This window comes from Oryzias latipes, chromosome 18 (genome assembly GCF_002234675.1).
Source record: "Oryzias latipes chromosome 18, ASM223467v1".
Lineage (NCBI taxonomy): Eukaryota > Metazoa > Chordata > Actinopteri > Beloniformes > Adrianichthyidae > Oryzias > Oryzias latipes.
Window position 1 is genome coordinate 25,320,954 of NC_019876.2, and position 52,712 is coordinate 25,373,665.

Here is a 52,712-nt window from a genome sequence, read left to right on the forward strand (position 1 = left end):
AGATGTTACCAAAATCAGCAGTTTAATGCGATTAGTCAGGATTATTGCTTGGCTTTGGAAAGCTGTTAAAATATGGAAGCAAAAACTGAAGAACACAAAAAGGAGACAAATCAAAGTTGCCCTTTCAAAAGAGGAATTAGGAAATGCAATTAAAAAACTCACACTCACTGTGGAAGAATAACAGGATGCTCTCAGAGACGTGTTCCACGCTGCACAAGAAGGGGTGAAATTTGAAAATACCATACTGAACAGACTTGTTGTGTACAAGGATGAGGAAACAGGACTTCAAGTTTGTGGGGGAAGAATCCAAATCTTTGATGAGGCCAAAACAGCAGTGCCCCTTTTGCCATATAACTTGTGGGTGTCAACACACTTCGCCCGAGAAGCACACAAAGCAAACCATGAAGACATTGCTGGAACACTCATGAGGATGAGGAAAAAGGCCTGGGTTGTTAAAGGCAAAAGACTATCTAAAAAGGTTGTTGATAGCTGTGTGGAGTGCAGAAAGATTAAAGCCAAAAATGTTAATAAATCATGGCTGATCTACCTCCAGAAAGAACACATCCAGCCCAACCCTTTGAGTTTACAACAGTTGATTTGTTTGGGCCCTATGAAGTTAAAGAGGAAGTAAGAAAAAGGGTACAACTTAAGGTGTGGAGGATTGTCTTTTCATTTATGGCTTCCAGAGCTGTTCATGCTGATGTCGTGAGCGATCAGTCAACTGAAGTTTTTTTGTTAGCCTACAAGAGATTCACTGCCATCCAAGGTCACCCAAGCAAACTCTGGTCAGATCCTGGAAGCAACTTCGTGGGAGCAAAAACCAGCTCTTGAACGCCTGCATCTGTTCTTGGATCGATTGGAAAAGTCAGATATCCAAAATGAAGCTGCCCTGCACGGGACCGATTGGAGTTGGAAGATACACCCTGCCGACTCACCCCACAGAAACAGAGCAGCCGAAGCAGCTGTCCGAGTGCTGAAAAGAGCCCTGCACAGTCTAGGTGGGGATGGCAAATTTACTTGGGGCGAATTCCAAACCTTCCTCTACATAGCAGCCAATCTAACCAATGGAAGACCCATAGATGTAAGAAGAAGATGTGAATATAAGGACATTCTCCAGCTATCCTGTTTCGAACACCGAGGCTAAACCAAAGGAAAACAAGTCTGCAATAAATATTCCAACCACATTCCTACATCGAGATGTTAGGCACATCATTGTGATCCTACCAGTTGAGGAACAGAAGTCTAACCAAAATAAAGATGAAGCCAAAGTATGACCTCCTTGGGTTCAAGAACCAGGAGCTCAAGTGGGAGGGGTCATGTTCAACATCTTAGCTGTTGGGAATGTCTCCACCCGGGCCGAACATACAGTCTCCACCTGGGCCGGATATGCCCATGTCAGCATCAAACAGACACCTAACTCAACTCATTCATCACTGAAAAACTTACACCTGCATCTTCGTTTGGTCTGATTCCACTCCAGCTCCAGAAACCAAGCCAAAGACACAACTGGTATGGACTGATATTGAATTAAGAATCTGTTTTATGTTGAAAGCTGGTTATTGGTTATAATTTGAATTTCATGAGCATTTTAATGTGTTTAACATGTTAAGTTTTGAAATGTTAAATTGAAATTCTGATTTATATTTTTAAGGTTTTCAACCTATCATGTTCATCTAAAATCAGAGAGCTACCTGCCAAAATAAACACAAGGGCAAAGCAAAGTAGATGTGTGATTGAGTTGTTTCCATGTCCTTTGGAAAACATGCTCTACCGAGTCAGACAGGAGCAGGGGGAGACCAAAAGACTCGACAGTCTGAGACTGTGCATTGACTACAGGGGTTTGAATAAAAACACTGTTCCAGACAGGCAACTAGAATCCAGGAGATTCTTGACGGGCTAGGTGGAAATGCATGGTTTAGTGTGTTAGACCAACGAAAAGCTTACCATCAAGGAAGCATGAGCGAAGACTCAAAAGCATTCACAGCTTTTACAACTCCATGGGGGTTGTATGAATGGAATAAAAATCCTTTTGGCCCCACAAATGCACCTGCAGCTTTTCAGTGAAGTATTGAGGAAAGTTTAGAGGGCCTGAGAGACAAAATCTGTATTCCATACTTGGATGATGCTTTGGTCTACAGTAAAACATTCTTGAAACACATATTGAAAATGTCAGATTGGTCCTGCAACGCCAGAAAGCCTGGGGAATCAAACTCAGACCAGACAAGACAAGTGTGACCTGTTCAAAAATGAGGTGCGTTATGTTGGGAAATTGATTTCATCTGAGGGGTACAAGATGGATGACAAGGAAGTGTCAGCAGTGAGGGAACTAAAAACACCCCCCCCCCCCCACCACCAACATCAAAGAGCTGCTTAAACTTTTAGGATTTTTGGGGTATTATAGAAGCTATGTGCAAGACTTTTCACGACATGCAAAATGTTTATATCATCTTTTGTCCACAAATGCAGCTCCAAATTCAAGGTCCAACCATCACCCTGCAAAGGGAGGACAACCCCCTCCACATCAGAAAATTAAGCACTTAAATTGTTTTTTTTTTTTTTTTTTTTTATCAGACACTGGGTTTGTTTTGTGTAAAACCTACCGACATTGTTTACAATTGTTTGTTTACACAAAACAAACCCAGTGTCTGATAAAAAAAAAAAAAAAAAAAAAAAAAAAAAAAAACAATTTAAGTGCTTAATAGAACTTATAGACACAATGAACTTCATTGAATCACATCAGAAAATTGTTTGGACTGAAACCCATCAGAATGCCCTGAATCATTTGGTAGATGTCCTAACTAATCCCCGGTGATTGCTTACCTAAGGTTTAAGGAAACATTTATCCTGCACATAAATGCTTCAGAAGAGGGACTTGGAGCTGTTTTGTACCAGAGACAGGAGGGAAAACTCAGTCATTGCTTATGGTTCACGAACATTGACACCAACAGAAAAGAACTACAGACTGCATTCAGGGAAACTAGAATAACAGAAAAAAACTACAGACTGCATTCAGGGAAACTAGAATAACAGAAAAAAACTACAGACTGCATTCAGGGAAACTAGAATTGGCACTCAAGTGGGCTGTTACTGACCGATTAAGAGACTATTTGTTTTATGCTCCTTCCGTAATAGTGTACAGTGATACTAACCCTGTCATTATGTTTTGAGCACAGCGAAACTGAATGCAACTGGTCATCGCTGGGTGTCCGAATTAGCCGACTTGTTATTTATAAATCAGATAAGATTGAACATTTCTGATGAAAAGTCTTAAAGGCCTACATTTTACTGTCAGGAAAGAAGCTTTCATTAGTTTACAGTCTTTTATGTTTTATGGGTGCTGGATGTTGTTTTACCAGTTTTTGCTATCTTGATGTGGATGTTCATTTTTTATCTGTGTTTTTTCATTTAATTATTATGATTATTATTTAGAGTTTGGAGAAGTTAGTTAATGAAATTTCTGGAGTAGAATAAATGTTCCCCACAGACTAAAATCACATCTCTGCTTAAACATTATAACCTGCATGTTTGTCGTTTGTCATTTAAAATGTCACCACTTCCCTGACAAAGCTTCAAAGATCATTTATTAAATGTAAAATATGAATATATTAAATCATAAACCTGAACTTGTGTTAAAATCCAACTTTTTCTGCTTTTAAACTTACCTTTACTATTAAAACTGCTTAACTAAATTTCCCATCAGTTTTGCTGTTGTTTCACGATTTCAACAAAAAAAATATGTTTGGAGAAAATCGTCTATTGAACGAAGCTGTCTGCGTGTCGACGTCTTAGAGTCCCTAAGCGGTCTGTTGATCTCTAAGTGTGTTGTTATAGCAACAATCTGTGCTGTTACAAAGAAGAACCCAAAGCCTGACTGAGCTGTGACACCATGTCGCCATGGAGATGTTGATTCGAATAATAACAATGCAGGGATACAGTTTTTACAGTCTAATCAAATCACTAAATCACATGTCAAATCTCCTCTGAACCATTTTCACATGTATTGCTGTTTACATCTCTGGGTGGGGGGAGGGGTTGTCAATTTAATTTATTTTATTTATTTAACCGCCACTTTTTGCATATTGAAATACATGTTTGTTTGTTTTTTTCTATTGTCAGTTCTGTGAACCTTTGTGTGCAGATTAAAACCAGTCTTCTGCAGAACACATGCATGCAGCAGACCAGCAGGCAAGTGTGCAGAATTCCCCTCCAAAATAAAAGCCATCAGTCATCTTGGTGTCTCTGCTGCGGATGTTGACGCTGACAACGCCGTGATGAATGACGTCCATCTTCTCACCGTTGGTTCCTTCTCTGGTGATGAAGTCGCCCGGCTGGAAGACCTTAAAGCACAGTTTGGTCAGCATGGAGGGGACAAAGCTGGGATTGGCGTTGGCCAAAAGTGGCGTGGAGGCCGCACTGTTTGTGACAGTTGAAGAAGATTATTTCCTGAGGCGAAACAGGAAAGGGTTGTAGACATTTTTTACTGAGGCAAAGGCTTGGGATGAACATTTCATTGTAAAAGCAGCTTAGTGCTCTGTTGATAAGGTTCTCTGCCCTCATGAAGCAATAACTAATCAGTTTACATGACTCTTAACGTTATCATGCAAAGAAAGACGGCTGGATTATATCATTAATTGTATGTGAATCATTCAAACAAGGATGTTCTCATATATTTGTTTCAACAAAAAGCAACCAAAAAACTCAAACACATTTAAATTAAAGTTTACATTTTATTTGCAGTCTGTAAATGAAACTAAAGGTGAATCTTTTTTCTTTCAGTGAGTCTGTTCATTTCTGTCTGTTTCTGGTGTCTCACCTCTCACAGACGCTCATTCAGCTCCTCCAGAATGTTCTCCTCATCAAACATGTAGCCCTGATGATGGTGTTCATGGTCATCGTGGAGCATCTCCTTGGCATCCCTTTGGGTTCATAAATCCACATTTGGTTCATTCCACTCAGAGTTTCCAGCAGCGCTCTAAAAATTTAAACATTTACGTGATAATCTTAAGATAAAAAGATGGTTTAGTACGTATACTTAGCCTGTTTCTACATAAAATATCCTATTTGCAGAAACATTCTTAAGATTTATGTGCAAGATCAAAATAAGCTACCAAAATAAAAGTGTTTCCTGTTTTAATAATAAAAGCTTTCTTGTTTAAATGTATTTTATTTGTCACTTTAATACAGACTCAGTTTAGTCTGTAATAAAACTCAGGCCGTCAAGGCCTTCAAGGCCTTCTCTGTAGGCCTAAAAAATATCTAAAAATATTAATCTATGACTTTTTATCTCTTAAATTTACAAGATTTTTTTTCTCGTAAATTCATAAGATTTCTTTCTTGTTAAATTACGACTTAAGGTCATAATATAAAAAAATGTTTTGGGAAACTGGCCCTAAAACTGGTTAACCTCATTGCACAATTGCCACAGTCACATTTGAATGTTTTTGAAAAGCACGTTCTAATAATTTTTTTGTGCACTGCATTGTTGTTACTCTTTCGGCTTTTCCCATCAGGGGTCGCCACAGCAAACGAGTCGCATGGTAAACTTGGCAATGTTTTACGCCGGATGCCCTTCCTGACGCACGGCATAATAACAATAAAAGAATCTGATTCGGATTTTTATCCTTATGCAAAAATTAAATTTTGGCCAAAAATGTAACTTAGGCATTCAGTAGATGTCCGTCAGGGTGGGGAGAGGGCGCCCAATGATTTTCTGAGGCGTCTCTTTTTATCCGCGGCCGTGCAGCTGCCGAACCAAACAGTTATGCAGTAAGTGAGCAGGCTCTGGATGGATGACTGGTAGAAGGACAGCAGCAGGTTGGTGCTGATGTTGCTCTTCCTGAGGACCCTCAGAGTGGAGGAGAGGTGGGGGCCAAGTCTCACAGGCTGTGTCCGAATTACCGCCCTAACCCCTATATAGTGCACTATATAGTGCGGTCGCCATTTTGTAGTGCTGTCCGAATCTACAGTTCAAAAATCAGAGGAGGAGCTAAGATGGCGGTCCGTGCGGTCAACTTTTTGTGAGCTGCTACGGTCCGGTCCCAAAATATCCCTTTTGACCTCATTTTCAAACTGCTGAACTAGTTTTGCTTTTTTTTTGTATTACTCTCAAGTCTTACCATTGTAAAGGGACAAGAACGAACTGAGAAAAACAACAACGGCAATATTAAGAGCTCCTAGAATGCCACGGGAAAAGCCTGTATCGGAGAAGCCGACTCCCGCATCCAAAAACCCAGAGATGACAACACATGACCACGAATACGCCATGGAAGTTTCCTCGCTGTCTACTAAAAGGAAAACCCCGGTTACACCCACTAAACCCTCCGTTCCACCTAACAAGGTAGTCATCTCTAACAAAAGTGATGCCGAGTTGTCAGCATTAACTGCCGCCATCGAAAAACTGACTGCGAGATTTGACGACTTTGACGGCAGACTTCGGGAAAACTCTGTGATTCTGGCTAATCTGACGAAGATCACTGAGGTAAACGCTGCTGATATAAAGGACTGTAAATCCAAAGTGCACAATTTGGGAAAAGAAGTTTCTGTGCTGAGGAAAGAAAATGATGACTTAAAAGAGAGGGTGGTGGAGATGGAGCGATATAAACGGCGCTGGAACCTGAAGTTACAAGGTTTGAAAGAAAAAACCGAGGAAAACACCCGCAAAGAAGTCCTGGAGATCCTGGCAAAGATCGCGCCACAGCACACATCGGTGTTGGAAATGGTTGTGGATACAGTACATCGGCTGGGGAGGAAAGAAACCGGGAGGCACCGCCAAATTATCATCCAGTTCTCCATGAGGCACTACCGCGACATCTTCTGGAAGGTTTCTAAGGATGCAAGGGTTTGTCAAGAGTTGGGAATCTTCTTCAAGCAGGATTTCTGTAAAGCTGACCGAGAAGCAAGAGCTGCTGTCTGGCCCAAAATGGAGAAAGCGAGAGCTGCGGGACAGAACGTGTACTATCGAGGCCACATCGGGTACGCTAATGGAGTCCGTCTGTTTCCAGACTAGTTGTGTTGTTGTTTTTTTTATTCTTCTTTACTAGTTTGGAGTTAACTACCATAAATGCTTTGTTCTTAAAGCATAAACCTCATTTGCTCCGTTTTTTCCACACCTTAAGTTCACAGAGGAAAGTGAAACTCTGTTGTTGTTAACTTGAAAGTTATAAGTTCTAAAGTATTTTTTCTAAAAGTTTGAGGTCTAGTTCTGCATTACAATGTTGTTTGGGATCTGAATTCCAACCGCTAACTTTCACCTTCAGTAACTAGCTAAGTAAGTAACTTTTTGTTCATTTTTGTGTTATTGTTTTTTTGTGTTTCATGTCTAATTTTAACTTTGTTTCTTTAAATGTTAGGGGTTTACGAGACAATGTAAAAAGAAAATCTATGTTCCTATTCTGTAAAAATGTGAAAGCCAGCTGCATTCTACTGCAGGAAACTCATTCTGTTAAAGCAGACGAACAGTTTTGGTCTAATCAATGGGGAGACAAAATCCTATTCTGTCACGGTACAAACAAATCTTCTGGAGTTGCTTTGCTCTTTAAAAACTGTTCGTTCAAAGTGATTACCCGTATCTCTGATGATGACGGTCACTGGCTCATCTGTGTTCTTAAAACTGATGATGGTTTTCTGATCCTATGCAATGTCTATGGCTATAATATTCCTAGTCAAAACAAGTTATTATTAACGGAAATTGCAAAACATGTCAAACTTCTCAATCACAAGTACTGTACAAATACTGTAGTAATTGGTGGTGATTATAACATGGTTCTAGATGAATGGCTGGATAGAGTACCCTCAAAGTTCAATACCCATCATATTAATCCAACTTTACGGGACTTTTGTCTTGATGTTAATGTTTCTGACCCCTGGAGGATTAAAAATCCTCTCAGACAAACATTCTCTTGGTTCAAGCCTAATGGATCATCAAAATCTCGTATTGACTTCTGGCTAGTCTCAAATAACCTTCTACAAAACAAAATAGACGTTAACATCTCAGCAGCTCCCCTTACTGATCACTGTTTGATTGAACTTAATGTCAGCTCTCAAATCCAAAAATCCTTTGGAAGAGGCTACTGGAAATTTAATTCTTCACTTCTCACTAATGAAACTTTCTGTAATGCTGTTATTGAATTATTAGAAACAATAAATAGTGATTCAACCCTAAAATCTTACACTGATAAGTGGGAATTCTTTAAATTCAAAGTACGTCAAACTGCCATTAAACATAGCAAATTAATTGCAAAACATTATAAGCAAAAAGAAACTGAAATTTTGACTGAGTTAAATCAGATTTGTTCCAAGCCTGTTTTCAACGAGGATGATAAACAACGCAGAAGCATTTTACAGTGTTCTCTTGACGATATTTATATTAAAAAAGCGAAAGGAGCCTTCATCAGATCCCGAGCAAAATGGGTGGAGCTTGGTGAAAAGAGTACTTCTTATTTCTGTAATCTAGAAAAGAAGAGGCAAGAGAAGAATGCTATAAAGAAACTTCATATTAATAATCAATTATGCTCTGATCCTCAAATGATTTCTAAAGAAATAAGTTCATTTTATAGTAATTTGTATTCGTCATCTTATTCCGAATCCCATAATAATACTTTTTTCCAGACAATTAAAGATTTCATTCCTAAGATTGATGACAATTTTAGAAATTCTTGTGATTCAGAAATAACTTTGCAGGAATTAGAGAAGGCTTTAAGCTGTCTGTCCAAGGATAAAGCTCCAGGATGTGATGGACTGACCAGTAACTTTTATAAATTCTTTTGGGAGCATATCAAAGATTTAATTTTTGAAATGTTTAAAGAAATTATTCAAAATGGGTCTCTAACACATACAATGAAACAGGGTGTAATCACCCTTATTCCCAAGCCGGGTAAAGACCCAACATTTCTAGATAATTTAAGGCCTATAACTCTTTTGAATACTGACTATAAGCTTCTAACGCATATATTTTCAAACAGATTCAAGTCAGACATAACCCAAATAATCTCTGAAACGCAGTCCGGTTTTATTAAAGGTCGCTCAATTCATAATAACTTACGTCTTGTTCTGGATATGATTGACTATGAACATCTCATAGATACAGACGGTTTTATTTTATTTTTAGATTTTTACAAGGCCTTTGATATGATTGAGCATAATTTCATGTTTCAAACTTTGCAATTCTTTGGTTTTGGTAACAAATTTATTAATACAGTTAAAACTTTTTATTATGAAACCAGTAGTTCTGTTTGTTTACCTCAGGGGACGTCTCACAGATTTAACATCAGCAAAGGTATAAAACAAGGTTGCCCAATTTCACCCCTTCTTTTTATTGCAGCAGCAGAAATGCTGTCTTTGCTCATCAAACATACTGACTTTGGTAAGCTGACAGTTGCAAATGCTGAATTTTCAATAAGCCAACTAGCCGACGATACAACAATTTTCCTTAATAATCTTCATGACATCCCCAAGATTCTTAAAACGATTGACTTCTTTTCAAAAGCTTCAGGCCTCAAATTGAACCTAAACAAGTGTGAGATCTTACCCATTAAACCATGTACATTATTGAATGTTTATAATATTCCCATTAAATCCACAGTTAAATACCTCGGAATGCATATAACTAAAAACAAAACAGACTTGGAAAAACTGAATGTTTGGGACAAATTAGAGAAATGTTCGACTCTGCTGAATAACTGGGCACAGAGAGATCTTTCTATTTTTGGTAGAATTCTCCTCACCAAAATTGAAAGCATATCCAGATTCATATATCCCACCTATTCTATAGGTGTCCCTAAACAAGCCATCAAATCTATTAATCAAGTCAATTTTAACTTCATATGGAAAAGGAAAACACACTATGTTAAACAAGGTACGCTGACTAAAAAATATGAAGATGGAGGTCTTCAAGCCATAGACTTTAACAGCCTTAATGGCACCTTAAAAATAAACTGGTTAAAATCATTTATTAGGAATCAAAATAGTATTTGGTTCATTGTTCCTAATAAAATATTTTCCAGCCTAGGAGGGATCCAATTTTTACTCAGTTGTGATTTTGATAATAAGAAACTTCCCATCCAACTCTCGTCTTTTCATCAGCAAGTTCTCATGTATTGGAAGCTCATTTATAAACACAATTACAGCCCACACAACACTCCCATATGGAACTGCAGATACATCACTATCAGAAACAAATCCATCTTTGTTCCAACATGGTTTGAAAATGGAATTTGGTCTTTAATGCATCTTCTTAATGACAATGCCACTCTCATGTCTTTTGATGATTTCACAGCTAAATATGGTTCACTAACGAATAGAAAAGATTTTGAAAAAATTAAGGCCATTCCTCAAAATGTTGTGAGCTCAGTTTCTGATCTGTTTCATAATGACATCTACAGACATCCTACTGTCCCCAAGCTTCTGATTAATGGACACAACATAGCAACTGCCAAACTCCCAAACCTTCAAATCAGAGGATATTTTAATGTAACGTCCTTTCCCTACATCTCAAATCCAAATTATATAACCCAATATTTTAATCATTCAAAAAAGAAACAAATACGAACTAAATATTTAAAACTCCCCATTCCTCCTAAAGCCAAGGAAGTTCACTTTAAGACCTTTTCAGGTATTTACCCTTCCAAGGAATTATTAAGAAAACGGTTTGGAATTCCTGAAAATTGTTGTTCTTTTTGTCATGTGGAGATTGAAACAACTGAGCATCTTTTCTTTGAATGTTTTTATTCTGATGTCTTTTGGAATAGTTTAAATTATTGGCTTTTCCCCAAGATTCCACTTTTAGCAGACTTTTCTATTAAGGATATCATTTTTGGGTTTATTTTAGAAAACAAGAACACAGAACTTCTTCTGAATGTTGTAATTATTTTGGGTAAATTCTATATACATAAATGCCGTTTCCTTAAAATCAAACCATTTTTTTCTACATTTCATAAAGAACTCTGCTCTTTTTTTTCATCTGTAAACTTCATGGAAAACAAACTTGCTATGGAACTTCAAAGTATCATATGTAAATTACAGCTTCTTGATAGCCCCCTAAGTTAAGATTAATTACAATGTCTATGTAACCCCCCCCCCTTTTTTTTTTTTTTTAATTTATTTTTTATTTTAATGTCTTGTATTTATTTTATTTTATTTTTCTGTATTATTGGTAAAAAAAAATTATATTGTCTTTATTCTGGAAAAAAAAAATATCAACAGTATTCGAATTTCAGAGAAGCAAAAAGCAATCAGAACATTGTCTGTATGTGATAGATTCAGTATTTTTTCATAGAGTTTAACCCCCTGGCTTATTTCTATTTCTACTCGTGTTCCTCTGTATGTTACAGATGTTTATTTGATATATGCTGTTGTGTTTTTTTTTTGATTGCATACCTAAAAGTACTTTCTTGTAAAATGGCATAATGTGCAATAAAGTTGTTAAAAAAAAAAAAAAAAAAAAAAAAAAAAGTTCAAAAATCATGTGCACTAGAAATTTCCCAGAATTCTCTACGAAAAACCAGTGTGGATCGATGCTCACTCGATCGGCGAATATTGCCCAGAATGCACTGCGTTCATACCAGAATGCATTGCGTCTGACCCACAATACACTGCGTGTGACCCACAATACATTGCGTTCGATGGATCCGAAAATGGCGCACGGTGGCGCGAAGAAAATGACTTATAAATGTAAGTATTTAAAGAAGTAGCAAGTATTCGTAGTCAAATATATTTGTATATATATTATATGACATGTTTAATATGTTATATTCTTCAATCGACATTATTATTTTGAAGCTAATCGATTTCGGTAATGCTAAAGCTAACGCTAACTAGCGTTGAAGGCTAAAAACAAACACAGAAGCTAGTAGTACATCCAAACAGGATGAGTTCTAACCGCAGTTATTAGCAAGTATCTGTTGTCAAATATATTTGTATATATAATATATGACATGTTTAATATGTTATATTACTCAATCGACATTATTATTTTGAAGCTAATCGATTTCGGTAATGCTAAAGCTAACGCTAACTAGCGTTGAAGGCTAAAAACAAACACAGAAGCTAGTAGTACATCCAAACAAGATGAGTTCTACCCGCAGTTATTAGCAAGTATCTGTTGTCAAATATATTTGTATATATAATATATGACATGTTTAATATGATATATTCCTAAATCGACATTTTTTGAAGCTCATCGATTTCGGTAATGCTAAAGCTAACGCTAACTAACGTCGAAGGCTAAAACAAACACAGGAGGTAGTAGTACATCCAAAAAGGATGAGTTCTAACCACAGTTATTAGTTATTAACGCGTTTTTCATTTTTTTTACATATGCAGGGACAGACGAGGATGTGGATAAATTGATCCGCCTGCGGATGGAGAAGGAGAGCCTGTTTTCAGGCAAAAGATTCGCTTCAGCTGCCGGATGGGAGTAAGATACAGCTCAGATTTCTATTCATTTACCATTAAAGTGTTAATTGTTGTGATTTCTGGTAAAGGTTTTTGTTACCTTGTATTTAGAGCAGTGATACAGGAATTGGGGCTGACAGAATTTATTAGTCCAGCCAGAGCTGCAAAAAAATGGGAGAACCTAAAGAAAACATACAAGGTTTGTGAAGAAATAAAGGCATAGAAATGTCTGTGTAAATTTAATTAAGATATTTTTTCACAAGTGTCCTTTTGGTATTTCAAGGAACTTTTAAGGCCTCCCACCGGCAGTGGCACTGAGGCAGGGGAAGCTTCAGCAGCATCATGGAAGTGGTTCTCCTTGATGCATGAGGCAATAGGCAACAGGGCATCTGTTAGGCCTCCATGCCTCATTGCCTCATGCTGGGAGAACCCTTCCACATCCTCTGGGGCATCCTCTGCCTCAGTCCAACAACAGCAGGAGCAGGCAGGGGAAGATGAGGAGGAGGAGCGGCGGCCGCCGCCAGCTAAGAGGCCACGGCGGGGCAGCCTTTTCCAAATTTTAGAAAAGGCAGAGAGCAGAGAGGAGGAAAGAGCCGCAAGAGAGGAGGAAAGGGCCAGAAGAGATGAGGAAAGGGCCAGAAGAGAGGAAGAGAGACAAGAAAGACTCTTACTTATTCTAGAAAAGATTGTAGAAAAAATTTAATGTTGTTTTGTATTGTTCCAATATGTTTAATAAATTCATGAACAGAAATGAATTATTAACAAGTATTATTTAAACCTGAGCCATTTTTAACAATCTCAAAAACATCAACAATCTCCTAAACATCCAAGGTAACTATTTACAATTTCATCTTATATTTAAGCCCTTTTTTTATACATCTTAACAATAATCATGTTCTTCTAGAGCCATTTGTGGCCCAGTTGGAGCTGACAGGAAACCAGAGATTTGGCCTCGCAGACGGATTCCACTCTGCTCGTCCTGCTGGTTCCTGGCGTTGTCCTGCTGTGGCTCAACTGTGGGCTCCAACCAGTCCCCTTCACTGATGCACATATTGTGCAGGATGGCGCTGCAGGCAATGATTTTGACGGCAAATTTTGATTTAACTTCCAACGCCCCCAGAAATATGGCTCTCCACCTCGTCTTCATCATTCCAAAGGCTCTTTCCACCACAGAGCGTGCCTTGGCGTGGTGCCGGTTGTATCGGGCCTCAACTGCATTTCTTAGGGGTTCCCTGTAGGGTGTCAGCAGCGTGATGGGTTGCGCAATGCAGGGATACCCACCATCACCTAAAAGGATGTATCCTTCAGGTGGGTATGTTTTATTGGTGTAAATTGGGCTGTTGCGCAGAACCCGTGAATCACGGACCGATCCAGGATAACCAACAAAGATGTCTAAAAATTTGGCATTCGAGTCGCAAACAGCCTGCATCTGAATTGAATAAAAAAGCTTCCTGTTAAAATAAGAAGCTGGATCTTCTTTTGGAGCCTTGATTCTTATGTGGCAGCCATCAATGCTCCCCACGACCTTTTGGAAAGCAGCAGACCCAGCGAGCTGCTCAAATCCAGAGGCGACTAATGGCAGTTCAGCCCTACTGGGAAGCCGGATGACCCTGCGCATCAGCTGGAGGATGCGATCTGCCGTCCTGTGGACAATGTCACTTACAGTGGACCGTGGCATATCAAAGGCCCTGGCTACCACACGGTAAGATGTGCCACAGCCCAGCCAGAAAAGGAACACCAGGACCTCAGTCTCCTGTGCCCACCCCTGATTGTGAGGAACCCGAAGCTGCTCCACCAGATGATTGATGGTCCTGCGGGTCAACCGGAAATCCTGTCTTGTGTCAGACTGACCATCAGCGTAGTTGGCCAGGACGGGCACCTTTATGTTGGGAAGGCAGTAGATACACGGAAGACCCTGTAAAATAGAACATTATTTAATTTTTTAAATTAAATCTCAGTTTTTGAATGTTTCTATTTATTCTGATATCTTAAATTTTGTTTATAAAGTGTTTTTGAATGCTGGAAAATCTCAAGTTTTTTGGCTGGGTTTTTGGGTTTTCATATTAATTTTTGTATAAAACAAGTGTGCTGTAAATCTTTTTTCTAAATAAACTGCTATAGAATACTTTGTGTTGAAGGCTAATATGGTTTGACTCTGGAAAAAAAACATAACTTTCTCTGTAGATGGTATACCCCCAAATGCTAAAGTTTAACTCACCAGTTGTTCATGTCTGGCTAGGGCTGCCAGAGGAACTCTTGTGAATATGAGACGTCTGCTTCTCCTTGCCGATGTGAGACGCCTGGTTCTCCTCCGTGCCACCTTATGTAGCAGATAAGCTCGTTTTTGGACTGATCTTACAAAAAACAATCGAATTATTGCCAACATGAAAACGGCTAGATTGATATTCGCCATTTTCAGAAAGTGGAACAGAAAGAAATGCCTCCTCGCACGAGACAGTAAAGGGTTTAGCGGCGCGAAAATAAATATAAACATTGCCGTGGACTTCTAAACTTGCCGCTTTATTTCTGAACAAATACATTAAATCCACACCAATGTGTTTGTAATTTTATTATTTATAAATCAGTCCAATTTTACATCATCAGAACACAGCAGATTCATAAATAGTCTTCGTAAAATGTTTATATATATTTTTGCTTTTACTTTGGAAAATAGGTTAAATAGTAGTTTGCCTCCAGACCAGGTGGTGGCGGTAATGCGCCACTTTGTTTTCGTGCCAAGCGCCATATGAAAACACCCGAAAGAGAAAAGTAGTGAGCACGGGTGTCCGAATTGCTATTAAAATTCAGAGAACTATAGAGAACTATATAGTGCCGCACTATATAGGGTTTTAGTAGTTAGGGGTTAGGGCGGTAATTCGGACACAGGGACAGTCTGTGTTCAGTTTGTGAGGAAGTTGTTAATCCAATTGCATGTGAGGAGTGGGAGGCCAAGAGTGAGCAGATTATCGCAGAGTATGTCCGGGATTATTGTGTTGAAAGCGGAACTGTAATCCAGATAATCCACATTATTTTTTTAAGTTATATTTACCAATTTATCAACGTTGTTTTTAAAAGGAAACAATATATGTTTGAATTACTTAAATTAAGTAGGCAGAACCGAAAAATGTGATAAAATGATTAAAATAAACTAAAAACATATTTTAAGCATTTACTAGAGGTCAGAATCACTTTTTTCATGTCATATTGAGATAAAATCATCTAATAAAGTCAAATATTTGCACAGTAATCCGTTTGTTAACAGTGAAGGGCAAAAGATGGTCATCTAATCATCCTACCGCTGTCAGACTCTGAGTCAAGTGGTTCTGGTTCTGCTGATGGTTCACAAAAATGTTCTGCTGGGTCATATCATTAATTAGATAAGAAGTAATGAGATTTATACATTTAAACAATAAAGGTGTTGTGTGGGTATACCCCCGCATTTCCCCTATGAAATTAGCTAGTTGCATCCCCGATCTGTGTCATCAGTGGAATAAAGATGTTCAGTTGTTTAATAGAGCAGAAATGTTTTAGAAACATTAATTGTGTAAATCTGATCAAAACCACGAACCATTGCATCAAAAGCGACACATCTCTGTGTCTTTGCATCTGCAGGTGGACATGCGGCGTCGACCCCATTCTGAGCCCTGATGATCAGATTCTTGACCCATCTACTCGCCGCGGTGCGCCTGCTGGAACCTCCAGATTTACACCTGAAGGGGGACATCTACAATAGCAGTTGTTATGCAGAAGCCTCCATGCTGCTGGGACGGACATGTGGGACGGAGGTTGGGCCTTGAAGCCTGCTCGTGTTCGGCGCTGCTTCACCAGGACTTTTACAGAAGAATGGCCCGGTTCTAGAGGAGCTGTCAGTCAAACGGCAAAGCTCTGGAGGATTTACCGGAGATCCAGTTTCTGAAACTTGACAGTTGGAATCTGCTCCTGGAATGCTCTGATGGGTTTTCTGGAACGCTTTCAGGATGTTCTGCTGGACGTTTGGTGGCACCGCTCTCCTCTTTCCCCACTGTAGTCATATGCCAAAGGGTCACAGTATTATGACAGCATTATTTCAATGACAGGGCGCACAGACATCCCTAATCAAACCCCCTTTTTTTTTAACTCCTAGCACTTAAAGAGAAGTTGGGACTTATACTGAGAAGAAAACAAAATAAAAAAACTCACTGTCAGAGTCTTTTCTCAGAGCATCAGTTATAAAAGAGAAACTGTCAAACAGTGAACTCCTGCAGCACTTTAGTCATGAGTTTATTCTCATTTCCTCTCTCTTCATTTTCTCAAACAAATAATATATTCTCCAGTATATTGATGGAACCCTTCAGGCTCTGGGTGACACCAGAAAATCTTGAAGCAATGCGTGTTTCTACATCCGTGGTGGATTTATTCTCTCTTTGTCAAAGTAAAAAAAAATAAAAACGAGTGTACCAAGAATGGAGCCTTGAGGAGCTCCGTTGGCACATGTGAAGCTCTGCATTTGATGGCTGAATCTGATGGTCTGTTTAACCCTGGAAACTGCACAAGCATAAAGACTGAAGAACTTGACCATAAAAGGTGAAAACCTTTTACAACTGCTATTGAGGTGGTTTCTCATGTGTGAGACGGATGAAGGCGTGGCCAAAAGAACTCACGCTGTCCCTCTCCTGCCTCCCCTTCCCTCCTTCTTTGCTGTTTGACACTGTCTGTGTTTGTATGTGACATACACCTTACAGTCTTTGATTGTTTGATACCCAAGATATACTTTAAATATAACAAAAAAATCACAACACAAAAAAACACAACAACGTTCAAATCTGGGATTTTATGCTTTCATTGATACAATTACATGGATTTATTATGAAATAAAAGGGTATTTTTCTTGGAAATGTGGATTTGTTGTAATTTATCTACTCAAAGCCTTTGTTATGTGCACCTGAACGGGGGATAAATGATGGAGGCATGCAGGTGGGACTGAGGCTTAAAGCATTTTATTTTTACTCATAAAAAGACATTTGTAAGTAAAACCCATTTCTTTAACACTTTTGTTTAGAAACTGTTTGCTAACAAAATGGTTTATATGTTGAATAAGCAACAAAGACTAAAGCGTTTTGTTTTTTTTGCTTCGCATGCGTGGAAATGTGCAGTATTTCAAATTCAAATCCATTTGGTTTGGTGTGGTTTTTGCATCGTCAGCAGCCAAAGCTAACCCTTTTGCAGGTAAACTAGCATGTTTATGGATTGAGTTGTTCGACATTGGAGCCTGAGAAGCAGACTGAATTTTCTGCGTAACAAGCTTGTAATTATCTGATGAACAGATGGTATTGCCTCCAGCAGGATGTCAAAGAGTCAACGTTTGGAACACCAACAGACAGGAAGGACAGTCAACGTCTGTGATCAGGTGTTTCCTTTGAATCTCAGATTAATAATCTTTGTCTTAATGCTGCTCAGCTTTGAGTCAGAACTGAGATTCAAGGTGTAAGCGCACCCGCCTCACTCGGTTTGCAGTGCGACGTTCAAACTGAACACAATTAAAATAAAAAAATAAAAACAACAATAACATTAGAAGAACTTTTTCCTATTGTCTCCATGAAAATCAGAAAAACTGAAAGTTTAGAACAACAACGATCAGATTCTCATCTGTGTTGGTTTTGGACTCCACCCACTGATGACATCATCAACACGTCATGGGCCAAAGCTGAGCTCCTGATAGTTTGATGTGGAGCCAAACTTTGCCAAAGTTTAGACGTTAGGCCTTGTCAAGGTTATTTCTGAAAACAATAGACAATATCAAAAAACAGACGCCAAGAACTCAGTACAATTTCCCGCCAGGAGAGCTGGAAACAGACAACCAACAGCTCCAAGGACGTCTGTCTGACCTCGCATCTTTATTCATAGTTGGGTCACCCTGTCACCACGCAAACTCCTATCGTTGGTAATAACATGTAAAAAACATGTCACGAGTAAAAAAAACAAATAAACACAGTCCGACACATCTACACGTTAGTCACATTGGTGCATTCACAATAAGACTCAACCAAACGGTGTACCTCTCTAAATCACTTCAACATCAGTAAGAACAACCAGAAAAAAAATCCATATTTAAGGCACTTCAAGTTTTTTAAAGAAAAATGAAGGCCTTAACGTGCGCCTTGTTGAGCGGACAACCCTCACTTGGAAACAGGATGCCCCTGACGCGCGAATCGAGTTCGGTGTCGTCCTTTTTCAACTGTTCCTCCTCTTCATCATCCTCACCACCGGAGTCTACCCAACACCAACATTCTGTGCCGTCTGGCTACGCTCTCTACATCCACGGCTTTGCTGTCACTCATCTTTTTCCTCCTCCAAGTCCTTCACTCCTGCCTTTCTACAATCAATTCTTCCTCCTCTCCTTCTTCCACCATCAGTCCTCCAATTTCTACCCTGCAGGTCAGGTGGTTGTTGTTGAACCAGGCCAGGACACATCTGGTGTGATCGGCATGATTGATTGGTCCTCATGTTTGCCAGATATGTATTTCAGTTTGCTGAGTCCTGCTTTTCCTTGGTAACTTCTGCAAATATTCAATGTAAGTAAATTCTGAATATTCTATAAAAGCTAGTTGATTAACCCTTGTGCCATCTTAGATGACCCCACCCTTCCATTGACGTGTTCTCCCTACCATGACAAAGGTGGAAAGATTTCATGTAATCCATGGACACCAGTGAAGATCACAAATCATTGAAGAAAAAAGGTTCAGAGCACTGTCTAGTGGGTCTAGATGACCCAACTCCCAATGTTAAAGTGCCTAGGATAGCACAAGGGTTACGGGATGGCGGGGCCAATAAAGGGTTATCTTAGACTGTGTCCGGATTGTGTCACTATTCTCTACCACTAAAAACCATTTGGTGCAGGAAAAACCAGTGGGCTGGATTGTAACGCAATATGGACCCACTACTTCTTTTTTCTTCAATAGCAAAAATACAAACTTTTACAAAGACTGTTAATTAGTCCACTGTGTTATGATGATGAAATAGTTTTTTTTTTTGAATGACAAATAGTTCAAACGCAGTGCATTGTTGTCTATATTAGCCAATCCAGTGAGCATCTGTGCACACTGGACACCCCAAAACAAAGATGAACGCCCATTGGCTGTACGAGAGAACTGGACTGAGCCAGTGTGATGTCACCCATAGAAAACAGCCATCTACCGCCTCCAGCAAAATGATGCCGCCATTTTCCCCAATTCAGACGCCGCCGTCAGTAAACAGTTATTGGTCCGAGTGACATTTCTATGGCAACCACTCTCTGCAAGCTTGTTGGAAGTCTACACCTCTGCCCCTGAAAGCGGTCTCAGGAGAATCTGTCAATCAAAGGTTTCAAATGGACTGTTTCAAAGCGGGCACCAAAGGATTTATTGAGGTATCAACACCAGAGGGGGAGGGGCCACTCAATCAAGTTCTCATGTACAGTCAATGCAAACGCCCGATATGGTGAAGGAATTCGGATGCGATGCTAGATTCCAACCAGTTGACCTGTAACTTGCATTTTAGCTTGAATATAAATTAAATTCCTTCTAGTGCGTTTAAAACATCACACCTTTTCTTTTCTCCATTTTCTTTTCTAGGATTTCTGAACGTGACCCATTAAAACTAGAGTGAGTTCATCAACAATAAAGCAGGTATCATTCCAAAATAATTTGCTCCAACTTTTGAAGCATGAATCTGGTGTATAAAGCGCTTTTTACTTCACAGCTTTTGTACAACATCTGCATCTAACGGTCACCTCATTCTCTTTGTCCAAAATTAGGATTACATGAGCAAGAATGACAATTACATTTTCTTTAAACAAGCTACTTTTCTCATTAGTTTTGTCTTTAAAATTGTTTGGGTAAAATGTTAATATTGACGTTTATGGAACATCTTGAAATCTAATGCAGAGTTTTTCAGCTGTTCATTCTTTCCTTCACACTGCAGTCATCTCCTCTGTGCAGCCTCCAGATCCAGAACCATCAGGATCGTCTCGGTTCTTCTCGTGTTCTCCGTCTGGTTTTCTGTCGGTCTAAAAGACAACAATTCACCGTCACTATAAAAAAACTTCTGGTCCTGTATTTGTGTGTTCAGTACCGTGGCGTAGAAGCAGGTGACGAGGATCATCGCCATCAAACCCACCGAGACGACACACCAACGGATCATCAAACCGACAACAGAGACTGAAACAGAGGATTTCTGCTGAGTCAGATTGGATATTTTAGTCATCAGAAATTTGACCTTTTTTTCAGAAAAATAATCCTAATGTTTTTATTAATCTCCTAATGGACTGTGTGCACCTAAGGGGACTAAACGTTTCTCATTTTCTAAATAAAAAAAGGCATATCAAACAAAACCTGGCTGTCTGGAGTGATCATAGTGTTCTGTTAAACTAAATGAAAAAAGGAGAATTTGTTGGTATCTGTACCCACAACTTCCTATTTACTATCAAAATAAAGTTCTTTTTTCTGAAGGTCTACCTCGCTGGTTTTCATCTTTCCTGACACACTTGGTGCTGATCTGGATCAGTAAATTCTAGAATTACAGAGTGTTGCAGCAAAATTGGACACGACCAGTAAAATAATGACGTTGTTGTTTGGTTTTACCTGAACATAATATTTCAAGAGTAGATTCGCTGTGATCAACCACATGCATAATATAACAGCCTTCCAGTGATAGGCCACACGGAGGCTGGATCCACCACACAGATCTGTTTAGAAAGTTGTCTTTGCTTCTAGAAGACAGAGCAGAACCACAACCCAGCTGAGCGCACACTGCAGAGGCGGAGTCCCGGCTCCAGTTAGAATCAGCTACTGGTCCCCATTCTCCTCCGTAAAACATCTCCAGTGTTCCAGCACAGTGACTGACGTCTCCCTCCAAGCGGATGATTCCTTCATGTAGGCACAAACAGATACGTTATTGATAAATGATCACACCTGTCACCAATTTTAAAGCTGTGGCTCCTCCTCCACCTGAACAGGTGAGGTCAACAACTTTGTCCGCTAAGCAGCTTCTCTCTAGTCTGGCGTGGTTGCAGTCCAGGAGAGCAGACTCGTGACCTTGACAGAGAAACTCTTTGTTCCACTTTGGAGCCTCTGCTTCTCCATAGAGCGCCCCCTGGAGGACTGAAGGAGCCCCACAGCCCAGCTCCCTACAGACCACCTCTGCATCCAGCAGGTCAAAGTCATCTTCACACACGGAGGACCACGAGTTGTTGGACTTCACCTCCAGCCTGCCTGAACACCGACTGGATCCGTTCTCCAGCCTGACAGAGTCTGTGGATCCAGAAGAGAAGACCAAGTTTAGAACGGTTCACAATGATGAAGAAACATCTCAGGTTATTAAAAAAAATTACTTAAGGTCGACTCAATGACGCATCACAAACTGACAGTGAGACGTACATACAGTCGACATCAGAAGGTTTGTTACCTAAGCAGGTGATTTCCATCGTCTGGCTGCTCATTGTATCGTCATACACACATTCCTCAGTATTTAGTGGAAATGTATGAAGGCAGGTAAGACTCATCAGGAAACCAAGCTTTTCTCTAAGAAGTTGTTTATTTGTTGATGAAACGTGGGATCCACACTTCAGGTTCTTGCACACAAATGCAAATGTCTCTGTTCTTGGAAATCCCTCGGCATCAAAAGCTCTCCATTCTCTTCCAATTTTCACCTGGAGTTCACCAGAACAACGACTCGATCCCATCAGTCTCACAGTAGCAGGATCTGAAAGAACCCAGGAAATCAAAGATTGTTTGAGAAACATTTGATTTGATTTGAAATGGTTTATTTCAAGCAATCAAATAGGAATTATACACAATAATACAATCATCAGTTATACATTCATACATTAACTAATCAAGCTTTGGATAATTAGACATATCAATAAATATTGCTTGAAAGGGAGTGGAAGGAAGCGAATTTATATAATCCCACCCCTGTTCTACCGTAATCATTTAAAACATGATTTATCAATATCCGGTTCCAAACTTTTATCAGACAGAATTAAAAATCTTGCAATATCAATAATGCACATGACAAAGATGAATTACTTAATTATTATGTAAAAAATAACTTTTAGAAATCAACATGGCAATGAAGTATCCAAATATATGAAGATTATGTTACTTAAATCATTGATATGATTAAAAAATAATACTATATCAGTAAAATAGACATAACACTGTTTCATACGGTGGCCCAGAAGGGTCACGACACAACACATTAACATTACACACAACACATTAACTTAACACACAACACATCAACTCCAAACACAACACAATAACTCACAACACATTGACTCACAACACAACACATTAACTCACAACACAACACATTAACTCACAACACAACACACTAACTCACAACACAACACATTAACTCACAACACAATAACTCACAACACAACACATTAACTCACAACACAACACATTAACTCACAACACAACACAATAACTGACAACACAACACATTAACTCACAACACAACACATTAACTCACAACACAACACATTAACTCACAACACATTAACTCATGGCCCAGAAGGGTCACAACACAACACATTAACTTACCTCACAACACTTTAACTCACAACAGAAGTAAAGCAGCAATTGAAGTGCTTTTATTCTGAAATGTCCACTGGGCTGAGCGGCTAACTACCTAACAGAAAGTAACGTCACTGTGAGCTGTGGAGGGAGCATGATCTTTCTACAGGAGAACCTAGCAGCAGTGTTGCCAGATTGGGCGGTTTTGGTTCTAAATTTGCGGGTAAAAATGGCTTTGGCCGGGTTTTCATAATTTGGGCGGTTTTAGGATCGGTTCGGCGTTTTTTCCCCCTTCATGAATATCTAATAGCGGACTACGTTAGGCCGTGTGGCTGTGAACTTCTATGTACTGAAGCTCAGTAAACGCACCAGGCAGAGAAGCTCTACGGGCTCTGTCATTTAACCTGTTGCAAGGGGGGTGCAACGCGTCGCCTCTTAGAAATTGTGTTCTTTAAAGCCTGACACTGCGGCTGCGTGTAGGAGGAGATACCAGCTAAAGTTATGGTCTGATCGCTACATGGATCGGTGTCTGTGTTTATCAATCCTTTCATTATTAGTCTGAACTATTTTTTATTTTGAAAAAACATCGAATCGGGTGCTAAATCAGTCCAGTAGGGGGAAAACTCAACGAAAGCTGTGTATTCTTCTTTCTCCTGATCTAATAAAAGGAGGACAGTATTGAATATTTCTTCAGGGGACCGGCCTTCTTTCATTCATTGTGTTTGTGCGTGCGCGCGTTCGCGTGTGTTGGGGACCGCACGTGCATGTGTGAGGGGAGGGAGCGGAAGAAAGGTGAGGAACGCGCGTGCAGCGACAGAGAGGGGTGGGAGGGAGGAGTGTGCGTACATATTGTATGTTTAAGGAGAATCCTGATAAAGAGAAAGTTTCTGACAACACTGCTGCTAGCTTCTCTTGTAGCAATAACATGGTCCCTCCACAGCTTACTGTGACATTACCTTCTGCTGAGTAGTTAGCCGCCCAGCCCAGTGGACATTTCAGAATGAAAGCACTTCAATTGCTGCTTTACTTCCGTTGTGAGTTAAAGTGTTGTGAGGTAAGTTAATGTGTTGTGTTGTGACCCTTCTGGGCCATGAGTTAATGTGTTGTGTTGTGAGTTAATGTGTTGTGAGTTATTGTGTTGTGTTGTGAGTTAATGTGTTGTGTTGTGAGTTAATGTGTTGTGTTGTGAGTTAGTGTGTTGTGTTGTGAGTTAATGTGTTGTGTTGTGAGTTAATGTGTTGTGTTGTGAGTTATTGCGTTGTGAGTTAATGTGTTGTGTTGTGAGTTAATGTGTTGTGTTGTGAGTTAATGTGTTGTGTTGTGAGTTATTGTGTTGTGTTGTGAGTTAATGTGTTGTGTTGTGAGTTAATGTGTTGTGTTGAAAGTTAATGTGTTGTGTGTTAAGGTAATGTTTTGTGTGTAAAGTTAATGTGTTGCGTGTAAAGTTAATGTGTTGTGTGTAAAGTTAATGTGTTGTGTTGTGACCCTTCTGGGCCACCGTAGTTTCAGGAATTTTCATAGCAAAACTTGGTCAAGTATCAAAAGTTACAAAAATGTGCAAAATTATGTTACATTAGGAAAAATCATGAAACAATTTATCAATTTTTTTGGAGCTAGTGAAGTATAATCATTAAAAGTGAATCAATTTAACCATTTTCAATAATTGGTCATTTGTTTTATTATTTTTTTGTATTTTTATTTCATTTTTATTTTTATGATAAAGTAATGCTGTGAAGTAAAATAAGAAGGGTCCATATTTTGTCAAATGACCAAGGTTGGCATTTCTTCTTCTGCTGATTAACAGCCGTTCTTCTTGGTTTAAACAGTTTATAGGTCTCTTGGATGTTATGTCTGCAGACATTAGATAGAGGTCCATATCCTTCTTCAGCTGATAAAAGCAGCGCCTAAGAGTTGAGGTCAACTTGTCTGCAGGTCAGAGCTTTGGTGTTAATCAGGTTACTTAAGCCTTTTGGAGAAAATTATGAATCTAGGCGTCATATTTCTTGAAATTATTTGGCTCTTTGATTAATTACTGCATGTTGTTTCAGACGTCCGTGATCAAACACTTCTCAAAGTCCTTCATGGTGTTCACAACCAGAACTTTGGACCGGTCCAGTGGACCAAGTGGTTTGACGTAAATCCTGCATCCTTTAACCCAAGTGTTCTCAATATGCTTACGCTTCCTGAGAAGCCGTGCATGTTTTGTGATTTCAGCAATCCTTCTGGTCAGATGGTCGTTCAGATAAGCAGAAGATCCCTTCAGATTTTTATGTTGATTCATCAAAGCTAGCTTGTGTTTGTGATTCACAAACCTTACGAGGATCGCTGGTTTATCCGTCTGCTTTCTCCTGGGGAGCGGGTGGCAGGTCTCCATGGTGTTGAGATCCAGGGAAATCCCTTTAGACGTGAGAAATGATTCCATTTGGCGTTCCAGAGACTCTGCACTGTTCCCCGTTTCAGGACTGGTAGCGCTATTAGCATTAGCATTAGCAATACTAACTCCAGCTGCAATTAGCTTTGCCTGAGGTTTGATCGGTACTCCAGTGAGAATGACATTATTCATCCTTACTTGTTGTTCCACATCGTCCAGTCTTTTCTCCAGAATGTCGACCCGGTTTTCTCGTTGCTTGTTTTTAAGCGCGGAATCTTCAGAAGTCCTCCATTAGCTCCAAAATCGGCGTTAGCTTGGCTGTCACTTGTTCCATAAATGGATACAACGCGGCTTGGATTCCATCAAGAGAATTTTTAATGTCTTCTGGGTCCTGGTTTTTCTTACGGGCCATGGTCAGCTCTCTTTTTTGGAGAAAATCAACTTTTTAGTCATTTGAAGATAGTTGTATAGCCGCAGAGAGCCACACACGCGTGCTGCTGTAACCCGGAACCGGATGGAAACAAAAACCAGGTCAAGATCTGACCTTAAATCTTTAGCAAATGCTTTCTAGCACACAAGGAAGTGCAAAAACTGCAGGTTTGTGAAAGTGGAAGGAACGTCCCTCCACTCGTCCACTTCTCCAAAGCTCCGTTAACATCGGCCTCAGTAACACGTTTAAGCAGTCCCTTCCCATGAAAAGTCAATGTAAACCTGCATTTCGGGCTTCTGGTTCAAAACTCTCACATTCACGCTTAGCTATGGAAGTTTCTATGACCGTTTTTAGGCTCCATGAACAAAACGCTCGACCTTTGAACGCACGTTGCAACCGGCTCAAACTTTGACCAATCAGAGACTTGGATTTGGTAATGATAAGAAGGTGAATATGGGTCACATGCCCGGTGCAAACAGAGCTTGAGATGACTTTCAATCAAACTTTTACTGATTGATGTACCTGCACAGGGAAAAAGTTCCCGTCTGTGCTTATTGATACATCAGCTCCCAATGAGATTGAACATGTTACAGAAACACGCCTACATGCACTAACTGGCAGCTTTACCTGAGCAGGTGAGTCCAACAGCTTTGTCAGGTGGACAGGCTTTTGTTTTCCTCCATGAGCTTCCACAGTCCAGAAGAACAGACTCATGACCTTCACAGAGAAACTCTCTGGTCAATATCGGAGCTTCTGCTTCTCCATAGAGCGCCCCCTGGAGGACTGAAGGAGCCCCACAGCCCAGCTCCCTACAGACCACCTCTGCATCCAGCAGGTCAAAGTCATCTTCACACACGGAGGACCACGAGTTGTTGGACTTCACCTCCAGCCTGCCTGAACACCGACTGGATCCGTTCTCCAGCCTGACAGAGTCTGTGGATCCAGAAGAGGAAAACAAGTTTATAACGGTTCACAATGATGAATATTTAAATTCTCTGGACTCAAACATCTCAGGTTACTAAAAAAAAATTACTTAAGATCGATTCAATGACGCATCACAAACTGACAGTCAGACGTACATTCAGTCGGCATCAGAAGGTTTGTTACCTAAGCAGGTGATTTCCATCGTGTCGCTGCTCATTGTATCTTCATACACACATTCCTCCATATTTAGTGGAAATGTATGAAAACAGAGAGAACTCATCTGGAAAACCGGCTTTTCTCTAAGAAGTTGTTTAGTTGTTGATGAAATGTGGGGTCCACACTTCAGGTTCTTGCACACAAATGCTAATGTTGTCTCTGTTCTTAGAAATCCCCAGGCATCAACGGCTCTCCATTCTCTTCTGCTTTTCACCTGGAGTTCACCAGAACAACGACTTGATCCCATCAGTCTCATTGTAGCAGGATCTGAAAGAACCCAAGAAATCAAAAATTGTTTGAGAAACATAGAAACAAAACCAGGTCAAGATCTGACCTTAAATTAAGCAAATGCTGTCTTGCTAGCACACAAGGAAGTGCACAAACTGCAGGTTTGTGAAAGTGGAAGGAGCTTCCTTCCATTATACAGCTGCAGCTTTTGTTGTTTGTTCTGTTTTTCTGTGTTTTGTGTATTTTTTTTCTATCAGAGTGGGACTTTGTTGTCTTTGTGGATTCAAGATCAACTTCATTTATCCCCGAAGGAAAATTTAATAATAGTAGCAGCACCACAGAATAAGATTAGAGATCAAATGATTACAAGACACAAAATATACAGGGAAGGAAAGAGAAATTAACAGGCGAAAAACATATAGTCGAAAACTCTAGAACTCTCAAAAATCATATGTAAATCCATGTCTGCCAGATGAATTGTTAAGTCTAATGGCTGATGGCAGGAATGACTTCCTGTACCCTTATCTAGCACAGTGTTTTTCAACCTTTTTTGAGCCACGGCACACTTTAACCTTGAGAAAAATCCCGCGGCACACCAGCATCCAAAAATTTAAAAAAAGGAGAAACTCATAATCTGTATTGATGTACAGCCCCTACGCAGTCTCACATGCATTTTTGTGGTAATTGTGGCAGAAAAAGATGAACGATGCAGCTGTTTCTTTTCTAAAAGATGTAATAAAGGTTAAGTTAAAAGATTGAAAAACTGTTTGACGTGTGTTCGTTGTTGTTTCAAGACGTTTAACAAGGAAGACTCATTGTGCGCTGAGAGACTGTCACTTCAACCCAATGCATCATGGGAGATCAAATCAAACTTTATTTATAAAGCACTTTTCATATAAAAATACATCACAAAGTGCTTTACATTAAAAAAAAACAAAATATAAAAACAAGCATTGACAATTAAAAAATAAATAAATAAAAATAAATGAATAAATAGGGCCCCCCTCCCCGTACCTAGCCCCCCACTCCTTTAACACCTCCCACCCACTTACTGATGGGAAAAGACAATGAGAAATAGGTCGAGCACAAAAACAGGATGCAGGAAACACTGATAATTGGAACCTCCCCCTCTGTGAACAGCCACATAGACAGCCAAATGCAACATCACAGGCGGGGACCGCTCCACCACAGCTAAGCGGTGATGCAGGTCCCCATCCAGAGCTGCAGTGGCTGAACAGCAGCCGACCCAGAGGGAGAGGTTCCAGCTGAGGAAGCACCGGAAATAAAAATGAATAAAAATGAGAATAAAAAAGTAAACATATTGATAAAAACAATAAATCATGGAAATAAGGTAAATTAAAATAACGCGTTAAAAATCAGGTTCAAGTTCATAAAACAAGATAAAATGGATAAATAAATAAAATAAAAATAAAAAATACATATAAATAAATAACTGAATAAATGAATAAATAAAAGTAGTAAAAAATTAGCTAAAAGCCAGGTTAAAAAGATAGGTCTTTAGCCTTTTCTTAAAAACTTCGATGCTCTCTGCTGCTTTCAGGTCCTCTGGCAGACTGTTCCATAAACGGGGGGCATAGTGCTGAAACGCAGCTTCTCCATAGGTTTTAGTTTTTACAGTTGGAATGGTCAACAGACCAGTGCCAGAGGATCTCAGGGTCTGCGAGGGTTCATATCTTACTAAAAGATCTGATAAATAAGAAGGCGCAAGACCGTTAAGACATTTAAAAACTGTTAAAAGCATCTTAAAATCAATCCTGAAGCATATGGGGAGCCAATGCGGGGATTTTAAAATTGGGGTGATGTGAGCTCGCCTCCTGGTCTTTGTAAGAACTCGTGCAGCAGAGTTCTGGAGAAGCTGAAGGTTCCTAATGTTAGTTTTTGGAAAACCAGCAGCAGGGCGTTACAATAATCAAGATATCATGATCATGATAAAAGCATGCATTAGCATCTCCATATTAGCAAGAGAGAGTAGTGGGCAGACTCTAGCCAGATTTCTAAGATGATAAAAACCAGTTTTAACCACCTGTTTTATGTGGGATAAAAGTCAGCTTAGAGTCGAAGATAACGCCGAGGTTTCTGACTGTTTCTGAATGACTTATGAATGAATGAAAGTTCCTTTAGCTTCAGAAACTGTTTCTCTCTCTTGGCTTCGGGACCGATAACTAAAATTTCAGTTTTCTCTTGGTTGAGCTGCAGAAAATTATTTGCCATCCATAATTTCCCATCTAAAATACAGTTAAAAAGTGCTTCTATTGGCTTTGTGTCATCAGGAGACATAGCTATATACAGCTGGGTATCATCAGCATAGCTATGAAAACTGATGTTGTGGCTTCTGATGACATTCCCCAGAGGAAGCATGTAAATGCTAAAAAGCAAGGGGCCAAAGATGGAACCTTGAGGCACACCACAATTAATTTCATGGACCCCAGAAAATATGTGTCCATGCTTACCATAAAGTTTCTCTCCTTGAGATAAGATGTAGTGCAAACAGCCGCCGACCGCAGACAGACTTGCTTCTCTGAGCTTCATTGTTTTGTTCACTTTTTCCGGATTCTGTGGAAAGCTACACCGCTAAAGACGAGCTTTAGCTGGTATTTTTGTTGGAACTGAGAGACTTTATGAGCAGAATCAGAACAAGGAAGTGAAGACTTTAACCACTTCTAAAGGTCAGACTGATGACGTGTGATTAAGCCCCCAAGAATGATTGGTGGAGAGAGTTTAAGGGACGGGACTTTTCCTAAAACAGCTGTAGCTGCAGCTAAATCGTACCGTCTTTCTTATCAAAAATTTTTTAATAGAATCAAATAAACACAAAGAAAAAAGTATTTTACGATCTTTCATATTCCTAAGATGTGCTAATGGCCCTGGTAGGTGAGTGGAAGAACTCCAGTGGTCCTTCAGAGGAGAAGTGGGGGGACTGCTGGGGGAGGGGGAGCTAGTGTCTGACCTTTTTAAAAACTGGTTCAAATGCCATGTAGGACAGCTGGGGGAGGGGGAGCTGGAATCAATCCTGTTTAAGAACTGGTTCAGCTCATTAGCTTGATCCACATTTCCTTCAGCTGCACATTTTCCCGTCCTCTGAAAGCCAGTGATCGCTCTCATCCCACTCCACACATACCTGGTCTGGTTTCTCTCTTGTCTCTCTTCCAGCTTCCTCCTGTAGGTGTCTTTACTCTCCTTCAGGCTGTGTTTCAGCTCCTTCTGGACTCTAATAAGCTCCATGCAGTCCCCCAGCCATGAAGGCCTTTTTCTTCTCATTCAGAAGGGCCTCCAGCTCACTAGTAACCCAGGGTTTGCTGTTCAGGTAACATTGCACCCTTTTGGACAGGTTGGAGTTGTCCGTGCAGAATTTGATGTAATCCGACACACAGTCTTATAGTCCATCCAGGTCGTCACCTGGAGGTTCAGACAGAACAGACCAGTGTGTGGTTTCCAGGGCATCACGCAGGCTGTCCATGGCACCGTCAGACCATTTTGTAACAGTCTTCTCCGTGACTGGTTTCTGTTTAACCACGGGTGTGGATGATGGGGAGAGCAGGATGAGGTTGTGGTCAGACTTGCCCACTAGGGGCAGTGCAGTGGATGTGTATGCACTGGTGACATTAGCATTGTTGCTGTCTCGTCCAGCTTTCGCAGATTCGTATGGTTCGGGACGTCCAAAAACTGAAATGTGCAGTTGGGAAATGAAAAGACACACAAAAGTCTGCATGAATTTTCAAACCTTTTGCGAAAGAAGAGAGATGGAGAAACACGACCTTTTAGGCTTTGTGGCTGTCCGCTTTCTCTGTACTCAAGAAAAAAAGACTTTTTTATTATTCAGTAAGGGAAGATGAAAACATACAAAATACGTTGTTAGACTGGTGTGTTTTTGTCTAGTCTGCATTGCAGGTGTCTTGGCTCCATAAACACTCCAGTACAGAAAGAAAACAAAGACCAAAAGTCAAAAACAGGCCTATTGATGACCTTGTCACATATTATCTCTTACTGAAGGCAGGAATCAAGTATATTTCTGTAATACAATATACATGCATATTGAGAATCCATGAAATGCAGAATCCATTAAATGCATAATAAAAAGAGCATAGAAAATATAATAGAACCCATGTAATGCATAATGAAAAGCCCATAGAAGTCAGGATTCCAGCCTTCTCATCCCACCCACCTGCTCTCTGATCGGTGTCAGCTGCGTGTCCTGGTATATAAGTGGGTGTGTCAGCTCACTCATTGCCAGCTCGTGGCTGTTCACTCGTCAGTGCTTCCATGTGTTTTTGGCTCTCAAACTCTTTTCCTGTTCTCAGCTGATCTTGTCAAGCCTGCAGCCTCCAGTCCGCAGCCACATCCGCAGCCTGCTGTCTTCACGCTCCTCAGCTGGTGCCGCCTCGCACGGACTCTGCTGTCATTAATCCCTCCACCGCCGCTGCAGTCACAGCCTGCTGTCTTCACACTCTACCACTGGTGTCGCCACACTTGGATCCTGCAACTGAACATCCCCCACTGCTCTCACACGAAGCCCGTAATAAACTCTTTCATACCCTGAGCGTGCCTACACTTGGGTCACTCAAATCTGACAACAGAAAATATTATGGAACCCCTGTTCACCTCCACAGCATACTGAAAGTCCGAAGTCTTATTGTCCCTTGTTTTGCACTGGAAATATTGATGGAATGTAGGGAGACTGGAGGAGAGGCAGGCGTGATTAAAATCCCCTGTGATGAAGATGAAGGCACCAGGGTGTTTAGTTTGCAGGTCAGCAGTGACCGAGTGATGAAGGAATATAGACGTTGATGGTGATCACGTTTGTAAATTCCCGTGGCAATTAGTATGGGCGACGTCCGATGGCATAAAGCTCCACATCGGGATTGCACACACGCTCCTTGATGTGGATGTGCTCCATTTTTCACCACCTGTTGTTCACGAGTAAAACGAGCCCCCCTTCCTTTCTTCTTGCCGCTCTCGATGATGTATTGGTCCGCTCGCACCGTGTGGAAACCAGCGATTGTCACGTTAGAGTCCGGTATCAGTTCGTGAAGCCACGTTTCAGTGAAACACATGATACTGGCCTCTTGATACTCCCACTGGGTCCTTACGAGAGGCTCTCTCTTTCCTGCTTTTCACATTCCATCATCCATTTTAGAAGGACATGAACACTCACTTGAGCACAGGTGTTAGCTCACCTTTGCACAAATACTGTACGTGATTGAATGAAATATTTCACACTAGTTGGTTTGAAAGCATAGGTATGCAAGTGTGAACATTATTTGTATTGTGTACATGTTGATATGTGAACATTTTAGGAGCCAACAGTTCACACAGAGTGAACTACAAATGCATTTCCAAAGAAAAAATATTGTTTTTTCTGCCTTTAATAAGAAATGATTTCTTCCAGCTGTTAATGCAGACACAGCAGCGACACAGCCTGCAAGGGACCGTCAACAAAGTGCAACCTCCTTGAAAACATCAATCTATAAAAATCAATCTCCTTATAAAATGAATACATGTCTACATTTATATGAGCTGGTAATGAAGATTTGTCTGCATATTCATGCTATAATTAATATATTGTAAGAAATCCCATCTTTATTATAATTTATTTATGTTTATAAATTTTAAGAGATATGATTCATAATGTTACTACAGCAAAGATTATGTCAGAAAATTACTTTGTTAGTTTCAGTATCTTTATTGAGTATTTTTGACCAAAATGATCCATATTTAAATTTGAAATTTAAAAAAAAAATAAACATCACCCTAATAAGTGGCTAATGAGGAAGAGGGTAAGTTGGGGACAGCTGGTGGACTGTCCCCCGGAGGTCAAACAGCCGCCCGCCCCCATCAGATCTTTGTGAAGACCTTTCTAACTTTCCAAGTCTCCTTCGTCCTGCACTCTGATTGGAGAGGGGTACACCGTGGTGGGTCACCAGTCCATCGTAGGGCCACAAAGATAAATAACCAGGCACACTCACAAACACACCTAGGAAAAATTTAGAGTCATTTAATTTAACTGCACGTTTCTTGGACTGGGGAGGCAAAGGAGGCCCATTTGACACGTTTTGGAATTTATAGTTTCAACTAGAATTCAACTAAAAATGATAAAATTTAAAATAAACAGGTGAAACAACATATCTTTACATTGCTGATCACAGATGAGGAGATTTCACTGCAATCAGAAAAGTGAGGACGACTGGAGACACACACTGCGCCAACAGAAAAGGCAAAAGATGTCACAATGTGGCATGAAGAACAGATTGGGAGGCCTCTCCATCACAACCCAATTGAATGTTACACTGCTGAGGAAAAGCCAACTGCTTTGGTCAGAAGTATGATGTTGACTCGCTTACAGAGTTTCCTGTGTTTCCTCACTCTGGACAAGCTTCGGAATATTCGGGACTGTACTGTTCAGCATGGACGTCAGACAGAAGACGACAGCTGGTTCATGGCCCTCCCTGAACTAATGGGATTCATTGCCATCCTCCTCGTGAAGGGGGGGGGGTAAAACTTCCATCCGTGCAAAACGCAAGATAGTCGTCGAAAATGGGGAATCCACTGATCTCCAAAATTATGGTCAGAAACCACTCGAGACATCATGCGGCATTTATCCTTTGATGACAAGGACACGCCCATGGAACGAGTTGGGACTGACAGGTTTCCAATGTTTGGAGGTCTTTCGTTGCCAACTGCATCAAATCTTTCAACCCAGGCAAGATCCGCCAGGAGCTTCAAAATCAGTAAAAAAGCTCACACACACACATGGGGGAGCTGGGAAGGCGAAAAAGGACAACTGAGTTTGGTGACAAGCTCCCACACCTGATAAAGGGAAAAGGGCAATGTGCCAGGTGAATGGTCAGTGCCAGAACAATCATGCCAGAGTGTGCTTTGTTGATTGCTACAAGTATACCTGTGGCAAATGCAGAAAGGAGATTGTGTGGCAGTAAGTATGTGCAAACAATGTAGTGGGTTGAAGATATCACTTTGACCACATGATTTCTATGTCAGTATTGTGTCTTTTGTGCATGAACAATAAATTTCTAAACTGTGGTGACCTATTACTAAAAGTGACAGAAGTGAGGGGATATCGTGAAAAACTTAAGCAGCTACTTGGTTTGTCCTTTTTGCACGTTAGAAGAACAGCCTAATGGCTGTGCTGTTCATGTGCAAACTATGTAGAGGGCTGCTCTTTGGGCATGTAAATTTTAACTAATCCAGCCACTTGGCTGTCCCCTGGACGTTGCAGGTAGAAAAGCCAAATGGCTGCTCTACGGACCTTCTAGTGTTAAGTGAAGCTGTAGTATATACTGTACTGTAGTATATTCTTTAGTAATTCTTTTCTCCTGTTCATGTTAGTCCAGACAGGTTAGTGTTTGTCTTTGTTTTCCCTTTTCTTTTAGTGCAGGTAAGAAAACAGATTTCAGTTGGATGGATTTTGTTGGTTATTTTGGCCTTGGTTCAACCTGAAATCTTTTTGCTTTTCTTTAAGTTCTTTTTGGTTGTCATTCATTTTTAAATAAATTTGTTATATTTGTTTGGAGACAATCTTTTGGTGTTTTGTGAATATGGGTCACATGCCCGGTGCAAACAGAGCTTGAGATGACTTTCAATCAAACTTTTACTGATTGATGTACCTGCACAGGTGTTTAGACATTTCTATAGTGGCCTTAATGTCACAAAAAGTTCCCGTCTGTGCTTATTGATACATCAGCTCCCAGTGAGATTGAACATGTTACAGAAACACGCCTACATTCACTAACTGGCAGCTTTACCTGAGCAGGTGAGTCCAACAGCTTTGTCAGGTGGACAGGCTTTTGTTTTCCTCCATGAACTTCCACAGTCCAGAAGAACAGACTCATGACCTTCACAGAGAAACTCTCTGGTCAATATCGGAGCTTCTGCTCCTCCATAGAGCGCCCCCTGGAGGACTGAAGGAGCCCCACAGCCCAGCTCCCTACAGACCACCTCTGCATCCAGCAGGTCAAAGTCATCTTCACACACGGAGGACCACGAGTTGTTGGACTTCACCTCCAGCCTGCCTGAACACCGACTGGATCCGTTCTCCAGCCTGACAGAGTCTGTGGATCCAGAAGAGAAGACCAAGTTTAGAACGGTTCACAATGATGAATATTTAAATTCTCTGGACTCAAACATCTCAGGTTACTAAAAAGAACGACTTAAGGTCGACTCAATGACGCATCTCAAACTGACAGTGAGACGTACATACAGTCGGCATCAGAAGGTTTGTTACCTAAGCAGGTGATTTCCATCGTCTGGCTGCTCATTGTATCTCTAAACACACATTCTTCAGTATTTAGTGGAAATGTATGAAAACAGGGGGAATAAACCTGGAAAACTGGCTTTTCTGTTGGAAGTGTTTTAGTTTTCAATGAAACGTGGGGTCCACACTTCAGCTTCTTGCACACAAATGCAAATGTTTTCTCAGTTCTTGGAAATTCCTCGGCATCAACAGCTCTCCATTCTCTTCCGATTTTCACCTGGAGTTCACCAGAACAACGACTCGATCCCATCAGTCTCACAGTAGCAGGATCTGAAAGAACCCAAGAAATCAAAGATTGTTTGAGAAACATGGAAACAAAACCAGGTCAAGATCTGACCTTAAATCTGTAGCAAATGCTTTCTAGCACACAAGGAAGTGCAAAAACTGCAGGTTTGTGAATGTGGAAGGAGTTTCCCTCCACTCATCCACTTCCCTAAAGCTCCGTTAACATCAGCCTCAGTAACACGTGTTTAAGCAGCCACTTCCAATGAAAAGTCAATGTAAACCTGCATTTCGGGCTTCTGGTTCAAAACTCTCACATTCATGCTTAGCTATGCAAGTTTCTATGACCGTTTTTAGGCTCCATGAACAAAACGCTCGACCTTTGAACGCGCGATGCAACCGGCTCAAACTTTGACCAATCAGAGACTTGGATTTGGTAATGATAAGTGAGTGAATATGGGTCACATGCCCGGTGCAAACAGAGCTTGAGATGACTTTCAATCAAACCTTTACTGATTGATGTACCTGCACAGGTGTTTAGACATTTCTATAGTGGCCTTAATGTCACAAAAAGTTCCCGTCTGTGCTTATTGATACATCAGCTCCCAATGAGATTGAACATGTTACAGAAACACGCCTACATTCACTAACTGGCAGCTTTACCTGAGCAGGTGAGTCCAACAGCTTTGTCAGGTGGACAGGCTTTTGATTTCCTCCATGAACTTCCACAGTCCAGAAGAACAGACTCATGACCTTCACAGAGAAACTCTCTGGTCAATATCGGAACTTCTCCATAGAGCGCCCCCTGGAGGACTGAAGGAGCCCCACAGCCCAGCTCCCTACAGACCACCTCTGCATCCAGCAGGTCAAAGTCATCTTCACACACGGAGGACCACGAGTTGTTGGACTTCACCTCCAGCCTGCCTGAACACCGACTGGATCCGTTCTCCAGCCTGACAGAGTCTGGAAAGAGATGAAGAGCAGATCAGCTGGAGGTTGCAGACGTGGACCAACATCTCACTGCTTGGACCATCAGCTTCCTCACAGACAGGCCACAGTTTGTGAGGCTGCGTGACTGTGTGTCTGATGTGGTGGTCTGCAGCACAGAGGCACCTCAAGGGACTGTGCTCTCCCCTCTCCTTTTCACCCTGAACACATTGGACTTCACCTACGACTCCGACCTGCAGACGTTCTCAGATGACAGGGCCATTGTGGGCTTTGTGTCAGGGGGGGCGAGCAGGAGTACAGGGGGGTCATCTCTGACTTTGTGGGCTGGGGTGAATATAACCACCTGCTGCTTAACACCAGGAAGACAAAAGAGCTGGTCCTGGACTTAAGGAAGTCCTCACCACCACAGTCACCGGTGAACATCCAGGGTTCAGACATTGAGGTCGTGGACACATTTAAATATCTGGGTGTTCACCTGAACAACAGACTGGACTGGTCCAACAACAGGGATGCTCTGTACAGGAGGGGTCAGAATTGTCTTCGCCTGCTGAGGAGACTGAGGTCGTTCGGCGTGTGCAGACAGCTGCTTAGGACCTTTTATGACACTGTGCGGGCTCAGTGGTCCTTTATGGAGTTGTGTGCTGGGGTGGGTGTAGGCAGAGACATTAAGAGGCTGCACAAGCTGGTTAAGAAGGCCAGCTCTGTCCTGGGCTGCACGCTAGAGTGCATGGAGGAGGTGGCGGAAAGGAGGATGTTGGATAAGCTAACATCCATCATGGATAACCCCTTCCACCCCCTGCACCAAACTCTAGAGGCGCTGACCAGCTCCTCTAGACTGTTGCACCCACAGTGCAAGAAGGAGCTTCTGCAGGTCCTTCCTCCCCACAGCCATCAGACTGTACAATACCATGTTACAGTGACACCCCACCTTCCCACGGGGGTTTTTCATTCACTCAATTATTTGCTTATTGTTGTTTTCAGTTATTTTTTCTGGTGTTCTTTGTATTTATAATGTTATTTCTGTAAATACACTGACACTATTTTTAAAAATTGCTTTAGTTTTTCAAATTTTTATGCAATCTTTTTGTTCAACCCATGGAATAAAAGCTGAAAGTCTGCACTTCAATGGCATCTGAGTGGTTTTATCTAAAATTCACTGTGGTAATGTACAGAAACTAAATTAGAAAGGATGTGTCTCTGTCCAAATATTTATGGTCCCGACGGTAAATAACCTATCCATCCATCTGTCCATCCATCCATCCATCTTCGCTGCTCATTCAGAGGATGGTCTCTCACATGTGGGGTCTGTGGAAATTTTCACTCCACTACTTTTCCAGAATGGAACTGAAGTGTTTCAGTGCTTTATTGTTTTCTTAAAATTGGTTCTTCTTCCTTAAAGTCACAGAGAGACACACTAATAAACTCACCTGAACAAGTTATTTTCAAAATGCCTGTTGTTTTTATGACTGACACCGCAGAACCACAATCCAGTCTTCTGCAAAAAACATTGGCTCCCATATTCAGGTCCAGGTTTATTTTCCGTTCTTCACGCCATTTGGATCCCTGGATCCTGCTCTGCAGTCCACCAGCACAGCGACTGTCTGTTCCTACCAACCTGAATTCTTTTGGACCTACTGAGAACAGACACAGTAATACCATGAAGCAGTGGGACTTCAGCACAACCCACAGCAGATTGTGTTTTTGTCGGTTTGTCTTATTGACCTGTTGTGTGTTCAGCCCACAGAAACCAGAGAGAGCATGAAGAAGATCAGTCAACTTTCCACAACGTGTCACATGTCCTCACTGAAATCTACAGCTATCACTGAATGATGATGAGAATCTCATTAAGCCTTAGTCACAGTCTATGATTGAGATTTTATCGAGTGACATAATTGTCAAGTGTTTCCTAATTTTTTGTGCGCTTTTCCCACACTTGAAAAGGGCTGAGCGTCCAATGTTGAAGATCGATTCACTCAGACTGCCACTTTAGATCAATTTCGAAACTTTAATTAATTTCCATTTGATCCGGCAGCAATCAATAGGTAAAAACCTTAAACACACACGATAACAGTAATAAATATTTACACTTTCAACATACATATTAACAGCAAACATTTATGTAATTTAAATTGCCTCAGTTAATTAACAACATCACTTTAATTACATTCTTATTTAAATTCATGTATTAAGTCCAAATTTATTCAAGAATTAATTTAAAATGTCATTATTTAGCAAAAATTCACATTCATAAATAAACTTCCCAGTGTAAATTTACAAAGGTTACAAAGCACACCGACAAAAAAAACATCTAAGCCCTTAATGCTGAAAATTCCCACTGGTACCTGAAGTACACACAAACATTTGCGAAGCGCACACTCCGGTCCCCCAACACACCAAACAAACAAGGTAGCTATCTGAGCGCTATAGTTGCGCGATCACTAAAGTCTTTTCCTACCGGCTGCCTCTTCAACAGATGAATGTGGACTACTCAATTGCACACAGGTAAGCAAACAGACTTTACGCACGAACTGACAAGGCTTGTGTCTCGCCTGTGCTTTTCCTGAATGAGGTGTGTGCGTCGCCATTAAAAAAATGACGCAGCACACTCAGCTGTTCAGTCCACATCACGTGACTCAGTCAGATGCTTTGCGCAAAAATAATAAATATGGAAATTGTTTGTAGTTTGTAAACTTAGTGATTTTTTTTATAGTTTAAAAAATGAGACAGACGATGAAAGGTGAACATCAGGGACTCCACAGTTATTTCAAATGGATGAAGACAAACGTGCCGCTTCAGAGTTGTCATGTGAGGATTCCGACTGCAAACAGAAAGGCGAACTTTAAATTTAAGGAGGGAGCAGAGGGAGAAGGAGCGGGAACCTTTTCATTTACGCCAAAGACCAGCAAAGACATGAAAACTTCACAGTTTTGAGGCGTTTTAGCTGAAGGTGTGGGGTGGAGCTGTCTGTCAGGACTCTGATTGTAGGAGGAGGCTGATCCGACCATTATTTTGGATTGGGAGCAACTGGATTTTTCAAAATTAACAAGCACCGGCATTGTCTAAAAACTGCAGATACTCCTCTGGTGACAAGTGAGACTTTCACAGTGCTCCACAGTTCCTGCAATTTTTAGACAATGTTGCTCTTCGCTGTTCTTAAATATCCTCCACCTCCAAAGTAAAACAATGATCGGTTTCCTCATCATTGGATTTTAGGATAGTTGACAGCTCCCTCCACCTGCCACAGTGGGTCCTCTCCTCTGCACTGCAGCCATCTGATACAGATTCATCTTCTGCCTAATTTTGAAAATAAAGGATCACTTTTGTCCAGAAACTACAATTTATTGCCGTATTCTATTTTCATTCCATAAAATCTCAATAAGAATAAATATTAAAACAAGTTGAAGTTAAGCGAATAGTCCCAAGCTAACATTAGCGACACAAATAAATGGCAGCAATATTGGAGCTATGCAGCTGCAGTTTGGAGGCAGATGCAGCTCAGACGAGGAAAACAAACATGTAGATGAGGCGGGAAGGAGGAGCAGAGCAGGAAGACTTTAACCTCCATCATTATTTGAATAAAGAAATACTTTGAAGCAAAGTTTTAGTCTTAAATTATTTATCCTCCATTTTCAGAAAAATGCTAAAGAATGTTTTAAAAATACAATTTTAATTGGAGTTGGTCCTTAAAGCATCACAGCCAGTAGATTAAAAGCTAACATAGAATGTTAGCATGAAAAGATTCACATGGACAGCTGGCAGGAATGTTACTTTTGGACATTAGTGTAATAATTATCTTTGAACTCATCTGTGTTTTTGTTCTCTAGTCTCCTGATGACCAGACCTCACAGTAGGGCTGGGCGATATGGCCTAAAAATAAAATCTCAGATTTTTTTTTTTTTATTCGATTTCTGATTTTTTCCCCCTACTTAAGGAAAGCAATAAGTACAAACGGCAGACAACTTAAAGCAAATTGAATCAAACGCAAGACAGATGTAACCCCCATTTCTGGGATGAATTACCGTATTTTCCGGACTATAAGTCGCCCTTTTTTTCATAGTTTGGCAAGGGGTGCGACTTATACTCCGCAGCGACTTATATTAGAAATAAATTGAAATAAATACATTGTTAACCCTCCTGTTATGTTCATTTGTGAGGAACAGAGATGATGTTCCTGGCTAAATTTGATGTATGAGGTATGTTAAGTGTTAAGAGTATGTTAAGTGACTCAGAGAATCAGCAAACTTTTTTTTACAGTAAGATCTTGAAGGCTAACAACATAATCTTCTATTTTCCAATGATTTCATAGATTCAGAAATGCAATAAAAATGACAACTGTTTCTACAAAAACAGGATGAAAACAGAGTATTAGTTGGCCAATGATGCTTCATGAAAGGAATAAATAAATAAGTATGAGAGAGAATTACTGTGAAATTATGAGATAAACAGTCTGCTATGATTGTGTCATATGAGGTTGTGAAAGTTAAAATGCGACTTATAGTCCAGTGCGACTTATCTGTGTTTTTTTCTACTTTATAATGCATTTTTGGGCTGGTGCGACTTATAGTCCGGAAAATACGGTATAAATAAATGAACACACTCTTGGAATCAAAGTTAAGTGTAAGACTTTTCTTCTTCTCACTCCCTTTTGGACTTGTGTTTAAATAATTTTGTCTTGTTTTATATAATTTGGTATTGTTTTATATAATTTGGTATTGTTTTATATAATTTTTCTCTTGCTTTTGTCTTATTTTGTTATTCTACACTTGTTTTCACTTGTCCAAAATAAAAAGGTTACTTACTTAAAGTCCCAGCTGTGTTTTCAGTCACACTTTGTAGTCTAGACTAAAAAGAGACAAACATTCACCTTGAGAGTAGAAGCATTTTCTAAAGGATTAACAATACAGCTCATATCTGGGGTCTAAGGTTTTAAATAAATTAAGAAACTGTCTTCTCCATGGAGAAGATGATGAGGCAGCAGGAGTTACCCCCGCCCTCGCCTCCTCCGATAACAAAATCCTACGGTGGCCGCGTCGCAAATGAATACCTGTACAAGTAATAATTACAACGCAGTATTCTTTATCAACAATTATACCATGGTCCGGGTGAATACTCGATTCTGATTGGCTGCTGGGTGTGCGTTAAAACCTGACACGGTGAAAAAAGAAGTTCCGGTCACATATCACTGCGCTAGAATAAAACTTATAAGCATACGTTGAGATTCGTTATTTCACAGTTTACAACGAGACAGCAAAAAGACATGAGTGATTTCGTTGTTTCTTTTAACTTGTCGAATTTGATAATTTTTATGACTGGGATTCAGCCGCAGAGAAAGAGAGACAAGAACATCAAAAGAGAGAGAGATGAGACACAAGGAAGTGACACCGGAAGGATTGGACTTTTTGGAAGATGACAAGGACAAAGTAAACAAAGAAAACCAGGAAACGGGCAGTTAATATATTTAGAGATTTCCTGGCTCAAAAAAACATGGACATCAACTTTAAAAATCACACTGCCACCACTCTCAATGAGAGTCTGTGGCTTTTTTATGCGTCTGTTCAGTCCACTAAAGAAGGAGGAGAGTACAGTGTTGCCAGTCTGAAGAGCTTGAGAGCCGGCATCACTCGCCACGTAAGAGACGTCAATATCATGAGCGACACTGTGTTCAAGAGCAGCAATGCGGTTTTTACGGCAATAATGAAGCGCTACAGAAAGAGTGGGAAAGACACCAGCTCCCACCATCCTCGTATTCCTGAGTCGGACCTTGAGAAACTCAGATTCTCATCTGCACTCTGCCTCGTCAGAAAGGTGTGGTTTGACATCCAGCTGTGTTTGGCTGGACATGGGAGGGACGGGTGACGTGAGCTGACCATGGCATCTTTTAGCATCCACAGAGACGAGGAAGGCGCTGAATACCTCAGCCTATCGCATTGAAACTGGAATTACTGCTGCTGCATTTTTGACTTTATTTTAATCCATTTCTTTAGTTATGTTTATTTATTCATACAGCTACCTTACATCTTCCTATTATTTATCCTTTTACCTTGCTAGTTTGCACGAGAGCACAAGTAACCGAAGACAAATTCCCTGTACATGGCAAATAAAATGATTCTGATAATCCGGACACTTAAAAAAAGAAAAAAAAAAAAACTCCAAACAACCCACACAAGCATAACCTAAGAGGTTTTATGTTTGCCAGACCCGGGGATCCTCTGTGCCCAATACAAAGTTTCAAGAAATACATCTCTAAACGTCCCCCAGATGCAAAATCTTTTTATCTGCATCCGAAGCGCTCAGTCACTGCAGCATCTGAGGTCTGGTACTCCAGGGAACCGATGGGTGTCAACTACCTGGGAGCAATGCTAAAAAAAATTAGTTAAGGTCTGTACAACTACATAGCCCTATTTTGTCAAACCTCTCTTCTGCTTTTTTTAATAGCCTCCGTGTTTATGATTGGGTTTTTTTTTTAAGGTGGGTGTAACGCTTCTCAGATTATGGGACTAGGCGCATTAATCAGAGTTCGTCTCAGGGAGCCCAAGGTGTGTAAATGAAAACACAGGAAAGCAATGAGAGTAAAATGCAATTAATTGTATTAACAGAAGATAAAACATTAAAATACAGAAAAACAAAAGGAACTTGGATATGGGTCTGAGTCCTATTAAATGGTTTCCAAAAGTCTATTGGTGATGATGTAGTTTAGTTTTGCTGCAGCTGAGGAGTTGTTATTGAGGGTGGAAGTATCAGGATCTCAGATTTGGGTAGCTCGCCAACAAGTTGTAGATCAAAGCATACATAACAAAATCCTGACCTAGAAAGGGTCAGAAAGAAAAACAGAAATCAAGAATTGAACAAAAGTAAACCAGTCATTTCAATGCGTGTACTAAAATAAGTCAGATTAGCCATAATCTTTGTAGAAAACAAAAACAGGAGAAACAATATTCTTATCAAAAATCAAACAGCTGTTTCAAATTGAATTCAAAGTGTGTACACAAGTCAAACAATTCAATGTGTCAAGGTTTCTAAGTTTCAAATCTTAAATCAAAATGTACTTTAAAGTTACAAATTAACTTTATTCCATTATTAATCAAAGTAGAATAATTATAAAATAAGGAAACATTCAAATTTCAAATGTTGCGCAACATGGTTGTTCAAATCATCATCTAATTCAAAAACAGTGGCCATTTTGGCATCATGCAAAGAGAAGTAATAAAACAGTTCAAAATGTTCAATTAACACAAAAGAAAGAAAGCGATTTCAACAAAAATGCTTTGGCTTGAATTCAGCCGATTAAATATAAACAAGTTAGCAAGTATCATTAAATAAAACAAAGTCTCAAAGGTGAGTGCAGCATTAGCTTAGCGGCTATGATGAAGCTTTTTCTAACTGTCTTTTGGTGTCGCGACCGCAAAGACTCACCGATGAGCAGGTCTCTTTGGGTTTAATGAAATGGAAATTTTGAGGTTTCCAAATATGTCTCAAAGGTGTTTTAGGCGTCCTGGTGTGGCCACAGTAGCAGCAACAGCTGAGAGCATGAAGCAGCCAGCAGGAAGTAGGAAGAAGCAAGCAGGAAGTGCACCCACTGACCTGGAGCTTATATACACATTGACCCTTTCAAAATAAAGGTGGGGCTAGGTGTTCCCACTTAGTTTGATGGCTAGGGGTTACATGGGTCTGTCGCAGATTTACACAAATCACAGTCTGCGGAGCACGACTGTAGGTAGACTCTCAGACGCCGGTCTGGAATCACGGCAGATCATGTCTGTGACGGGGCACCGCTGTGAAATCAGCCTGCAGGCTTACTGGGCTCCATCACTCCGGGAAAGACGGAGTTGTCCCGCAATGTCACAACCGGGAGTGGTCAGGGTCCACAAAAACTAAATATCTGTCCTTCGAACAGCAATATGGTGGACATGCCACTATCTCTTTCAAATTTTACGATTAATGGCAATGTTGAATTTAATTTTAATTTTTTAAATAAATGGTTCTGTCTTCCTAAAGCCGACTTTTTTGCTCGGTTCAAAGTTAACAGGCTCGATGTAAAATAACTTACTTTTTAATTAATAAAACCGTTTTTGTTGTTGTTGACAGCTAATGTTCAGATTTCTTGGTTGAGATTTCTTATAATAAAAACTTGGAAGCTACTTGTGTATTTGTTTTTTTTAACATGCTTTGCTTCATCATCTGGACAATAATGAGCGGTAAGAGGTGCACAATGACGCTTTAATTATTTTATCATCACCATATGATCCTACTTTCTTCCGCTACAGTGCCGGCTCTGCACTTGAACTTGTAGTCATGACAACGCGCAGCACCACATAAAAAAAGTACGCTTTTGGTGAAAAAGTGATCTAAACTGAACAAAAAACAAGACTAAAGTGCTAAAACTGATTAAAAAATAAAAAAAATTATAGTGACCATGGTATAATCGGATTATTGGCCGACGAAGTGTGCGGTTATTACTTTTGAACGCACTTCACGGAAGCAACTGTCCTACGCTTCAAGTTGGACGGTTCAGGCTTCCACAGCGTGCGTTAAAAAGTAATAACCGCACACTTCGTCGGCCATTAACCCTTACATAACAGTAACAACTAACTATCTAATTAATGAACTAACTATACAGGCGTTATAGAATGTGTGTGTGTGTGTGTGTGTCAGATTGCGTGTGTGTCAGGGCGCGTGCGTGTGTAAAAAGACTGAGCGCGCGTGAGAGCCTTTGACTCCGATGGGCTTTAGGCAAATGTAGCAGCGTGGGGGGGGGGTCTCTTCCTCCACGTCTGTGGCAGCAAACCCACACCAGTTCCACACAACAGATGAGTTTATTCCTTCCTTGGGAACAAACTTCCCACTCTCACCGGTAGCCATGCTGTCGCATGCTGTTTCGTGTGTTGTTTGTCGCGTGCCATACCGCCGTGTGAAACTAACGCTACGGAGGCTCTGGGGAGCCAAAAAAGCGCCACATAAAAACTCGATTTAGTTATTTTTGAAATCGCCCGTAACAAAAAATTCAAAATAATTAATTCAATCGATTTATCGCCCAGGCCTACCTCACAGACACTGCTGTGGGTCTCAGTTGTCGTTGTGACGCTCCTGATGCTGCCGTCAGTGGTCCCACAGATCTGGCTGACTCATCTCTTCTACTCTTCGGGTACATCTATGGTCTGGACCTACAGTTCCCCAAAAAACTTGAACTTGCCTTCACATTTATTCAGAGCGCTGTCGTGAGCCGTGAGGACAAAAAACCGCTGAAAGGACTTTTATTGACGCTGAAGAATGTTTCGCTGACCGAGTCTCCCAGAATGGACAATTTGTTGGTTTAAGTGTTATGCAAGTAATTTGTTTTGTTGTGATCATTTGCTTTTTCTGCCGTACAATACAAAACCAACACTTTTTGTTCATAGATTGTGTTGCACTCTTATTTGTTTTTGTATTTTTTAACTTGTCCTGTCCAATAGCTGGGCAAACAGATGAGAGCTAAGGGCCACTTGTGTTGGACATATTTTACTTTAACAACAGGGGTTATGAATCTTCAGACAAACCAGAGGTATGTCTGAATAAACCCCTTTTGTAATCGAGGCCAAACTTAATTCATTTTAATCGTATTTGAAAATCTTTTGTGTTGGACCGGACAGAAAAGGAAAGAAGGGAAGAAGAGAGAGATGTTAGAGGGGGAGGGGGGGGGGGGTAGGAGGGTGATTATTGGGGGGGGGGGGGTAAAACCATGAAGCAGCATAAAGCAACAAGTTGCTGGATGTTTATCATTACGGTTAGATTCAGATGTAAAACAAATCTCAAAGGGGCGGGGCCTGTCCACACACATACTCAACTGTTATAAACACACCTGTTAGCTGCAAAAATGTCCACATGTCAACATGCACACAATACAGATAATGTTCACACGCATACTTATGCCTTCAAACCAACAAGTGTGAAATATTTCATTCAATCAACCTAAATATTAATGCAAAGGTGAGCTAACACCTGTGCTCAGTTGAGTGTTTATGTTCTTCTAAAATGGATGATGGAATGGGAATGGTAGGAGGGAGAGTTCCCAGCCATCCCCACACCAAGACCCCCGCCGCAGCAGCAGCGGCAGCCAGAACCCCCCAACGCCACTCGGCAGCAGGCAGAGAACAACCGCCCCCGGGGTGGCCATGCCCGCCAACCAGGCCAGGGCCAGCAGGACCGCCACGGGGCCCCCAGAGCCAGAGAGCAGGGAGGCATGGGGGGACAGAGAGCGTAGCCCCAGCCCAACCAGGAGAGCAGCCCCCCCCGCCGCGCCGGGAGAGCCCAACGCCGGGCCCCACCTGAGAAGGGTGCCCACAGCCCCAGACGAGCACCTCATTACCACCCAGGAGTTCTGGGCATCCCCCGCCTCAACCCCAGGTACGAGCCAGGACCCCCCCAAGGGAGACCCGCTCCGCGCTCCAGGCAGCCACCCACCCGCCCACGGTTGGTCCAGGAAATAGCGAGGCAGGGGCCAGCCGCCCCCGCTCAGGAGGAAGACACCCAGGAGAAAAGGGGACCCACCAGGGGTGTTGTAGACATGGCTCGACAAGACTCGGCCACAGTTGGAAATTTGGCGAGGCCCAGCGTTCAGGGGCAAAGACCAGTACCCACACCACAGGGACACGGACACCCCCGACTCAGGTGTGATGTGATCCCCGGCTTTTGGCCTTGCCAGAAAGCTCAGGGATCCCTCTCTTTGCATGGAGAGAGGAGTGCCGGGCCCAGGAAGCCAGCACCCAGGGGACACGGCTGCCGTTGCCAAGGGCCCAGTACCCCCTACCAGGGATGGGGTAGGGGATAGATGGTCCAATGTCCCACCTTTCTTGCGAAATGCGTGTGTGTGTTTGTGAGAGTGTGTGTGTGCATGTGTGTGTGTTTTTGTTGGAATGTATATTTTGAGGGGTGAAGGATGTGTGTACTAAAGGGGTGCAGTTAAAATTGGCGGGTATGGCACTGAGGGGACATCTCCAGATTACTCACAGTGATGTCCCATCACCCTCCCCACCAAGGGGCCCTAAATGTCTAAGGTGCGGTTAAAATTGGAGGGTAGGGTGCAAGGAGGACATCTGCTGCTTGCTGGCGGTGATGTCCAAGAACCCCCCCCCCCCCCTACCAAAGGTGCAAATAAAACCAAGAGAGAGGGGGGGCCCATTCCATAGGGCAACCATGGGAGGGGGACCACTGCCAAGTAGCCGCCCCCCCAAGGCGCATCACAGGCTAAACCCTCCACCCCCTCACTCTAATATGAGATCATATGAGGAAGGGTGTAAATTGGGGACAGCTGGTAGACTGTCCCCTGGTGGTAAAACAGCCATCCCCCAGCCCCAGGTGTAGATGGGCAGCCCATCCCGTGCCGCTGGACCTCCCCCCTCCCCCGAGCAAGGCCCCTGCCAACCCCCCCAGCAGAGGGAAGGAGACCACCCCCCCCAAGCAAAGCCAGACCACCGCTCACCTCCCCCCCACACCCAAGCCCAGAAGACCACGCAGTGCCCCAGGCCGCCCCACCCAGGCACTGGACCCGACCCCCCGACCAACGGAGTCCCCACCACCCCCAACCGGGCACCGGAGGCCCCGACCCCCACCCCGAACCACGGCAGAAAGGCAAGGAGCAGCGACGACCAGGCCCCCCACCCTTTAAGTCATGGAGTTAGCCATGGGAGACCAGAGAGACTGAATTCTTTCAAAGTTACTTGAACTTTGGGCTGACATTTTTTCAAAGCTGATATGATCAAGCATCAGATTTCTGTGTTGACTTATATTTATATTTTTCTTGTTTTACCAATTTATTAAAATGGTTTTTTTTGTTGCACTCTTATAATTCAGTTTTATTGCACTGATTTTTTTCTTCATCCTCTTGAAATATGTGCATTTTTTTTAAAAAGAGCAATTAAAAAAAGGTGTATTAAGCAATCACTATTGTGTGGCTTACATGTTTGTTGGTTTTTATCAATTTTAGCTTATAAAATTTTGTAGTGGGGCAGTATCAATACCTCTGTTTAGAATACATTTAAAGTCCAAACATATTAAGCTGAAGAATTTTAAATATTTTCAATGATACACACATTTAATGAGTTAGAGAATTTATAAACATTTCAGTAAATTTTACATTTTTTATGAGTTGAGTAATATTATAAAAATGTAGTTAGTTAAAGTGTTTTTTTAGTTGGAAAAGATTAAAAACTTTGAGTAAATAATCTTTTTTTATAAGTTGAGGAAACTTAATATTTTTAAAATGACATCATACAAATTTAAGCCAACTGAAGATGTAAATTTTAATAAATGTTAACTTAAAAATGTTGATAATATAACTTAAAAATTGTTGTGTAATCTGTTACAAAATAAATTTTAAGTTCAGTCAACTCGTTAGGGTTTAAAGTGCATATTATTTATGGAAAAAACATTTTCTAAAATATTCATCTCTTACAAAAAACCAAGACTGGTTTTGAGGAAACTTTGGTGCCATCAAGCAGAATTTACCTGCAGCCATTTTCAATTGATGCTCCTCTTAATTTTGTCAGGGTCCCTACCTACTGAGACAGGAATAATCTCCATGGAAACAACCCCATCCTCAACATAAGGGCCCCTCGTGGGGAGAACAGTGGGTCATGTATGACATTTTCCAGTTCAAATGCACGGATTTACTTTTAGATCTGGATCTAGATTCTGAGTCAAGATGGAAGCAGAGTTTTACCTGAGCTGCAGAGACCCACAAACAGCAACAGAGCTAGACGCTCCATGTCCTCTCCGAGTGTCCTCCCCTACCGTGCTCCTCTACTTATCACGCCAGTGCTCTGGCCCCGCCCTCCCAGCCTTTCTGCTCTCACTTTTTTTTTCTAACTCTGACAACCTGTTGTGTTTGTTGCTGCTGAGCATCTATAAGGGTTTTAATTTCCTGACACTTGTGGCTCAGAACTTTACATTGCAAGATATATCTTTTATCAGAAGAAACTTTAGGAGTATAACCAAGATGTGATCAAATATAAAAACAAGAGTTTCCTCTGAAGAAGACTCTGGTCACCTTAGAAAGGTGGAGGACGCTCAGGAGTCTGGAAGGAGCTTGGAGTTGAGCCGTCACTCTACATCAGATAAAGGTGGTTTATAGCAAATTAATTCAGCTTCATAAAAGGAGCAGAGAAAAACTGCCTTCATCTGCTCTGGATTTGTTCATTATAGGATGGCAAACAAAGAAAATAATAATAATCATTGAAGTTTTAAAGAATTCTTTTATAAAGGTGGAAAAACTAAACATTGTTCACTTTTCCTTCATGACATCCACAAACATTTGAATCATTTCACTCATTTTATCCTCCAGATCTCTGTGTTTAGCCTGTTTCCTGTTGCAGCATCAAGCTCAGCCTCACTGCAAATTGTGCAATCTAATGCAAACTGGGTTGAGGGCGTCTTGCTAATTTAGTGTGTGCTTCAATGCAATGCTTTATTACAATGTTTTCAGACATTTTGATTACTTTTCCTCACTTTTGCATGTGTGTCACATGTTTCCTAACAGAGCGGCACTGAAAAGGTGTTTGGTGCTGTGTGTCTACGTTACAGTCTGTCTGTAGTGTTCATCTTGCTGTTTTTTGGACTAAACCATTCTACATTTTACACTCTTCCTCAGTGTGATATAACCTTAAGAATGCTGATAAGAAATATCAAACACAATCATCCATCCATTTACTATTTACCCCTTTCGGGGTCACAGGGTTCCCCAGCCTGTCCCAATGCCACAAAATCACACAGAGGGACAATTTAAAAATGAAACTTAAAAAAAGAAAGCTGGAGTTCCCAGAGAAAACTCACTGTGGCAGTCAGCCAATCACTCGCTGTGGGGCGAAAGCGCTACCCACTGCCCCCCCAAGCCGTAAATATGTTCACTTTGTATATTTGTGTATCTGACTCTGAAAGAACACATTTTCTGCATTTTGTTGAACCTGTATTTATCCAGGTAGGTTGATTGAGAACAATTCCTCTCTTACAAAGGTGTGTGCTTGTTTGTGCGTTTGAGTGTGTAGATGTGCGTTGTCGTGCACATATCCTGTTAAGTATTGATGACATTGACAGGATTAAGCTCCGAGCAACTTCTTTTCATGTTTTCTTTCTTGGTGTTGTTCCCCACATGTCCTCCATGTTTACCCCCACCTCCCTTTTCCCCCCTCTTCCTAAAACTTCCTCATTCTGACACTTTTCCATGTGGTGCAGAATTTAAACCATAAAAAAGAAAAGTCAAGCTGCAGAGTAGCTCAGCCGCTGCACAGCACAAATGTCAAATGATCATTTCTGGTCAGAAGAGTTTCCTGTTGAACCGTTTTGCAGATCCGTTATCAAGGATCCTGTTTCCTGATGAAGATTCAGAGATTAAGTTTTAAATAATCTTTGGGTTTAAAAAGAGAGCATGGCTGAATATTAACCTCATGGGGGAAATTTGTTTTTTTTAATTGCCCTTGTGGCAAAAGTGTTGCCATGTCCCCAGATGTGACAACACTTTGTGTCAAACAAATAAATATGAACATCACCTCAGAACTATGATAGTTGTATACATTAATTGGGGTAAAAAAAAAAAATAAGCTGCATGGTGGTGCAGTGGTTAGCACTCTTGCAGCATAAATGTTTCAAATCCCAGCTGGGTTCTTTCTGTGTGGAGTTTGGATGTTCTCCTCGTGCACGTGTGGGTTTTCTCCGATTCCGTCCGAAAACATGCTTCATAGGTGTGTATGTGAATGTGTGGCTCTGCAACAGACAGGTGACGTAGTCAGGGTGAACCCCATCTACACTCAACAGTAGCTGGGATAGGCTCCAGCAACCCTGCAACCCTCAAAAGGATTCAGCTAGTTCTGAAGACGGACGGACGGACAAAGAACCCAGTGAGATTCAGAAATGTAAAAATGTTTCCTGAAAGCCGGTTAGAGGGAGATGAAGGTTCACCGCAGCAGAGGAGGAGGCGACGTGTCTGAGTTTCCCGGCTAAGGATGAAGGAGGCGGGGTGAGGACTTTAAGGGGGGGGGGGGGGGGGGCGTGGAGCGGTTTCAGGACACACTGGAAAAGATGGTTTGACTTCTCTGCTTTTTCACAATAAGACACAGACAGACACGTCCTTCACATGACCTCAGGGTCAAATTTGTCCTTTGCTCTGGAGTTGTGACCAGCTTACAGCTTAAAGAAATGACTGATGTGAACGTCCACTTTTTCTTGGTTCCTTTCGTTTTTGCAGCTGCTTTTATTTGTTGAACTTTAGTGCATGACAATATTGTCCTTTGTTTGCATCTTCCATCTTTAATCAGATCTAAACTGAAGCTTCCAGGTGCGTTTGACACCACCTCCGCTTCCACAGTTTTAATGCTCCTTCATCTCATGTTGCCTCTTTGCCCCAAAAACTCTGCTGTCTTTGCTTCCAAATTCTGCTTTAAACCATGTTTTGAAATCATTTATTTCATGTTCTCTTTAAAAGGAGAAGAGGTTTTCCAGAAGGAGGCTGATTTTATTTGAATGTTACTGAAACGTAAATGTTTGAGCTTCATCTGTTTTTGATGTTTGGAAAATTCTTGCCTTTATTACGAAGTCTGCTGATTTTAGCAAAGTGTTTATTAATCTTAATCCTAACCTGCAAAACAGAAGACAGAAAACAAAACAAAAAAACTAACAGCACAGCATTAAAATGAGCACACCAGAATCCTTCATAAGTCATAAAAACATGAAAAAAATGTAAATTTCTAAACAATTTCTTTGACTTTCTTTCTTCGTTTTACTTTTATAGGGGTTCGATGAGAAAACAATATAAAGTGCATCTTTGTGTCCAGCTGCAATTCTTTTAGAAGAAGCGCTACAGCGTGGAGAACAACCAACGAGCGGAGCAGGACTGTTGGATTCCTTGCAGCTAAACTCAGCAGCTCATGTTAACCAGAAAACACGACTTCCTGTGTAACTTCCTGTTTTGACTAATGAAAGACTCACGATCAGAGAAGCTTTTGTGTCTTAGGCCCCATTTACACTGCATGGTGAAGTTCAAGTGACCCAATTCCAACTTTTTCCTCTCATGTGGCACAGATCGGATATGACCGCTGAACGTGTAAGCAGATTATCCGATTTTCTCAGATCGGATACAGGCCTCATTCATATGTGGAAATAAATCGGGTACGAATCTGATACGTGCATTTGCGT

The 52,712-nt window shown here is 41.0% G+C and overlaps 3 protein-coding genes and 1 long non-coding RNA gene across 5 annotated transcripts; 2 read left to right on the forward strand and 2 right to left on the reverse strand.

Moving 5' to 3' along the window:
* The first annotated feature begins 1,055 nt into the window (after positions 1 to 1,055).
* Positions 1,056 to 4,745, forward strand: LOC111949292. The gene is made up of 2 exons (XR_002875306.1): positions 1,056 to 1,509; positions 4,139 to 4,745. It is a non-coding gene; the product is annotated as an uncharacterized LOC111949292 (long non-coding RNA).
* Positions 4,746 to 11,465: 6,720 nt separating this feature from the next.
* On the forward strand, positions 11,466 to 14,118 carry LOC111949280. Of its 2 annotated transcripts, XM_023966161.1 has the most exons (4): positions 11,466 to 11,667; positions 12,319 to 12,412; positions 12,502 to 12,589; positions 12,674 to 14,118. In XM_023966161.1, the coding sequence occupies exons 1-4, from the start codon at positions 11,511 to 11,513 to the stop codon at positions 13,091 to 13,093; spliced, it is 759 nt and encodes a 252-aa protein (XP_023821929.1). In that variant the 5' UTR covers positions 11,466 to 11,510; the 3' UTR covers positions 13,094 to 14,118. The 2 variants fall into 2 exon arrangements, with proteins under 2 accessions (XP_023821929.1, XP_023821930.1); XM_023966162.1 differs by lacking the exon at positions 12,502 to 12,589 and having other exon boundaries at positions 13,295 to 14,118.
* A 5,283-nt stretch (positions 14,119 to 19,401) lies between these two features.
* LOC110013522 (scavenger receptor cysteine-rich type 1 protein M130-like) lies at positions 19,402 to 27,133 on the reverse strand. The gene is made up of 7 exons (XM_023966141.1): positions 26,837 to 27,133; positions 26,357 to 26,662; positions 21,811 to 22,107; positions 21,354 to 21,656; positions 20,988 to 21,272; positions 20,479 to 20,564; positions 19,402 to 20,413 (listed from the first exon to the last, which is right to left on the reverse strand). Exons 1-7 carry the CDS (start codon positions 27,123 to 27,125, stop codon positions 20,318 to 20,320), a joined length of 1,662 nt encoding a protein of 553 aa, XP_023821909.1. The 5' UTR covers positions 27,126 to 27,133; the 3' UTR covers positions 19,402 to 20,317.
* A 7,501-nt stretch (positions 27,134 to 34,634) lies between these two features.
* On the reverse strand, positions 34,635 to 38,365 carry LOC105357557 (scavenger receptor cysteine-rich type 1 protein M130-like). Its single transcript, XM_023966144.1, has 4 exons — positions 37,982 to 38,365; positions 36,270 to 36,569; positions 35,355 to 35,654; positions 34,635 to 35,181 (listed from the first exon to the last, which is right to left on the reverse strand). Exons 1-4 carry the CDS (start codon positions 38,211 to 38,213, stop codon positions 34,859 to 34,861), a joined length of 1,155 nt encoding a protein of 384 aa, XP_023821912.1. The 5' UTR covers positions 38,214 to 38,365; the 3' UTR covers positions 34,635 to 34,858.
* Between the last annotated feature and the right edge of the window lie 14,347 nt (positions 38,366 to 52,712).

Coding starts and splice junctions, on each gene's coding strand:
- LOC111949280 (XM_023966161.1), top strand. CDS start 11,511: ATGCTCACTCGATCGGCGAATATTGCCCAGAATGCACTGCGTTCATAC. Junction 11,668..12,318: donor GAAGAAAATGACTTATAAAT/GTAAGTATTTAA, acceptor TTACATATGCAG/GGACAGACGAGGATGTGGAT. Junction 12,590..12,673: donor ACCTAAAGAAAACATACAAG/GTTTGTGAAGAA, acceptor TGGTATTTCAAG/GAACTTTTAAGGCCTCCCAC.
- LOC110013522 (XM_023966141.1), bottom strand. CDS start 27,125: ATGAGACTGATGGGATCAAGTCGTTGTTCTGGTGAACTCCAGGTGAAA. Junction 26,663..26,836: donor GATGGAAATCACCTGCTTAG/GTAACAAACCTT, acceptor CTGGATCCACAG/ACTCTGTCAGGCTGGAGAAC. Junction 21,657..21,810: donor GATGGAAATCACCTGCTTAG/GTAACAAACCTT, acceptor CTGGATCCACAG/ACTCTGTCAGGCTGGAGAAC.
- LOC105357557 (XM_023966144.1), bottom strand. CDS start 38,213: ATGGTATTACTGTGTCTGTTCTCAGTAGGTCCAAAAGAATTCAGGTTG. Junction 36,570..37,981: donor TTTGAAAATAACTTGTTCAG/GTGAGTTTATTA, acceptor ATCTCTTTCCAG/ACTCTGTCAGGCTGGAGAAC. Junction 35,655..36,269: donor TGTTGGACTCACCTGCTCAG/GTAAAGCTGCCA, acceptor GGGTTCTTTCAG/ATCCTGCTACTGTGAGACTG.